Source organism: Fukomys damarensis, unplaced genomic scaffold (assembly GCF_012274545.1).
Source record: "Fukomys damarensis isolate Sample0158 unplaced genomic scaffold, DMR_v1.0_HiC HiC_scaffold_16, whole genome shotgun sequence".
Lineage (NCBI taxonomy): Eukaryota > Metazoa > Chordata > Mammalia > Rodentia > Bathyergidae > Fukomys > Fukomys damarensis.
In genome coordinates, this window is record NW_022900928.1 from 67,193,232 (window position 1) to 67,264,590 (window position 71,359).

At 46.5% G+C, this 71,359-nt stretch overlaps 2 long non-coding RNA genes across 5 annotated transcripts; both read left to right on the plus strand.

Moving 5' to 3' along the window:
* The first annotated feature begins 1,247 nt into the window (after positions 1 to 1,247).
* Positions 1,248 to 3,001, plus strand: LOC117286345. 2 transcript variants are annotated; one of them, XR_004517484.1, is made up of 4 exons: positions 1,248 to 1,419; positions 2,128 to 2,281; positions 2,652 to 2,723; positions 2,810 to 3,001. It is a non-coding gene; the product is annotated as an uncharacterized LOC117286345 (long non-coding RNA). The 2 variants fall into 2 exon arrangements; XR_004517485.1 differs by having other exon boundaries at positions 2,873 to 3,001.
* A 10,306-nt stretch (positions 3,002 to 13,307) lies between these two features.
* Positions 13,308 to 42,134, plus strand: LOC104865647. Of its 3 annotated transcripts, XR_004517480.1 has the most exons (5): positions 13,308 to 13,990; positions 21,008 to 21,074; positions 41,300 to 41,373; positions 41,475 to 41,634; positions 41,809 to 42,134. It is a non-coding gene; the product is annotated as an uncharacterized LOC104865647 (long non-coding RNA). The 3 variants fall into 3 exon arrangements; XR_004517481.1 differs by lacking the exon at positions 21,008 to 21,074; XR_781230.2 differs by lacking the exons at positions 21,008 to 21,074; positions 41,300 to 41,373; positions 41,475 to 41,634; positions 41,809 to 42,134 and adding exons at positions 14,168 to 14,207; positions 15,584 to 16,784 and having other exon boundaries at positions 13,324 to 13,990.
* Positions 42,135 to 71,359: the final 29,225 nt, after the last annotated feature.

Genomic DNA, 71,359 nt, shown 5'->3' on the forward strand with positions numbered 1-71,359 from the left:
GAATTGGAGGGACCTGCCAGCTTTCCGGAATGAGCCTTTAAGAGATATTGATGGCCGGCTAATCACAGCCCCGTTTGTCTCCATGCCACCCGCCCACTCAAGCCATCACTTTCTGAAAGCTGAGCTCTGTGGGGAGGCTGGGATAAGGCTCAGGACTGGGGTGTAGAGGAAAGGCCCAGCCCTTGCTGCAGACATCCTTGAACCCTAAACTAGTGGGTTTACCGTGGATCTTGGTGTGGAGTTGGATTTTGGACATAGAAGCCCTGGGATAGCAGCAGACAGGGAATCCCTGGGAGCAGAGGTTGTTTGGAAGGACCCACAATGGCAAGGCAGTGACACCATGATCTCCACAGGTCCTACTGGGTTCAGCCCACAGAAGGTGGAGTGTGAGAAAGGGGTTGAGGGAGGAGGTGCTTGACTTGGTTTTTCCTGAAGGTTATTCTGCACATCGAGGGGGAGAGCAGAAACGTCCTTCTCCAGGGCCTGTGCTCGCCCTGAGGCCAAGACTCCTGGGAGGACAAACAGCTGGGTAGTAGCCTTGGACAGTCCGTCTAGGGGGACTGCATCCCAAACATGCTCAGCTTTTCTCTCTACCTCTTGCTTTTTTTCCTTCTTAGGAGAGGTGGGGAGAGTGAGGTGCTGGCCCAGGATTCAATCTACCCATCTGCCTCTAGGAATGGTCACTGTCTGGATCAGGTAGGCGGAGGATGCAGAGCTCACTGGATCCAGGGCCTTGGGCCATTTTCCTTTCCCACTCTAAAGGTGGGAGAGATGACACTCAAAGCCGAAATCACAGCAGACTGGTGAGATGAAGGACTCAGGAAAACATCCCTCCCCCAGGAGTTATGTGGCAGTGGTTCCTCTGAGAAGGAAAGAGGGCGTGGGGGAGACAGATGGGAGGTAGCAGCTCTCTTGCCCTGCACCTGGCTCTACCTGTCTGCACCTCCATCCATAGTCACACACCTGGGTTGCTGTTGGTACCCCCTGGGGAAGAGAGAGATAGGTGCTGGGGGCGAGGCCAATAAGTTGGCAGAGCGGAAGAGTCAGGCAAGGGACAGGAAGCTTAGGCTGGAGGCATCGGCCATACAGAGGGAGCCCCCACGTGGGCAGTTGGGCCTGCTGGAGGCTGATGAAAGGGAAGAGGGAAGCCACCTTGGCACTTACTTGGGCTAGAGCATTTTTCCCTCCAGGTTTCTGTAGGAGGCTCCCAACTGTATACTGCCAGGATCTGGGGTCTCTCCTGTAAGGCCTGGCCCTACTTGGCTTCCTGGCCCCACCTGGCCCTGCTTAACTAGTGACCTGCTTCTACACATCAGGGCAACTCAATTCCCAGCAGCGGCAGCGGCAGCGGCAGCAGCGACAACACAGTGGTGGCATCAGCTCTGTGATGAGGGTGGAGCCTGTGCACCTCCCCGATGGGTAATTATGCTACAGCATGTTCTAGGGAGATGCGGGCTTGTCTGACAAGATGCGTGCTTCTTCCTGATGCCTATGCAGCTAGGGAGCTGAGCAGAGAGGCCACGGGCTGAAGGTGATGGCATTACTTGGGGCACCTGTCGTGGATAATGAGCTGCTGATCCCAGGGGGCAGCCATCCACTCATCCTTAGCTCAGGGGAGGGGCAGCCAGAAGGGGCAGCCAGGTCTAAGGACTCCTGAGCAGGAGTGCGGAGGAGCAGAGGATGTCACATACAGTGATCCCTGGTGTAGCCATGATGACAGTGGCACAGTCCTAGTGTTTACAGGTTGTCCTGTACTTTTCAAGACACTTTCACATTTCATCTTCCTCATCATAATGCTGTCATGAAGGGACACATCTTTATCCCTATTTAAATCATGAAAAGCCACATCTGAGAACACTCAGGAGTGTGGCGAAGGCTGCAGGGCAGTGGGGTCCAGAGCTGGATTCTTGCTTTGCTGGTGGAGGTACTTTCTCTAGGTCCAAACTAGGAATCCCTGCCGCAGCTGCGTCTGGGTGGCACAGCAGGAGCTCTGGGGTGGGGGTCCAGAGAGGGCCAGAGGGACAAGGGTCCCTGCCCGGGAGAGCTCCCTCTCACTCACAGGGCTGCTACCCCATGAGGCTGGGTAAGGCTTTCCAGAAGGCGTGGGCAAGTGCGGTTTCCACACAGCCACAGCAATGTTGGAGAGGAGGCTGCTGACACTGAGTGCCACCTGAGTGCTGGGTGTGGTGAAAAGACCTTGTGACAAGCAGCCCTGTGTACACCGTGAACACCAGTGAGCACCTCACGCATTCGGCGCCAAGGCCCAGAGAACCCAGAAAAGGTGAGAGGAGCCTGCAGCTGGCCTGGGGTTAATCAGGGAAGGCTTCCGGAGGAAGGCGGTTCTGAGCTGAGTGGGCTGGAAGGGTAGGCCAGGCAGCACAGGGGCAAAACAGACAAAGGGGACAAAAGGGTGAGTGGCTTGGGAGGTAAGCCTGGTAGCTGGGATGGGCTCAGGGGTGGGTGAGTAGCCCATGGTGGCTGAGATGGATGATCAGGTGTGAATTTGATACGCTAGAAGTAAGGCGCCCCGGGGATCATTAAGACGGGAAAATATGACCAAAACAGTATGAAATGGAGCCAGGCTGTGGAGTCTGGGGCAGGGCAGGGTGACACTCCAGGGTCAGCAGCACTGGGTCTGGCTTCCATTCCAGGCCTGGCTGTGGAACTCGTGACCCTCTGGTTGGCTGCAGGGCTTTAGGACCTTCAGCTCACTCTGCTGCCAGGTTGGGCTGCGTTTTGGAACTTGGCGGGGTGGGGATGGATGGTCCCACAGCCCATTGCCCCACCCCATGGTGCCTTCCTCCTGCAGCCAGGCCCAAGTCTTCCCTCTACAGGATACCAGTTCAACACTGAATTCTGCCTCGGGCTCCAGGAAAGTCGTGCTGCTCTGGGAGGATGCCCCGCTGCTCCTTCTGCTGGCTCCTTGGTGATTGATAGTGCGGAGAGGTGGGGAGCAGCCGTCCCGCCCTAGCGCCCTAGCGCTCACTCCAGAAGATTGAGAGGGTGGAAGCCAGCTCCAGAGTAGCCAAGGTGGGGTGCATGGCCAGGGAGAGGGCCCAGGGTGACAAAGTGTGGTTCTAGGTGTGATGGCAGGCTCCAGGGCCCAGGGGATGGACACAGGGGATCATGCCACTGTCTTAATACTGGATTCTTCTAAGTGGGAAGGAGGTAATATTTTGTTGCATAATTTCTCGGCCTTTCAAAACCATCCTGGCTGGACAAGGGTCCTGAAAGACTCTTGAGAGCTGAGCAGGAGGGCCTGCTATTGTCTTCAAGGGGAAACCAAGGCTCAGGGGAGCAGGAGGTGGTTTATTCTTAAAAGGTTCTACCACTCCATATGCCTTTGCTCAAACACCTCCCGCTTTCCTGCATCCCCTCAGTGTAAGGGAAGAAGAAGTTGCTTTTACCTCTCTCTGTCTCCCTCTGCTCTGCCAGGAATTTCAAAGGGACAACTTTTCTTCTCAGGTTTGGGGGTGGAGGGGACCCAGGAGCTATAGATACCTGTGAAACCAATTTAAAAATCAGTCTAGCCAACCAGCCCCCAAAGGAACCAAAGGGAGCTATAGAGTAACTCAAAAGCAGACACTAATGGAGGAGAAAAGAAATGTAGTTACATATTCATCAGCTTTTAAATATTCATGAGGAGTGTAAAGCAGATTAATTTTCATGCCTCATTTCTCTCATGGTTCCCGCTGTCCATATTTTACTGAAGCAGCAAAAGAAAAAGAAGCCATGGATTACTTGGCCACTGCCCTGACCACCACTTAAGGAACAGTGTTGTGCATGAGTGTGTGTGTGTGTGTGTGTGTGTGTGTATGTGTGTGGGGTGGGCAGGGAAGCAGGAGGGTAGTCACTTTGGGGGTGAAGATGCTGGTCTCCTAAGGTACCAGCCACCCTTCTGCTGTGTCAAGATAGCGTGAGGACAGCAGGGCACAGCAGGGCTCAAAGGTCGGGGCGGGTGTGGAGGACTCTGGGGACACCCAGGTGATTTCTGGCCTCCTTTGAGTGAAGCGAGAAAGGACCTTCCCAGAGTCAGCTAGGGTTTCATCTCCACTCCCCTAAACTAACTGCCTGCAACGAATGATTGTGCGAGGGGAGTAGCAGAGGAAAGGGCAGGCAGTGAAGGAGAAAGGGGTACAGGAGACACCAAATAACAAAGACAGGAAGAAGTGGAGCTGCCGGAAACACCGTGGAAAGTGTAGGTGAAAGGATGAACTTTCCAGCTAGAGGGCAATTAGAGTGTTAGGATGAAGGGACACAGGGCAAAAGCAATAGGATGGAGGTTAGATTTCTGCACTTGATCTTAGTCAAAAGGCCGAGAAGCGACTAAGGTTATACTGGAAGGACTTTCACATCTCAGGACCTCCTCTCTATAGGTAATGGGAAAAATGTGCCTCTGGGTCATATACCAGCTGTGAGACACAGTGAAGAAGAATAGCTGGAGCCAGAAGTGTGCCAGAGACTGTTTTGGAAACACAGCCAACGAGTGTTCTGGCAGCAGGACATCTGCAGGGTGTCCAATGAGCCATCCCAAGAGCCATGGGCAGCAAATATCCTTGTCCAGAGTCATGAGTGAGAAGGAGAGGGTTATGTGACGTGCAGGATGGAGATTTTGGGAGCACCTGGACTGTGGTCCTCGGGCAGTGATGCAATCTGCTTAAAATACGATCTGGTTAGCAGCTGACTGCCTTTAGTGGTTTGGACCAAGGATGGAGGAGCTGGCCTGCAGAAGGGCCAGCTTGGGGGTCATCTCCGGCCACCTTCTGAGATGCAGAGTGCTCAGGTTTCTCCCTGGGACACATGGGCATCACTAGGCAGGACTCTCTAGGGTTCCTCCCACTTCCTTCCCCCCCATGCTCTCTTGGATCTCCCCAGGGAATCCTACCTTGTATGTGTGCCCGTTTGTGTACAGCTCCACTTGGATGTTCAGGAAAAATCTCAAACTTCACCTGTCCGCAGTTAAGATGTCCACAGCTGCAACCTCCCGTGTCAAGCCAATGGCAACTCCATTAGTAGTAGTCCCAGCTCCTGAGGCCAGGCAACTTAGGAGCAGCCCTCTAACCCTCCCTGCACCCATCCTTCACCATGATACTCAGAATCCCAGTACTTCTCACTACCTCTTGCCAGGCTCCCACCCAGGTCCAGGATCCCACCTTCTGCTGTCTTGATTATTGCAGTAGCTGTCCCCCACTCTGCCCTCCAAGTCCATTCTTGACACAACAGCCAAAGAGAGACATTTGCAATGGCAGATTGTGCCCTGTTCTATGTGTGTGTGTTACTAGGGATTGAACCTAGGACTTTCACACTGAACTACACACTTAACCCTTATTTTTCATTTTGAGACAGGGTTTCACTAAGTTGCTAAGTTGCCCACTCAAGGCTTGAACTTGTGATTCTCCTGCCTCAACCTCTCAGAGTGCTGGATTTATAGGTGTGCACCACCGCACTAGGATTTATCTGTACTTGACATCTTCCAATGGCTCCAAATCCTTTGTGGCCTAAAAGTCTCTCTATGATGTCTCTTTCTCTCATACCCCTGTAGCTATACTGGAATCCTTGTTGTTGTTTTACTTTTTCCTGAGAAAGGATCTCACTATGTATTTCAGGCTGGTCTTTGACTTACTATGTGTTCCAGGCTGGCCTCAAACTCTTGATCCTCCTGCCCTAGACTCCCAAAGTGCTAGGATTACAGGTGGATACACGAAGCCTGGCTCCTTGCTACTCCTTGAGCAGCCCAGACCCCCTCTCATCTCAGCGCTCATATCTGTAGTGGGCTCACTCCTTCATCTCCTTCAGAACTTTGCTAAATTTACCTTCTCAGTGAGGTTCTCCTTGCGTGCACTATTTACAACCACAGTTTCCTTCCCGGGCTCTTTCTTTTTTACCCTGCGCTGTCTTTTTCCTACAGGCTTTTCCACCTTCTTACATGACACACACTTATTGGTTTGTTGTGTGCCCCACCTACTGGAAAGTCTGTTCCTGGTGGTCCCCAGGAGAAGGAAAATAGATAAAGCAGGCTGTGAGAGAGCGAAGAAGGTGGGATGCTAGACAGGGCCTAGGGGCTGAGCTGAGTCAGAGACTGGATTTTGGGAAGGCCAGGATTCATGAGGAAGAATATGGTTGGAGAGAGCTGCATACAGAGCATTCCAAAAACGTGTAGAAGGGTCTTCAAAGCTTTGGCCAAACATTGATCTGTACATGTTAGAAGTGATAGAGCACAAAGCTGAGCAAATAACTGGTAGAAAACAGTAGGCTGGCTAGGCATGGTGGTACACACTTGGCATCTCAGTATTTTGGAGGCTGAGGCAGGAGGATCATGAACTCAAGGCCAGCCTAGACTATGCAGTGAGTTCAAGGTCAGTTTAGACCACACAGTGAAATCCTGTCTCAAAACCACAACCAAGCCAAACCATGAAATAAGTCAGACTCAGAAGGTGAAATATCAAATGATTTCTTTTGTATAAGAGACCCAGAATATAAATAATTTAAAGAGCAAAATAAAAGATAGTTTATAGGAAACAAGGAGATGTTTGCAGATAGGAAGGGATAGAAAGAAAGAGGAGGGGAAGAGGATGTAAAAAGGATTATGAAGTGATAAGTTCATGTACCGATTCCCCTGTGACTAATGTATTCATTATGTATCACAGATATGTACTAATAAAAAATAAAACAAAACAAAAAGAAAGCAGCCAGTTGGCCAGTTCCTGGAGTCCACACACAGCTGGTGATAATTCAGATTCCCACCAGCTGGTAGAGGAAATTTACAGAACTTCAAATATTGGAGAGGGTCCTCAGAAAGCTATGGCCTCAGCCCTAGACAAAGGCTGCTCTGGACCCACTCTTAACAGAGCTTCCAGACAAGCCTTAAAAGAATTAAAGCTATTCCAAATAACTGCGAGCCAGAACAAACTTCAGCACTCTTTAAAGGAATAACACAAAATCCAGAATTTAGTAATACAAAATTTACAAATCCATCATCTAATTAAAAATTTATAGCCGTGTAATGAAGCAGGAAAATATGACTCATAACCAGAAGAAAAGTCAATCAACAGGAACAGGTCCAAAAAGAGAAAAATGACAGGATTAGTAGACAAGGATATGAAAGCAATGATTATAAATATGTTCCATATGCTCAAAAATGTAGAGGAAAATGTGCATAGGATGAAGAGATAAATAGGTTTTTCAAAGCCAAATGGAATTTATAAAGATGAAAATAGAATATCTGAATAAAAAAACCATTAAATATTCCAAATCATTCTGTTTCTGGGACTCCCAAAACCACACTGGGTGTACCCTCACCCCAGTGGAAGCACTTGCTCCCCTGTACCCTGAGATTGCTTTTGAGATGGCTACATTCACATTCTTAGTTCTCCAGGACTCTGAAGAAATGGGCTCCTTTTCTCTTTGTGCCCAAATGCAATGTGGATTTCAAGCGGCACACAGCACCCCCTCCCACATCCTCTGAGCACCTCACCTTCAGCCGTGAACCTCTCTCCAGTTTTTAACCCCACCATTAGCTGTGGTGCTCTTGTAAGGGGCGGGGGATCATCTGGCTTCTGCCCTGTGAGTCCCAAGTCTGGTGAGGTTTGCATACTGCAGTGAAGAACGGGGTCTGTGTAGATAAAGCACCTGGGGGGAACTTCACGAGGAGGGGAGGGAAGGCTTTGTGGGAGAGGTGGCATTTGTACTGGGTGGCAAGGATGGATATGGTCTGGGCCACTGGGAACTCAGGAACAGACACTCTGGGCAAGACTAGTCTTCAGTTGAATTTCCTCACTTCTGGCTTTCCCTTCCCATGTCTGTCTTCCTCACGGTCTCCCCCTTCCTCATGGCCTTCATCTGCCAGCTGCCAACCCTGCCACAGGCAGCCTTGCCTGGTCTGGGGCTTTTGGCAGCTCACTTCCCACCTCATCCCCCCCCTTCCCCTTCTCCTTTACACTGAGCACACCATGTTGAGGGTCTCCTGTTTCCTGCACTGACCCTCCAGGGTATTCTGGGGCCTGATGGGTGTGTGCAAATGAGCAGGGCTGGGCAGGGGCCAGGAGTGGGTGGCAGAGGTCCCCTCCTCCAGGAATGCTTGGCTAGCTAAGGATGAGCTTGTTAATGACAGTGACAGAGCCCCAGGAGGGAGGATTTCGAGAACTGAGGGCTACCCAAGGTGGAAGTGTTGAGCAAGGTGTGGCACGGAGATGCAGGCTTTGGAGTGATACAAGCAGCCCTCTTCACCTTCCACCTTTCTGGTCTGCCCCTCCCTAGGGAAGGCCTCCATGTGTCTTCCAGCCAGGTGTCCCCTCCCCACAGACTGGGAGACTGGCAGACTGGGAGCTCTCCATCCTCCTGGGGATCTTACCTACAACTCCAGCCTGAACTAGTGCCCGGTACCCCGATAAGCCCAGTGTAGAGGCAGTAGGGGCAGTCTGGGAAGCGGGTACGAGGGTGGGTGGCCTTGGGTCCTGACACCGGTGCAGATGGAGCTGGGCCTGTTTCATCTCCACTGCATCAGGGCTTGAGACAAGTTACTTAACCTCCAACCCTGTGTCCTTATCTTATCTATGGAATGCAGATCCCCCCACCCCCATGTGGGCACAGCAGGTGCTGTTGTGATCATGATGGCGCTGTAGCTGTTGACAGACTGGCTGAGGGAGGAAGGCAGTTGCACCCCACGCCAGGCCCACTCCTCTGTGACTTGCTCCATCCTCCAGCTACTCTGATTCAGCCCCTCACCCTTTGTTCAGGGTCCTTGTCTGACAGCTCCCAGAGGGGCTCATCATGTCCATAAATGCAATTCTCTGGCTCGGCACGACCATCAGCACCTAATGTCCCATGTCATTGCTGGGTCTCTGCCTGCAGACACCTCGCTCCTCCTTGGAGCTGCTCAGCCACCCAGGGCAACTCCATCTGGTTGGGAATATCATGGTGGGGGTGGAGGACAAGAACCAAGACCTTCCAGGGACACGTGGGTGGCAATTTTGTATCAGAAGACAAGGAACTCACGGGTATTCCTGTGCCTTTCTGTGCACTTTGGACATTTATCTTGCCCTTTCTAAACTTCCCCTTATCTTCTGCTCCAGAGCTTTAGACAGCTCCTCCCTGAAGAGCAGAGCCCAGAGCCCAGGGAGAGACTGAGGTCTTCTACCCCACTTGGCTGTGATGCCGAGTTGCATTTTTCAGGACCAGCCTAGCAAAAAGTCAGGACTGGGAATGGTGAACTTGGACAAAGACTTTGAACCGAGTGGAGGCCAGGGTCAAGGAGCACTCACCCCAGCATCTAAGTTCCCACACCCAGGGCCTCACTCCTGGCCTCAGGGCCCAAGGAGCAACTAGGGACACTGAGAGCTTCCTGGGAGTTCATATCCCAGCCTCTACCTCAGGTGGCTTAGGCTGTTTTCCAGGACGAGGCCACCAGAGTTGGGCAGTCTTGCCAGCTGGACAATAGATGGTTCCAGGGAGCCCAGAGCCACCCCCTGGAGAGGGAGTGAGAGAGGAAGGAAGAGACATCCAGCAGGGGAGGAGCCCCCAGCTGCACTCCTGCCCCCACCCTATTCCTGCAGCCCCATTCCTGCCTCCTCCACTCCTGGGCTCCGGAATGTTTCTTTTACCTTGAGCCCAGGGAGAGACACAAACCCTTTGTTGGTTCCTCTCAGCACTGCTGGGATCTGCTGGCATTTCCACAAAGAACTTTCATAAATACTGAGGGAGAACAAAAGGGACGTAATTACAGAAAATACAAACAGCATGAAAATAGTCAAGCTTCTAAAGTACAGGTTTCCCCTGGCTGCAGACAGCCACACTGAAGCCTAGCAGGCTGGCCTGCCCTTCCAGCAGGCCCTGGCTGGGACTCCAGCCTCTCTATGGGCTTGCTACCGACCATCTTGGCCCCTGCAGGGTTGGCAGCCAGGAGCAGTAACCGTCTCTCAGTTCTAGCTGCCCATATGAGGGTTTGCCTCAGCCACAGCTAAGTGTGGGACACAATGAGCAACTCACCACTGAGCCCACGAGCATCTGCTGGGACAGGTGACACCCCCGCGGCCACTCCAGGCCTTGTGTATGCACGGCCCCCCCCAGCCATGCCTCCACCGGTGCAATAGAGGTCGTTGGAGCTACTGTCTGACTTCCCATGGCCTCCGAGCTGTGCTGCCCCCATACAGTGGCGAATGTGTGGCATTTGGGACATACCCTGTGTCCGGGTCGGCTGGACTAGACTCGGCACTGGAGCCAAGCTGGCAGACCAGAATATGACGTTTGGAATGTCAGAGTCAGGCCTACGGACAGCCTGTGTATGTTTTTGTTGGTTACATGCACACACGGGAGCTGCACCTGGTTGTGTAGAGTTGGGATATGGCCCAGAGAAGGAAGCCTGCACACTGGAAGCAGCAGAAGGGGGAGATGGTGAGTTAAAGTTCCCAGTCTGCAGGCTTTCCTTCCTCAATACCAGCCCTCACGCAGGCTGGGCCAGAGTCCTGCACCAGGAGACGTTTCTTATGTCCTTTTAATAAATTGTGCTGTCTTCTTTGGGTTTCTGTAACTGGCAGTCTCAGAGTCTCAACACTGTAAGTGGGACAAGAACAATAGTGCAGCAGGGACTCCGAAAGGGCCAATGCTAGCCAAATGCCAGAGACTTGCACAGGCAACTGAGAAGTCCCTTGGGAGGTGGGAAGAGGCTCCCGGGACACCACACACACTTCCCCTCTGTAGGGCAGCTGTTGGAGTGCAGCCCTGAGGAGCTCATGCAGGGCCTCTGTTTTCCTTCCTGCACGCCACCCTCAGAGCACCCACGTCCGCACCTTTCTGCCTCCATACATGGTAATGCACAGCATATTCTGAAACCTGAATTCAAACCCTGACTCAACCACTGATGAGCCATGTGATCTTAGAAATTAGCATCAGCTCCTTGGTCTGGCTCCCCCTTGTCCGCAGCATGGCCACACTGATCTCTTTGTACTCTGTGGGGCTCCTTTCACTGTTCCCTCCCTTGGTCCACCTCTCCTTCCTCCAGCCCAGCCTTTTCCTGCTCAGCTCTTGCCTCCCAACCAGCCCCCTTCGGAGTCCACCCACTTCCCCTTTCCCACCCACTTCCCACAGTACAGGACCATTGTGGGTAGGATCATATGGAATGCACATGAGGTATGTAGGTGGTCTTTGAATGGGATCTTTGACTATGATGCTCAGCCAGCCTCCCCTTTCAAACAGAGACCTCCCAAGGGCAGGCCATACCCTCCTTCTTCTCCTACACTTCTCAAGTGCCCTAGGGGCCAGCCCCGAGAGGATACCTGGAGGAGCCCTGTCCTGATTGCTCCCTGGCTTCCTGCCTCAACACCTCTGACTTCCTGGAAGACAGGGCAGCCCAGAGCCTTTGCTCCCACTTAACCAGAGGTATGGGTCCGCCTGCCGCTCAGTCCCAACCGAGGGACGGTACATTTCTGGCTGTCTCTTCCCCACGTGCCCACCCTCCTTGCCCCTGCGCTTCTCTCTGCGGGGGAAGCTGGCGCCTCACCTGAGCCAACCACCACACCCCCCTGTGCAGCTGGCTCCTTCGCTTCTCTCCCACTCCTGGCACAGGCCTGGAACATCGTCCTCCCTCCACCGCCGCCATCCACAGCCGCCCGCCTTGCCTCTCCCAGCCTTTCAGTTCCCAGCCTGGCTCATCTCCCCCAGGCAGCTGGGAGCAGGGCGCCTTCGATTTCTCTATTCAGTCTGAGGCGCAGCAATTTTCTGCTCTCCCGTAATTAGGGGAATTTTAAGCAAACTCCCCGACGGATGATTACAGCAGGTTCAATCCCGGCTCCTTTGATCAGGGAAGAATGAGGACGTTGTTGGAATATTCCTCGACCTGCTGGCCAGACTGGCGCTGAAACCCACTTTTTGGCTCCCGGGCGCCCCCTGGAGGGCACTGAACTTTCTGCATGGAACCTACGTGTGCGTGGGTGCAGGACTCTCCCCACGCGACCCAAACCTGCTTTATAATCCCAGGCATGGCTTCTCTGGCCTTGGGCCAAAAGTGGGCACAGAACTAGGGTTGAGAATGGTGATGTGGGTTACTTGGGTGTCAACAGGGTCATCTGCTAGGCAGCTGTGAACAGGTGTGCAGGTGAATGCCACACCCTTTAGGGGACGCATTCCCACTGTAGCTTAAGTGAATGGGGACTCTCATCCCACACTTGGAGGCTGAACTTATATCCTGAGGGCTTGAGTGACTGCCATCTTCTAAAATGTCAGAGGGATAAGTTACCCTCTCTGAATTGAAAGGGCCTCTTGTCTACTCAGTCCACTACCCAGCCTGCTGTGCCTGCCCACTGTGGTGCGGAACAACAGTAAGACCATGGCTTTTGGTCATCCTGTGTTTATTTATTTATTTTGGTCCTGGGGATTGAACTTGGGTCCTTGAGCTTGCGAGGTAGGCGGTGGAACTAAATCCCCAGCCCCAAGACCATGGCTTTTTGAGCAGCCCCCCACAAGGTGAATTCTGGTTCTCCTATTTCCCAGCGATGTGACCTTGGGTTAGTCAACGAACCTCTCTGAACATTAATATCCATCTTAAAGAATTGTTTTGGAGATTAAAGAAGAAATGGGAGTGAAGTAACTTGGCCCTTAGTATTTGCTCAGTAAATGTCACTACAGTTTTCTTTTTCCTGCCCAATTCACACAGTTCCTCTCAAACACCATCAGACTCCAGGGAAAAACTCTATTCTTCTCTCCCTGTACCTAAGGGTTGTGTCCCCCACAGAGCTGGGCTGGAGAGCAGACCAGTTATATCAGCAGACTACTAGTGTCTCCATCATTTCTGAGCAGTGGGCCAGGCTTTTCCATAGTTTGGTTAGGTGATAGTTCAGAATAATTATGGCTCTATATTCCTACACTAATTAAGAGGCTTTAAATCATCTTCACGGTGCAGCTCCATGAAACATAATGAAGCCTCACTGTTGAGTGCCTCTCCCAGCCATGGGCCCCTCTTTTGGACCCACTCCGGTCACTCCCAGGCTCCGGAGAGGCTGAAGTGGAGCTTTGGGCTGAAAAGGGGCTCATTTTCCTGGGATTGTGTCAGGATTGTTCCCAATGAGTAGAGGATGAGGCTCCACACCGCCCCTCCTTCGTTTTCAAGAAGAGAACATGACACAGATGCAGGTTTATCTCCCTCTCTTCGCTGCTCTGTTGAGCAGTTGTGCATGGATTCCCGGGGGTGCAGCAGTGCGGGAGAGGGGCACATGTGTACTCAGGCGCAGGGGTGCATGTGTCGGTCTGTCGTGAGCTTGTGGGAGATGGAGATGGTGTGCCGTCGCTCTTCTCCACCAGGGACTTGGGTCTGACATCAGCAGGTTCAAAGCTACTGGCCAGTGAAAACAAATCCACCCCAAGACACCTGTTGGAGGAGGCTAGATCTGTCTTGCTGTACCTGATGGTCTTGTTCTCCACACACCTTGTGAGTGAAGCTGCCCACACCATGTCTTTCACAGCCCTTCTAGCTGATGTCACCTCTACCTGAGTCATGCAGGCATTGTTGGGGTTGTTGTGGTGGGAAGACTAGTTTGGGGTCTTGGTTTTACCACTTATGGAGAAAGTCATTTGACCTCTTAAGCTTCATCCTCCTTATATGGAAAAGGAAAATAATAACCAGTGCTTCATGGCACTGCTGAGAAGATTGAATAAGGTGATAGGATGGTGACAATGACCCCCCACCCAGTGAGAAAGCGGAAAATTGCACCTGCTCTCTCATCTGTGGGGATGGATTTCTGTGGAAAGAGTCACTCCCCTTTCTGGGAGTCCATTCTGTGCGATGATTGTGGGCCAGTGTGCTGTATAGTTTGTGAGGTCACAGAAGTCCTTGGAGGTCAGAATCCCAGCCCTCACTCCAGTAGCACCAGCATTCACCACTCTGTTCTTCTTAACCAGGGAACCCCAAAGCCCCTCTCAACTCTTCCAATGTGAAGCTTGGAGAGCTTGGAGAGGCTCCACAGCCTGTGGCAGCAGGAAGACACACAGATGTTGGGAAAAGGTATTGGGGATATCATTCCAGAAGCCTGGATTCCAAGCTTGTGGTCCTTGGACCCTGTGCCCTTCTGGCTTCCCTTACCCTGCTCCCTACAATCCTGCCTCCCCGACTTTCTGGGGACCAGCAGCCAGCAGCAAAGTAGAAAGAGGGGTGCAACATTTCTTGTGCTCTCTTTTTTAGGAGAGATGGTCCCAGGCATTTTGAAGAAAGTGCTAATCAAGTAAGCACAGGTGACAATAGAGAGGCATCTGCGGAAGCTAGGGAGACACTCTGCTGTCCTCTGTAACAGGACAGGGAATTGGGGAGTGGGAAGGAAGCAGCACTTATTTAACTTGGTTGTCACACACAGGGCCCCCCCTCCTCTGATAAGCGAACACCAAGTGAAGGTGCAGATAAATTGCATTGGGAAATTGACAGCCATGGAGGAGGCCTGGGCTCCTGCTGTGCTGTGGCCTGTGGGTTACAGTTCTGTTAGCTCCTTTGGAATGTGGGGGAATGCATGGCCCATAAACAGGGGAATGTGACACATCACCCTATCTGGGCCAGCAGGGGAGGGGTGCTCAGAGGTGGGCCCAGATTAATTTATATGGTGAAGAGACCCCTTATTCCTGTGAAAGGTGCAGCTCAGATCCCTCTATGCATTGAGGAAAGTGAGGGGACAGAGCAGGGGGCATAGGAGCTGTGAGCAAGCCAGCTGTAGTGCACAGGTAGCCACACTGTGCCCACGCAGCTCTGATAGCAGGAACAAAGCCTGTGGGAGATCTCAGCAGGGGAGGAGACTCTTTCCCACAGGAGGGGCTGGGCAAAGTTTGGGAAGCACCTGAACAAGGACAGGGACAGCAGGCTATGAGAGGGACAGTACTGCCAGGAAATGCCCAGGACCACAGTGACCCAGGTGACAGGAACAGCTTCCCTTATGTATAGCCCATACACTTGCCTCTTGGGCACAGGAAGGGGTGCAGGATGAGCAATCAAACACTTACACATGCCAGTGTGTGTACACATATTTGTATTGAAGTACAATACAATGTGTTGAAGGCTCAGTGTGTAGTGTGATGGTGTTTGGAGTGGAGCCTTTGGGAGGTGATTAGGCTTACAGGAGGTCCTGAGGGTAGGGGCCTCATGACAGAATTAGTGCCCTTCTAGGAACAGACACCCACCTTGTGCTCTTTCTCCTCTTTGTCCATGCACACACACGGGAGAAAAGGCTATATGAGCTCACAGCAAGAAGGCAGCTGTCTGCAAGTCAGGAAGAGGCCCTCACTGACAGAGCCCCACCATGCTGGAACCTCATCTAGACTTCTACCCCCTCACGCCCAGACTATTGTTTAAAATGCCCTGTGGGAACAAGCTGGGCATGTTGAGCTAGATTCTGGTTGTGACTTCTCACTCTGGCAGCGCCCAGGAACTGGGTGACTGGTGGATCTGGGGCTGGAGGGCCATGGGACTGGGGGACTCAGCATAGGGCCGGGAGCCCTGTCTGTCTTTGTGTATATGAGCTTGTGGAAGTGGGGTGGGGGGAACCAGATCAAACTGGTACAAAATCATGACCAAAAAGTCCCTGCGGGTTGAGATGAGCTAATGATTTTTCCCTAGTGTCCTAATGGAAGGTGGCCCCTGGGACTGCCCACCTCATTGCTCTGGACAGAAAGAGATTGGCCCAGCACCCCTGCCCTGCAGTGGACACTCTGGCAGCTGAAGTCTGCCAGGAACTCAGGGCTCTGGAGCCACAACCTGGAGGCTCAGGCTCACACTCCACCGCCTCTGGTGGTGCCCTGTCAGCTCCCTGGCCCTCACGTTCCTTTTGTGTGAATTGAGCATGACAACAATGTCTATATGATGTGGCTGTTGAATAAATTAAATAAAATGCACATGTACGTTAGTCAGCCAAGAGCCCAGCACACAGTAGTCCCTGAACACGTTAGTGGGGACTCCTCCCGTTGCCTTTGGTCCCTCTCTTTCGTGGCTGCAATATAGCCCTGCTGGTCTTAGCTGGTTTAAGTGTGGTAAATGCTGTGCATAAAGACGTGAGATGATAGATGCGCGTGACTGAACCACTGATGGTTTTAGATAGAGTGGACAGGGGTGGTCCCTTTGAGGAGGTAACATCTGAACTGAGGTGGTTTTTTTTGGTTTGTTTTTTATTTTTGTGCTGGAGATTGAACCCAGGGCTTTCATGTTGAGCCAGGTCCACCCCACCTCACTTTTTGTGCATGACAGTGTACTACTAATACGTTGTTAGATTGCCCAGGCTGGGCTCGGACTTGTGATTCTCCTGCCTCAGCTTGCCACAGTGCTGGGATTACAAGCGTGCACCATCACACTCAGCTCGAACTGAAATTTGAATGCTGAGAAAGATTGGACAGTGAAAAAACTGGCAGAGGTGGGAAGGTGGAGCAGAAGAAGGGAGTTTCAGTGTGGGGAACAGCAAGCAGAACAATCCTAAGAGGGGAGCCAGTCCAGCATCTTCAAAGTGCGGGGAGACGGGGGCATAATAAATGAGGAAGAGTGCAGAGTGTGCTGGAGGTGTATTCAGGGGCTCGGTTCAGGGCCTGGCAGAGCAGAAAAGGAAAGACTGCTCCTGAGTAAGGGGACGAGGGAATGGCCCCTGGAACTGAGATTCTGGGAATGCCTTTCCCAGGCTTCTTGCCTTCTTCAGCTCTGGGGGACATCCAGACAACTAAATCTGATATTCTGTGGCACATTGGAGGGTATGAAAGGATCTAAGAACTCTCCCAGGGACAGAAAAAAAATATAAGAAGTCGAGTGTGGTGGCACATACCTGTAATCCCAGCACTCTGGGAGGCTGAGGCAGGAGAATCACAAGTTCAAGCCCAGTCTGGGCAACTTGGCAAATTAGCAAGATCCTGTCTGTAAAAAGATTACACTATGTTAAATTGGGATGCATATTTAGCTCAGTGCAAAGGTCCCAGGTTCAGTAGTGAAACCTAGTAAGGAAAAGAAAATAAGAGACTTTGAGGACAGGAAATAGTACACTAATAAGTAGTTACATGTATATCTACTATGTATTTCTGAAGATGAAATACATAGAAGGGAAATACATTTGAAAAAAGAAAAAGACTTTAGATTTTCCATAAGTAAACATATAAATCAGATAGAAAGGGTGCTGAATGAGACAAAGATGGGGGCATATTAGAATGGAATTTTAGCCTTTTTATACATAGTTTTTAGATCAATTTTAGGCTCATAGCATTAGTGAAGAGGAAGTTCAGAGATTTTTCCACACACTCCCGCCTACCCTTCAGCTTCCCACAGCTCACAGTCCATGCCAGACTATTCCTGTTTTACAATGGGCCATCCAGTGCCCTTAATGTTCACTCTTGGTATATTTATGGATTTTCACAAATGTATGACATATAGCTAGCATTATAATATCACACAGAATAGCTTCACTGCCCTGAATATCCTCTGCCTATCTATCCCTTCCCACCCCTCCCTTTTGAAATCATGGATCTTCTGTCTACATTGTTTTACCTTTTCCTAGCATTGGAACCATCAGCCCTTCAGAATGGCTTCTTCCACTTGATGGTGTGCTTTCAAGATTCCTCCACATCTTTTCATGGCTTGATAGCTCATTTCTTTGTAACATTTAATAATTTTCTATTGTCTGAAAGTATCACAGTTTATTTGTCCATCATCTATGGAAGGGCATCTTGGATCCTTCCAACTTTTGACAATGGTGACTAAAACTGCGGTAAACACCTGTAAGCAAATGTTTAGTGTTAACACCGATTAACACTTCTAGTGTTAACACACTTTCAACTCTGGGTAAACACCACAGGAGTGGGACTGTGGCGCGTATGATAAGAGCATGTTTAGTTCTGTAAGAAACTGTCAAACTGTCTTCCAAAGTAGCTGTAGCATTTGCATTTCCAACAGTGACTAATAAGAGGTCTTGGTATGACACATCCTTGCCAGCATTTGATAGTATCAGTGTTTTGGATTTTGGCTGTCGCCCTTGATATGTAGTGATAGTGCTGACCTAGGAGGTGGGGCCTCTTATAACACACTTATTTCTCATCTGTATATCTTCTTTGGTGAGGTGTTTGTTCATGTCTGTGTTCATTTAAAAAATGGTTTATTTGTTTTCTTATTATTGAGGTTTTAGAGTTCACTGCACATAGTAATAGTTCCTTATCAGTGTTAGGGTTTATAACTAGATGTCTCCTCAAAGCCTCATGCACCTGTAAGTGGGGCATTTGGGAGGTGAATGGATCCTGGGTGTGTGATGCTCATTACTGGATTAGTCCACTGATGGGTTTATAGCTGGGTGTGATGTAAGATGGTGCAGAAGCCTGGTGGGAAGAGGTGGGGTGCTGTGGGCATGGCCTGGAACTCTGTGTGTGTGTGTGTGTGTGTGTGTGTGTGTGTGTACACACACTCCTTCTCTGTTGATCCTGACCCTGCTTCCCACTGTCACACCATGAGCTGCTTCTCCTCGGCCAGGCCCTCTGCCATGCTGCCCTGCCTTGAAGCCAGCTGACTACAAACGGAAACCTCTACAAACTGTGAACTAAAATAAACCTGTCCTCCTTTAAGTTGCGGGTGTTGAGTGCTTTGTCCTGGCAATGACATATGTATTTTACAAATATTTCCTTCCAGTCTGTGGCCTATTTTTTTCCCCGCATTGAGTTTATTGGTACATTTTAGGTATACAGTACAGTTACACTCATCATTGGGATCTTGTACCTTTACATGACAGGTCTGTTCTCATTTTGTCTGTGGCCTATTTTTTTCCCCGCATTGAGTTTATTGGTACATTTTAGGTATACAGTACAGTTACACTCATCATTGGGATCTTGTACCTTTACATGACAGGTCTTGGTTCTCATTTTTTTCCCTTGTCCCTGCCCGCCCTTCACCCCCTCCTCCTCTTGTGGCCTATTTCTCATTTGACAACTATTGTTTGCTGTACCATAACAAGGTGGAAGACAGAGAGAGAGGAGAGAGAGAGAGAGAGAGAGAGAGAGAGAGAGAGGGAGAGAGAAAAGAGGGAGAGGGAGGTTGGGTATTAAATTCTCAGCACATGAAATTTGGAGGGGACATAATCAAACTGTACCATTTAGTTTATCAATTACCTTTTTTAATGGATTTTGCCTTTGGTGTTGTATTTAAAATGTCATCATCAAGCTGGATGTAGTTGTTCACACCTGTAATCCCAGCATGCTGGGAAACTAAGGCAGGAAAATAGAAAGCTCTAGCCAGCCTGGGCCACTTCTCAACTTAGTGGCTTAGCAAAACCCTGTTTAAAAAAGAAAAAGAAAAGGAAAAAGAAGCAGGGAAAACATAGAACACATCTCTCCATTTATTTATTTCTCTAATTTCTTTCATCAGAATTTTATATAATTTTTACATATATTTTGATAGATTTATGTAGAAGTATTTAACTTTGGGGGTGCTAATGTAAACAATATTGTATTTTTGTTTCAATTTCCACTTGTTTATTGCTGGAATCAGAGCAAAGTTTAAGAGGATCAAAAGCCTAAAAGAGAAAGCTTCCATAGAGGGGGGAAAGCGAAAGAGATCATGTACAAATAAGAAGTACCAAAGTAACATTGGTCTCCCCTCCCCACACTTTTCTTTCTTCTAGGGATCAAATCAAGGACCACTTGCACAGAAAATTTACTCTACTACTGGGCTACAAAAAAATACAAAAAAATGTGAATGTATTCACTATTAGAAAATATACCAATATAAGGCATCAGTTTAAAGTAGCAGTAGGCATAAATATTTCAGGCTTTGTGAGTTGGTGGTGTTTGTCTCAACTTGCTCAACCCAGCCAGTGCTGTGTGAAAGCAGCCATAGACAATATGTAAACGAGTGGGTGCAGCTTTTTCCATTAACGTCTGTGTTAAGATTTGGTGCGCAGTCAATAGTTTGCCAACTGTGATAAAGGTAATAAAGAAGAAAAGTTATAGCGTCTTTTAAATGGATGCAAAAAACTTTGGATAAAGTTCAATACCAATAAAAACACTGAAATAATAGGAATCTTCTTAATTTGATGAAGACTGGCTAACAAACTACAGCAAATGCCACACTTCAAGAAGAAACTTTTGATGTAGTATTACTAAGGTAGGGGGAAAAAGAACATGATACTCACTATTACTGTGTATCATTTAACAGACTACTGAAGGTCCTGACCAAAGCAAGAAATTAAAAATATAATACTGGAAAGTCAGAAATAAAATAGTCATTAGTTGCAGATTTTATAATAATGAGAAAACCCAAAAGAGTCAACAAACATTTAAACTTATTAAGAGAGTTTAAACTCAATTTGGTGGTCCATATCTCTAATCCTAAAATTTTGAGAGGCTGAGGCAAGAGGATTGCAAGTTCAAGCCCAGCCTGGGCAATTTAGTAAGACCTTGTCTCAAAAGAAAAAATTTAAAAAGATTTGGGGACGTAGCTCAGTATGAAGATCCTGGGTTCAATCCTTAGTACTACAAAATAAATAAATAAAAATATAAAAGAGCTTAAGGAAGTTGTTGGATTCTAGATCAATAAAGAAATTTGAATACAAAAATTTAATATTGATAATATTCGAGAGACAAATCTAGTTTTTTTTTTTCTTTTTTCAAGCAATGGGGAGATTGAATCCAGGGTTTCATGCCGGAAAATTATTCTACTGCTGAGCTACATCTCCAGCACCTTTTTCTCTGTTCATCAAACTTTGAAACAGGGTCTTGCTAACTTGCCCAAGCTGGCCTTGCCCTTTCAATCCTGCTTCAAACTTTGGAGTAGCAAGTTATAGGCAGGCACCACAGGGGCCAAAGCCAGGTTTTGAGCAGTTAGATGTTTCATGCAATTTGGGAGCTCACTTAAAAATAGAGAATAAAATCAGCTATAAAACATGTTTTCTTAAAAGAAGCTCACAACTAATTACAATTTTAAAAATTGAAAAATGCAATAAATATGACAAACATAAAAGACTTATAAAAAAGATAATTCACTGCTTGACTTACACCTTCCATCTTTGCATCTTTGTATCCCAATGTCTAGTGCATGGGAACCCAGGTGGGAAGAATTCCAGGAAGTCCCAGAAGTCATTCAGACTTCAAGGCAACAGGTAATGATTTCACTACACATGGAAGAGATTGCAAGCCATATAAATACATTTTAGCAACTCCAAGATAGACGTTTTTCCAGCTTAAGCTCTTCTTAGGTACCTGTGATCACTCCAGTGCTGTCCAACAGGTGCAGTAGAGAAGAATTTAGGATGGAAAGAGAGCCACCTTACCAATTGTGGTTAAAATTCTCCACCTTTACAATTTTACAATAACACGGACCTATTTCCAAGCCCCTCCCAAGATCCCAGAAGTGAGAATAAATCTGTCTCTGATAATAGCTATGAAAACACAAAAGTCCTAGGGATTAACATAACAAAGAAGGCCTAGAGCACAAAGGAAAACAATTAAATTTTACTAAAGACCATTAATTGAAAGACCTAAATAAGTGGAAATACTATATCTATGTTTGGGATGATTTAGTCTTGGAAAGATGCCAATTAGCTCCAAATTAATTTTTACATTCAGTTAAATTCCAGTAGGAATATTGGGGAATTAAACTGATTATAAAATCTATATAGAACTGAGATTCACAAATAGCTAATCTAATTTAAAAAGAGCAATGCTTGTTCTGTTGATAATCAAATTGATTAAGGCTTGGCATAGTGTTTCATGCCTGTAAACCTAGCACTCAGAAGGCTGAGGCAGGAAGATCACAAGTTTGGGCCTGGCCAACTTCTCAACTTAGTAAGGTCTTGTCTAAAAAAAAAAAGCTGGGGATGTAGCTCAGTGGGAGAGCCATGGGTTCAATCTCTAGTACCACAAACACACACACACACACACACACACACACACACACACAGTGGTATCTCAGTTCATGAACTTAATTCTCTCCATGGTTCTGGTTGCAAACAGAATTGAGAAATGAATCAAGTTTCCCCAAAAGATCAACATTGAAACTATCCATTGAATTTGATTTGGTTCTTGTTCAATTTGGTTTGTGACCAGAATCATGGAAAGAGTTGTTTGTGAACCAAGGTACAACTTAAATAAATAAATGTGGTATGTTGTTGTCCTATATATAAACAAATAAACTGTTTAAATAAAAACAAGCCTAAATAAACAAAACCACAAGCGAACTCCTCAGATGCAGAGGTTGTATCACAAATTAGTGAGGGAGTGATGAATTGTTTAGTGAAGGGTATTAGGAAAAATGGTCTACTCTTTTTGGAAATAAGTTGAATTCATGTTGAACATTCTATTTTAAAAAATCCAAATGATATAAACAAATAAACTGTTTAAATAAAAACAAGCCTAAATAAACAAAACCACAAGCGAACTCCTCAGATGCAGAGGTTGTATCACAAATTAGTGAGGGAGTGATGAATTGTTTAGTGAAGGGTATTAGGAAAAATGGTCTACTCTTTTTGGAAATAAGTTGAATTCATGTTGAACATTCTATTTTAAAAAATCCAAATGAGTGAAGACCTAATTGTGAAAACCAAAAATTATAAAAACAAATTTAAAACAACATTAAAAATAGGGCTGGGGATTTAGCTCAGTGGTTCTGCAGCCTGCCTCACAAGCTCAAGGTCCCGAGTTCCATCCCTGGTACCAAAAAGAAAAAGACATTAAAAATAATCCTGTCAGTTGGTAGAGCACTTGTGTAGCATGTGAGAAACCTAAGGTTTGATCCTCAGCACCAAAAACAAACAAGAAAACTCTGAAACTCAAAATGAGTGCTTCTTTGGAAAAAAAAAACAAAGCAAAAATCATATATGAATCACAAGGCACACAGTTAATGAATTTAGTCACATCAACATTATAGATTTGTGTTCAAAGAAAAAGCACTGTATAGGCAAAGCTAACAAAGTGATGATACAGTGGGAGTGGATACTTTTAAAGCCTAAAATGACCAAGATTTAATATCAGGCATATACAAAAAACTGCAAATCTGTAAGAAAAATACAAGAATCCAATAGGAAAAAAAGGAACAGATTTAAACAGGCAATTCATAGAAGTAGACATTTAAATAGCTATCACTATATGAAGATTTGTTTAATTTATTTAACAAAATAAAATAAGAAAATACCTAATTGCACCCCCTTGGGCTGTGAAAAACTAGAAAACAGAAACTTTATCAAGTAATAGTGAGGGGGACCTGCACCAGCCTGGTGTCCTTCACTAGGAGATGAAAGAATTGAACAGGGTAGTGTGTATGATGGATATTGTCACCAGCTTGCATGGGTCTTTGCTTCGGGCATTATGGAACTTAAAAGCAAAGCACAAATTTGCAGAAGAAAACTTTAATTAAAGGGGAGAAAAAATAAAGGGGAGTTCAACTCTGACAAGATCAAGCCTGTGCCCTAACAAGGAAAGTAAGAGCAAATAGGGAAAGGACTCCGGCCTGAAAAGCCAGAGTGGGCACATGCTGAGGCAGTCAGACAGGTCTGCCCACAAAAGCAGGGGGGCAGCTTTTAAGGGTTAGCTGAGGTGGGCCAGAGTCCAGCCGGTCGTCATCTTAGTCCTAGTTTCCTGGTCCCAGAGAATCCTCATGGCTGGAGGCGCGATTCTATTACTGGAGTTCTGGAGTGCTGTATGCTCTTTCCAGAGGTTCTTTCTAGGTTCTTGTCCTGAACAAGAAAGGAAGGAAGAGAAGTGTGCTCCTCAGAGTAAGAGTGGCTAAAGAAGGAAAGAGTACAGTGGTGAGGAGAGTTAATGGTGGAGGTCTTTTGTATCACCTACTCCTTAGGCTGACATTAGATCTAGGCAGTCCTATCAAAAACCTACTTGATCTCACCAGAAAGATTGAAGATAGCATTTTTTTGATTGGTTCCAGGTACAGGTTTTCTGTGCATGTGTTCTGGATCTCTGTGATTGACAAGTCATGCCCACTTGCCCAGACAGCTGGCCACACCCTAATTGCCTGCCATGAAATGATTGTTTCTGCTTGAGGCAGTCTCAGGCAGAGGCTCTGGTTTTTCTGGAACCCCGGTGTTCACACGTTTAGGGCAGTGGTTGGAGACTTCCAAGCATTGGTTCCAGAGAGAAGGTCTAGAACTGTGAGTTGTAAAATCTGATAATCAGCAGTCTCTGTGACTCCAGAAAATTACTCTTATCCCAGTGTTCTGTTTTAAAGGGCAATGAGATAGTTTAGGTAAATTTAGGGGTAATAAGCTTTATTTGGCTACCTTTTAGATAGCTATGTCTTAAGTGACTAACATGCCTATATACAGAGCTGAGGAGAATTTGACCCAGAGTTTTAGAAAATGAAGGTAAAGGTTTGTTCTACTTTCAGTTATGAAGAGTCACGAGTTTTAGAAAAAATTGCTTTCAAGTTTCTGATGGTCTCAGGAGAAAATGCAAATTGTGCTTTTAATGAGTAACAGGTTAAGGGCCTAGGAATGTTTGTCTTTTGTCCCCATGGTGGACTCTGCTTTGTCATGACTATGTTAGTACCACACAACAGTCAGAAGTAATGAGCAATTACCATGCCTGCACTAAGCAGTTGGGAAGATCTTGAAAGCAACCCAGAGGAGAGACAACTAAAAGACAGAATAGAATTCATAGCATGGGACCATATTATGTAAATTTCAAAAACAGACAACACTATGCTTTTAAGGGGTACCCATATGTCTAAATAACTAAAACTGTAAACGTTAGCAGAGAAGAACACACAGGAGACATTTTGACACAGCTATGTCAAAATGTAAGAGGCCAGTTACTTGTTATCCAGAAATGTTTGCTACAGAGGCTCTTGCCTCTTGGGATGGGGTCTTGGGGGCAGGGTGAAGAATCTGCCTGGCAAGTAACTTATGACATTGAGCTCCGGATTTAATGACTGCTTTTAGAATGCAGAGTGCCATATCAGGAATCTTCACGTCAAAATAGTTTCATGAAGATGTCACTTACCCTCCCACAAATAAGTTGAAAGGCTGTGTTCTGGTAAGTCCTCTGGGCTGTGGAGGACTAATCTTATCTTCTCTGTGAGAGCCATTTGACCTGTACATCTGTGTTGCTGAGATGAGTCATTTTGAATGAGAACAGCAGTCTTTCTTGGAGGTTTCCATTTGGGGACAAGGTGCACATCTGGGGTCTGAGGCCTCCAGGCCCAGCCTCATCAGCCTAGGAGCCCCTGCTGGCTTCTCCTTGGTGACATTGTGGTCTCTCTGCATTTAAAAACAGAAGATTAAAAAAGAAGCAAAATAAGTAAGATCCCAACTTTTTTTTTTAAAGCTAAAGGATTACTTAGTAAAACAGTCGAGATCACAACAGTAAAAACAGTTCTAGTTAAAAGACAAAAAGCTCAGTTGAATAGGACCATAAAGGACCAAGTGAGATCCTTTGTCTAAATTAAAAAATAACTAAAGCCATAATGTAGGAGAGCCTGAGAGAGTGTGTGTAAAGCTTATAGAGGCTCACACCAGAGGGAGGGCACCCACAGCTATAGGACAGAAAAGGGACAGTGACCTCTCCTGCCATCTTCCTTAGGCTCTGGGCCTGGGCCAAGTACCCAGGGACCCACCTAATAGGGTGGATCTGAGGGATACTCTTCCTCCTGGGGCCCAGCTCTGGGCTGGAAGTCTAAGCTCTTCCTCTCCCTGGTCTCTATGCAGGTGGTATCCACTGTCTCTCTCCCAGCTTCTTCCTCACTGTGCAGGATGAGAGGTGTCACAGTCTGTGGATTTTAGACCTACTTGTCACCTCCCCATTTCAGGACCTGGGAAAGTCACCCACTCTCAACTTCCTTATCTCTCAACAGGGGAGAATTACCAAGATGTGAGATGTGAGGGGTTTTGGTAATGGAGGCCCACCTCAGGATGCCTTCCCTGACCCAGAGCACCCCAGGCCTCCCTACTCAGCCCTCCTGCCAGACTCGAGCATGTGGAGAGTGCACCTGCTTTTCCTTCCAGGCAGTGCTTTAACACCCAAATATCCCCTCCACGGCAAGGAAGTATAGAGGTCCTTAGTCAGGGCTTAGTAGACATTAACTGATTGACTGAAAAGTCTTGTGTTTGTTTTATTTTCCTGCCTCCTAGATCAGATCATGAGCTCTTTGGGAGGTAAATCTTTTCTCTCTCCTTCTATTTGTTCTATTAATCAACAAGTACTTGAGCTCCCAAGATATCTGAGTCCTGTTTTAGCCCTCAGAGACACCAGATAGTCACAGCTGGGTCCTCCCAGAGCCTACCTTCTGTGAGGGAAAGAGGAAGGAGGCCATTAAAAACCAAGAAAACAATCAAGTAGGCAGAAATAGCCGCACATTTTGAGAGGGGCAATGAATACAAAAGAGACTGGGGCAGGGGCTCCTGTCTGGGGAGGTGACCTGCAGAGGAGATCAGAGGATGGAGAAGCACTGTGGGGATCCAGGTGGAGCTGGAGCATATTGTCAGAAGGAGCCACCTCTCTCTCCAGTGGCCTGGAGACAGGAAGTTCCTGGATGTTTCACAAGAGGAAAAGGAGGCTGTCATCTGGAGCTGAGGGTCAGGAAAGGGAGTGGGGAGGTGAGGTTTGAGAGGCAGCCAGGAAAGAAGTCATAACACAGGACAGGTCTGTGGGCTAGGGATATGTGTGGATCTTCTGTTTTATGTTATTGGTGATTGAACTCAGGGAGAGCTGAGCTGCATTCCAGTCCCCACCCCCATCTTTTGCTCTGAGACAGGCTCTTGCTAAGTTGCCTATACTGGCTTCAAATTCATGATCTGCCTGCCTCTGCCTCCCAGGTAACCTGGGATTACAGGAGTGTTCGAGAGCATGAGTCTTCTTTTCATGGAGGTAGGAAGCCCTGGGAGTATCTTAAGCAGAGAAGTGACATGATCTACTTTATACTTTTAGAAATATCTTTTAAGGGGATGAAAGAGAACATTAAATAATACCACAAAGATAGATTCAATGAGTTAGAATGCAGCACATTCCATGGGACAAACAGCCTGTTTGTAGAGGTAATGGGGACCAGAGAGAGAGAGTGTGTGTGTGTGGAGGGTAAGGGATAGATAAAGATTTAGGAGACCTCGTTCAAATGCAGTGGACAAACCCTGCTTGGATCCTGATATGAAGAAACCAAAAAAGTAATTTTTGAGGCAACAGGAAAATTTGGACATTGACTACATCATATTAGGGAGCCATCACTCATTTTGTTAAGTGATGGTATTTTAATAAGGTTAAAGGAAAAGAAGTCTTTATCTGTCAGAAAGCCATTGTGAAGTATTTACAGGTGAAATGAAATGTCTGAGATTCGCTTTAAAATCTTCAGATAAAAAGTGCGTGGGAGAGAATGGATGAAACAAGACTGGCAAAATGTTGATAGTTTTTGAAGCTGGGTGATGGGTACATGGGAGTTCATTATATCAGTTCCTGAAATTTTCCATTAAAGAGTATAAAAAATATTTTCAACGTTCCCAGTTTTCTGTGGTGGGTGGTGCCACCATGCGCAGCACTGGCACATTGGGTGGTGATGGGAGGAACTGGCTGAGAACCATCTGTGGACGTTTTCACTATCCTGGGTGTGCTGCCCCTCGCTGGAGATGAGAGAGGATGCTGACCGAGCTCTGGGGTCAGACCGATTTGGTGCCCTCTGCTACCTTCTCACCTGTGAATGGGAACAGCTGGAGTTGCATTCCTGTTGGGATGTTACGTCCAGCTCATTTCCAGGCAGGGGTTTTTGTTCAGTTCCCGGTAGCATCAGGAGCGTCACACAGACTTTGCTTAGATACTGCACGACTTGGTTCCAGAACCCTCTCGGGACTGTTTCCAGTATCTAGAAAATCAAGGACCATTACATAAGTTGAAGTACATGGGTCATCATGTGTGCACACATCTCTGGTTGAATTCACAAACATACACATGTGCTCGTGGCATTCCTGAGCAGGCCTGGAGTTTGGTGTCCAGGACAGGCTGGTATGGGCCTCCCTTGAGGACCCGGAATGGAATTGCAGGAGGGAGATTCTTAGTTCAGAGTCACACCATGTGACCCATGGAGATACCTGTGCACCTGCTGGGCCTAAGACGGAAGACAAAGTTGGAAGTAAGAGGCACACAAAGGCTAAGGTTGCATTGTTGTAACAAGAGAGGAGCAGGTTGGGCAAGAGGACAGCCTGGCAGGAAAGTCACCTACAAGGAAACCACATATAGTGTGAGTGCCACTGAGTTTGCCTGGGACCTGCCTATGATCCTGTAGATGCTCAGCTTGGGCCACCAAGGCCTGGACAACCTCACAGGGTTCCAGATGCTCCCTGCAGTCCTTCTCTGACTTCATCTGGCATCCAGGTCTCTTTTTGAGGTTAGGTGAGAGAAATGCAAACCATTCAGCTCTCCCAAGACCCTTTCTCTCTGAAGAAGCTTCTCAAACTCATGTCAGGGGAAATAGGAAGGGGGTGAAGAGAAACGTGCACCCGTAGTTCACAAGAAGGGATGACAAAGAGGCAGGGCAGAGGGGAAAAGAGCCCCCGCTTGGCCCTCCCTCCCTTCCACCACAGGTGCGGGGATAATAGACTACTAGTTCAATCCTGTCTTCATCACTGGGAAGGCACTTTGAATGAAATGTGTTCGGTGGTGGGAAAGAAGAGACTTTTGCCTTCATGTGCTCTGTTCTGGAACCATTTGGGGAACTGCAAATCCTCTTCACATTGCATGAACACCAATAAATCACCCAACAGCTCCCACTCCCTCAAAGTCAATAATGATTAACTCAGAGCCTAACACCTACTTCTGAGTGGCCTCCCATCAAGGACCTATGGCCTCATGGCTGCCACCTGCTCTGGGGCCTCTGTGCCCTGTGGAAGGCTGGGAGTAGGAGCTTGGAGCTAGCAAGACCAAGGTATTCCCTCCTGGCAGAGACTTGGGGACCTTCATGTTGTGAAGGGGCTACTCTTTTGTTTGTTTGTTTTTTGTTTTGTGAGACAGGGTCTCACTATGTAGTTGAGACTGACCTGGAACTCACTATGTAGCCCAGGCTGGTCTCGAACTCACAGTGATCCTCCTGCCTCAGCCTCCCGAGTGCTGGGATTAGAGGAGTGCGCCACCAACGCCTTGCTGGGGCTACTCTTGCTTCTCCTAATCCAGAGGAATTGCTCCTTCTCCTCTTCCTCATCCTAGGAAAGCACAATTTCCCTACTGGCCCAACCCTATTGCTTCTCCAGTTTTCTCCCACCAGCCTGGGAAGGAGTCCTGGTGAAGTTTGAAGCACATATACTGTGAGCATCTCAGGTGTCCCCAGTCCACACAGCACTAGGGCTGAGGCCCCTTTACATGGGCCGGGTAGCAAAACTCTAGAAGCCAAAGGGATCTGCGGAGACTTAGTCCTGGAAGTCAGAACCACAGTTGGCCTCTCCTCCCTCCAGGCAGCCTGAGAACCTGGGAGGGGCACTTCTGGGGGCTCAGCAGTTTGAGTGGAGCTTCATCTGTGATGCCGAAAAACCATCTCCAGCATGTTAGGTTTTCTTCCTCTTCCTCCTCCCCGCGCCCCCGTAGGGCAAATGTGAATACCCCACAGGGTGTAGCTACATTAAAGGAGCCTGCTTCTCCCCTTCTTCCTGTGATGGCTGGAGGGGTGTGTGGTTTGACTCACAGCTGTCTTGTCTCACTCCTCACTTCTCCTCACTCCCCATCCCATGTCCCCTGGAGGGTGGGGTTGGGATAGCTTGGCTTAGTGTCTTCTCCACACACCAAAAGTCACTCTTCAGCTACTCTCTGGGCTGCTTTCACACAGGTACAACTTGGCAGTCAGCTGTGGTGCCCCTCCCTCAGGACTACTTCTCTAGATTTTGCTGCTACCTTTTTGAAGAAGCAATAGAGAAACTACTCCTACTGTGGCAGAGACTGGCGAGGGATCTGGGCCTATTATTAACATGCCCAAGTCCCTATATGTTTTATTTTATTTTATTTTTTCTCACTGAGTTTATTGGTACATTTTAGGTATACAGTACAGTTACATTCATTATTGGGATCTTGCACCTTTACATGACAGGTCTTGGTTCTCATTTTTTTCCCCTTGTCTCTGCCCTCCCTTCACCCCTCCTACCCTCCCCATTTACAAACACTTTAGTTCCATTTTTTCATTTTCTCATATTTTTTCTCTTCCCTTATTACCTTTCCCCTACCCTTTCCACTTTCCCTACACCTTTACCCAATATGTTATAAATAACGTAGCTAACCCTTCTAAAGATTTCTCAATTTTAACCTGGACATTCCTTTTTCTTTTTTGGTACTGGGACTCGAACTCACGGCCTTGCAATTGCCAGGCAGATGCTGTGCCACTGAGCTACAACCTCATTCCTAACTTCGCCATTCTTGCAGAGACACAACAGCTGTCAATCAAATATCAGGACTCCTGACCTTTTGCTGAACTGACACTATGACAGTTGTAACTATCCTGGACTTCCTGCACCCACTCCAAGGAGGTGTTGACCCTGACTGCTGTAGGCTTGAATTTAAACTAAGCAGTAGAAATAATTTGAACCAATCAGTAGGCTTGAATCAGAAGGCTTGAATTTAGACTAATTTGGGCCAACCAAGTAGGCTTAAATTTGGATCAATCACAGGCTTGTAGCTATTATTTAAGTAGCACTTCCCTCACATTTCTTGGGTTTGTCCAGGAGAGCTCCTTCTGTTGTGCTACCCACACCCCACATCCTATACTCCACACCCCACAGTCCTACAGTCCTACAGTCCCACAGCAAGGTTCTGTTCAGACAAAGCCTCTCTCCCTGGTCCTTTAAAACTTGTGATTTATTTCTCAGGTACTGTGGGCTGGAAAAGTCCTTTATATCTACTCAAGAGAGTGTGGACACTTTAAACAAGAGCTATAAACATTTGGGGCTCTTAGCCCTGAAAAAGTCCACAGACCAGCAACTGGAAAAGATCAGTAACAGAGACCAGTAACTGGCAGTGTCAACCAGTGGTGTCCACTACCGGAAGCCAGCAGTGGCAAAGGTGTTACCAGTGGCAGCTGAGAGAATGCAGCCGTAGCAAAGACCAGCAACTGACAGTATTGACCGGTTGTCCGACATTGACTGGTGTCAGCTGGCAGCATCAACATCCAGAGCTGTAACTGTTCAACCTGTGGCCATTGTCACTCAAAGCCCAGGACTGCTAGCAGAGCTGCATTTTACTGACTGAAGATTTCTATCTAAATTGAACAAAAGAACTCTCAACTGATTGGTGACACTCATGCATGCTAGCTATGCAATCTACTACAGAGATACAAACCCAGCCCTTTTCATTTTTTATTTTGAGGTAAGGTCTCACTGAGTTGCCCAGACTGGTCTTGAACTTACAATCCTCCTGCCTTAGCCTCCCTGACAGGCTGAAGTTCCTCAGGCAAATTTGGTATTGTGACCACAGCCCCTCTCTCTTTGTAAATTACCTGTTAATTAAATTGCTTAGCTTTCTGCTCAGAATCTTTGAGTCAACTTACATTCCTGGACACTGATGACCCTGTGTCTCCTACCCTTTGCTCACCAGGATACCAAGGGATTAGGGAGCCCAGGCCTGAGAAGCAAGGCTCTGAGCACTGGCCTGTCTGCCTCACCCTTTTGCCATGCTGACAGGCAGCACTTTCTATATCTGGGAGTTCTTAAGAAGGGGCTATGATAGTTTCCTAGGGCTCCTGTAACAAGTGGCCATACACTGGGGTCGTGAGACAAGTTTTCTCCCAATTCCAGAGGCCATAGGTCTGAGATCTGAGGGTGGCAGGACCGTGGTACCTTCAAAGCCATAGGAGACGAGCCTTGGTCACCCCTCCCTGGCCTTTCTTAGCTTGTGTTGGCACTGCTCCAGTTACCTGTCCTCAAAACACTTTCCTCTGTGTTCATGTGTCTCAGGTCTCCCTCTTCCTCCTATAAGACCCCGATCATTAGATTTAAGGCCATACTAAACCCAGGATGCTGTCATTTAGAACCCATTTATAAATGAGGTTATATTCACAAGTGCCAGGGGTCAGGACTTGGACCTTTTTTGGTGGTGGTGGGGGCACAGTTCAACCCACCACAGGGCCAGCTCTAGCAACAGTGCCAGCAGAGGTAGTGAAACAAGAATTACACTTCTTAAAAAATTAAAAACTGATCTATTATTTGATCCAGATTTCTCATTTCTGGGTACATTTCCAAGGGAAATGAACTAGGTGTACTGAAGAGATGCCTACCCACACACACTCCTGTTTATTGCAGCGTTATTCCTAATAGCTAAGATGGAATCAGCCTAGGTGCCCATCAGCAGATGTTTGGATAAAGAAAATGTGGTGTGTATACACAATGGAATATTATTCAGCCATGATGAAGAATAAAATCCTTTCATTTGCAGCAAAATGGATGGAACTGGGGACATTATGTTAAGTGAAATAAGCCAGGCACAGAAAGGCAAATATTGTATATTCTCTTACATATATGGAAGGTGACCTGAAAGTAGAATAGTAAGTGGTTCCTAGAGATTGAGAAGGGTTGGAGGTGTAGGAAACTAGGAAAGGGAGATTGGATTTGTCAGTGCATGCTGTGTGTATGAAAATATCATGCAGAGCCCCATTTATATGTGTAATTAACGTGTGTTTTTTTTTAAAGAGTTACACTGCAAAGTCAGGCTAAGGTTAGAGTTATTTTTTTTTTCTGTCACCAAATGTTATTGTCTGGCAAACTAGTCATAGGTACTAAAGAGTCTGGATCTACCCCTTGTAGCATTAGTTAGGTGGTCCAAAGCTTGTTGTAGATTTTGGAGTACTGCTGGTGATCAGAATGAGGTGATGCAACAGCTTTGGTTCTTTGGGCTCATGTCTAATGGGTTCCCAGAGTCCTACTGATCTGCTTTCCCTTTGGGGAATGACCCTGTTCTGAGAGGGCTCTGTTGCCAAGGTAGTGGTGTCAGTCAGGTCCATTCAGGACTCTGAACTTCAAGGACAGTTTGGATCATGAGGCACTCTTTCCTTCTACCAACTGTGGCATTGGGATGGGCACAGCCACCCTGGATATCTGCCATATGGTGGCACACTGCTGCTGGCCCCTAGGGCTGTTGCATGAGAGGACTCAGTCCCCTCTCCAGCCATCCTGGCCAGAAGGGTGGGGTCAGCTCTCAGTTTCCTCTAAGTTGCTGAAGATTGCTGAGGATCCCTGGATGCTCCTGTGAGGGGCTGGAGGGAGAAGTTTTTGAGTTTTTCTCAGAGGGGTACTTGTCCCTATGCACACCAAGTAAGGACCACTCTACCTGTACCACCGTCCTCCTCATTTGTGTGACTGTTGTCCCATGAAAAAAGCCTCTGCTTTGGAGTCAGCACACTGATGCAGCAGCACTGCTGTGGCTGTGTTTTAGGGTATCTCTTAAGCTCCCTTTGGTCACTGTCATTAGACTCAGTTTGAGACAACTAAGCTCCTTGCTTTATAGTTGCTCCTTACTGTTGACCCAAAACAAAACTCTGTAGCCTGATCATTCCCTGTGTGATAGACTTGGCTTAGAGTGACTATTAACACAAAATCCACAACAAAACCACATCTGGTGCATTCAGTGGCCTTGTGTTAGCCTTCTGTTACTGTAACACATACCAGAGATAAATCAACTTACAAGAGGCAAAGTTTATTTTGGCTCACAGTTTTGGAGATCTCAGTCCCTGGTTGCGTGGGAGTATATTATGGCTGGAACATATGGCATGGTGGAGGAGGTCTTGTCCTCATGGCTTGTAGAAAAAGCAAGAGTGTTGTTTCACCATATGCTTTAACATATGCACCAGAGCATGGCTGGTGCCCAAATATCTAAGGCCTCTCATTAAGCTGTACCTCTTCATGGTTCCCACCACCTTCTAATAACACTGAGCTGAGGACTATATATTTCACATGTGGGCCTTGGGGAACATCAGATCCAATCTATAGCAGACCTGTACACATGCCTTTTCGGATCCACTAAGGCAGAAAATATTTGTTGTTTGAGGGTAAGCTTGCTATCTAGAAATGATGTCAAGATCTCTGTCAAGTCTGCAGAATTATACAGCAGAGGAGAACTCTGGAGAGCAACATTAAAGGGTCTCTAGAGGCATTGGATCAGACTGTCATTCTCAGCATCAGCTCTCAGCCCACCACTTTGCCCCTCTTGCATGCCTGATGGCCATAGCAAATGTGGCCTTGCAATGCCTGGCTCTCCTGCTATCTGCCCAGGGCTTTTCTGCTACCAGAGCCATGACCACTTCTTACTTTTCTAAGGTACATTTTGCATGGCTCTTCAGTGGTTCCCTGGCAGGAGTGAACCTCAGTTGCCCACAGTAGTCACCAGCACAATTAAGAAAACTTAGATTGCCTTTCTCCTTCCTTATCTTTCCCATCCTCCTCCCTACCACTGACGTTTCCTGGAATCTCTTTCCAAAAGTCTTCACAGGAAAGTCTTTGCATTAGGGCCAGCCCTGACTAGGACAGCTGCCCTACTGGGTTCTTGGGAAGCTTATGAGTGAACTGGAGAAGACTGAGTTGGAAGGTCTGCTGAAATACTAGTTCACAGGAGCCCATGGTGTCCCCAGTGGTATTTTTTGCCCCCTTTTCTTTCTTTTATTTTAAAAAATAACTTTATTGAGATATATACTGTACAGTTTCCATTTTAAGTATGCAATTCAACTTGCAAGCATTACCACAATCAGTTTTAGAAGATTTTCATCACTCCAAAAAGCAACCTGGTACCCATTAGCAGTTTCTCCCTTTTGCCCTCAACCCAATCCTTCTGGGCAGCCCCTCATCTACTTTCCGTTGCTATGGATTTGACTATTCTAGACACTTCATTTAAACGAGCTACATACAATAAGTGCCTTTTGCATCTGGCTTCTTCTTCTTAGTGTAATGTTTTCAAAGTTCATCTATGTTGTGGCAAGTATAAATACTTCATTCTTATTTATGGCTGAATAATTTTTTGTTTGTTTGTTGTTACCAGGGATTGAACTTGGGTCCTTGCGCTTGTGAGGCAGGAGGCAGAACCGTGGGTATAGCTGAATAATTTTCCATTTTATGGACACACCATATTTTACTTACCTATCAGTCAATTAATGGACATTCCCAGCTGTTTCTACCTTTGAGCTATTATTGTGTGTAATGCAGCTTCGAATATTTCTGTACAAGATTTTGTTTGAGTTTTGTGCAAGTTTTTCTAGTTCTGTTTGTTATATAACCAGGAGAGGAAACGCTGGGTCATCTCTCTCCTGTTTCAATATTTAACTTTAGTGTTGGATTAGATCATATAGTCCTCACAATTATTTTTCTTTTATTTGTAACTGAAACATAATAATTATATAAAGTTATAAGGCACAATGTGATGTTTTGATTTTTGTATACATTGTATAATCATCAAATCAGGATAATTAGCATATCCGTCACCCCAAACATTCATCGTTTCTTTGTGGTGAAACATTCAAAATCCTCCCTTCCAGCTATTTTTGAAATACACATACATTATTTTGAATACAGTCACCCTACTGTGCCATAGAACACTGGTACTTATTTCTTCCATCCATCTGTAACGCTGCACCTGTTGACTGCCAGCTTCTTCCTGTTCTCCTAACAAATTTTATAATTTAAAAGGTAAAAAAGGAAAGTTCTTACACGCTCATCAACGGCCAATATTTTTCACTTTAAACATAATTTTTGGAGACATTTCTGGCATATATAAACACTTAAGAATGTGTTCCCTTTTTATACAAATGGTGATATGCAATGCATGCCATTCAGAGACTTACTTTTTTCATTTAATACTAAATCCTATGGCTGGAGCGGGAAAAAAAAAATACTAAATCCTAGAGATTGCTCTATATCATGTCAAAATGAATGTTCATTCTTTTTTATATCTGTGCTGTATTACCTTGCATAGGAAGAAATAATTTATTTAATTTAAATAATTTAAACAGTCCCCAATTAAAAGGCTTAGGCGGCCTCCAATCTTTTCTTATAAGAAATAATGCAAGAGAAAACCTTGAATGGATATCACTTCCCACATGTGTAAGGTGCATTCTGGAAGTACAAGATCATTAGAAGATGCTCATTATCAGACACATTTTCAGAGCTAAAGAACCTTATTAAGAGGTTTTTGAATTTTAAATCTTGACACATCATGCCAACTGACTCTGTTAGGGTTTGTATCTAGATGTCCCCCCAAAGCTGTGTGTACTCAGAGGTGAGGCTTTTGAAGGTGACTGGATCATTCATGTGTGACTCATCAGTGGATTGGTCCACTAATGAGTTTATCGGTAAATGTGATGTTTAGAGCTGAAGCCCGGCTGGAGGAGGTGAGTCACTGTGGACAGGGCCTGGAAGGGTCTTCTTTCTCCTTCCTCCCTTGAATCACTTTCTGCTGCCTGCCTGCCATTCCATGAGCCGTTTCTCCCCTGCGATGCCCCTCTGCCATACTGCCCTGCCTTGGAGCCAACTGACTCTGAACTGAAACTCTAGAAATTGAACCAAAATAAACCTTTTCCCCTTTACACTGTGAGCGTAGGACAGACTTCCACAGAGTTATATGAATTTTCAGCCCATTTGCCATGTTTGAATATGCCCACTCGCACTTGCATAGACCTCTGCCAACTGGATGAGTAAAACCCAGTATCTAATTTTAATGTTCAATTTTTTTTTGTGGTTCTGAGGATTGAACACAGGATCTTTGCATTGAACTCCATCCCCAGTCCATTTATTATTAATTAATTAATTAATTAATTAATTAATTTAGAGACACAGACTTGCTAAGACTCTAAATTGCCCAGGCTGCCTTGAACTTGTGATGTTCCTAATTTAGCCTCCCAGATTTCTGGGATTACAGGTATGTGCCACCATACCTGGCTTTACTGTTCAATATTATTATGAGCAAGTTAAATCGTCTTTAATTCCCTTTTCTGTAAAATCCCTGTTCATATCTTTTTCCTGTTTTCCTATCAGATGTTCTCATTTTGTAGATTATCGGTGGATGCTTTTTATTTATCAGAGAAAGCCCTTTGTCTATAATAGGAGTGCCTGAAACTTTCCCAGTGGGTTAGAGCTTTTGTGTATTATCGTTCATGAGTGTCCCATTTCCATCCCTGAGAAAGCATTCTGTTACCTGCTCTGTTGAACCAGGTACGGCTGTGTGACCTCATGTGGCAGTGAAAGGACAGCAGAGGAATGTGTGACACTTTGGGTTGAAGCCTGCCTTCTTGGTGTTGGGCACATTCATTCTTCCTCTGGCATAGCAGTTGGCAACCACAGACAATGGCCACGCTTTCATCTTGTGAACCCAAGGTGAAGGTGACAATGATGACAACATAGGAACACAGGCCCCTGACAACCAGCAGGAACACAGGCAGCCTGGGCAACAAATAATCTTCTGTTGCTTTTTACCACCAAGAATTCAGCCTTCTTCCACGGCAGCCTAACTAGCTTATTCTGACTGATATGGGTGATTTTTGCCACAGAGAATTTTTTTTTTTTTTTAATTTTGGCGAGGTTTAAGACATTGATCTTTTATTTCAGAACTTCTGGGTTTGTATCAGATCTTCCTTCCTTGTACATTACTATTTTTAACATCTTCCCAGGGTTTGTTGAAAATCCATTATTTCTCTTCCAATTTGAAATGCCATTCCGTGACTTTACCTGGCTGAGGCTGTCTCATAGTTAAAGCAGGAGAGTCTGGGGTGGCAGCTGCTCCCTCTGGGCCCAGCACTGTAGCCCGGTGTTAGAGATTGTGTCTGGTGGCTACTAACAAAGACTTCACTGCAGGTATTTACTCCAGTTAGGAGCTTAATTCTCTCACAGAGCCCATAGTTGTGTGTTCCAGGGTAGTGCTTCAGCTCCAGGGCATCAGAGACTTAGACCTCTGTGTGCTTCTGCTTTACTCCCTTTGGTATGCAGCTTTCTTGGAATTCATGGCTCAAGATATCTGCTGGAGCCCCTGCCATCAAATCTAAGCTACAATGGGCCAGGGATTTAGCTCAGTGGTGCCACTGCCTGCCTTGCAAGCAAGAAGACCTGAGTTCGATCCCTGGTACCAAAAGAGAAAAAAGAAAGAAATCTAAGTTCCAAGCAAGAAATAGGGGGAAAGGAATGGGACAAAAGAGACTATGTCAATTGTTCATGTTTTTAAGGAACTTTCTTGGAAGTCTCACCTAATCTTCTGTTTATATCTCATTGCCCAGAACTTGGCAATACACCAAATCTTGCCCCCAAAGGGCAAGCGATATAGTGTTTGGGGGCTCTGTTGTGATAATGCTGCAGGCTGCTGAGGAGTTATGGTGATAGAGAAGCTCTTGGACAGATGCAGGGTTTGAGGGCAGGACCTCCACTAAAGGTGCTCCTTGGTAACAAATCCCAACAAAAGGCACATAGCCCTCCCCTCCCGTCCTCACTCCCTCTTAGGACTCCCAGGCAATCTCCTGCTTTGGGGGCCCTCAAAGGGTGAAACTGTGTGTGGGAGAGGATGGCTGGGAGAAAGCCGGGCCTCTGCTCTGCTGTCACAAGCCCTAGGGGTTTGGACCCTCTAGTCCTTGCCTGGCCCTGACTGACATGGCTTACAGTATGTGGAGCCTGTTTCTCTCCATAAACCTAGGTCACCCAGAAAGGCCTCTGTAATGAGGATGAAATGGTGTTTAGAAGGCCTGTGGGGCTGCAGCAGTGGATCTTGGGACTGGAAGAGAAGACAGCCTGAGAGGCCCTGCTGCTTTGTGCTGGTCACAGAGCAGGGCAGTCTGTGTGGTGTTAGAGGCCTGGACGGTGGGTGCTCAGCTGCTCCACACTTTCTATTTGTTCCTGATCTTCCTTTGGTATTTTTCACAGCTGCCTGAATCTGAAGTCACCAGCACCTCCCCTGTGTCCTCACCCCAATCCAGCCTCTTAGGCAATGGTCCTGACACAAAATCCACCAGGCCCTTTGATATCTTCATTGACTGCAGCCCTTAACATCCCTAATCATAGTTCCTCCCATTTGTGTCTCTTTCTATTCCCTCCCAGAGTTACCTCAGAGTCCTGTTAGTCACTTGTACTTGTATTAATCAGGAACGACCGCTCTTGTGCCTTGGTAACAAAAGGGCCCTCTGAGTGGCTTACTGTGTACATGTTTGTTTTTTATTCTCATAAAAGCCACGTGACTCTCTAAGACAGCTGTCCTCAGCAATCCAGGCAGCTTGGATCTGGGGAAGGTGCCATCTCAACTTGCCAAAAAGAACAAAGAGAGCCTGGGAGCACTCACACCTGTTCTGCGCTTCAGACGTGGAGGGACACTTAGACCCATAACCTATTGGCCAGAGCAAGGGATGCGTCCCTGCCAAACTGCAGGTGGCTGGAAATGTGAAGAGTGCAGCAATCGTCTCTATTAATGCAGCAACACATACAAAGCTGTGTCTGCCAAAAGCTTATCACAGGAACCTGCTACTGTTTGTCCTGCATGGTCATGCAAGTTCCTGCATGGTCCCCAACAACCCCCATAACCTGGCACAGCCCAGCCCTCCCAGTGTGTCACACACCCCTCTCTGGTCTGTACTGCCCCAAGTGTATCTTGGAAGTCTTTGCTCTATGGTTGTTGGCATGCCATTCTTCTACACTCTTCACCACTTCTGTCCCAAGTCCTTCAGGCCCCACAGCTTTTTCTCAAAGTCCAACCTTTTCTCAAAGCCCCCTCTGGTTTAGGGCTTTCCCTCCTCTGAGTATCTCCAGGGCTTATTTTTAAGTTTCTTATTCAGGCCTGAGTAGCTACTCCTTCTATGGCCTTTCTAGTGTAGGGGAAGAAAGATAATTGTTTGTTTAACCCTCAAAAGTTCTCAGCTGGATCGGAACAAAGACAAGCTAACAAGATACAAGAAACCAACAGATGAATTTGTTTCACTGGGCATGGTGGTATACCATAGGGAGGAGTTAGTTGGGAGGTTGAAGCAGGAGAACGATAAATTTGAGCCCAGGCTGTGTAACTTAGTGAGACTCTGTCTCAAAATAAAAATTAAAAAAAGGGCTGTGGACATAGTTCAGGATTCCTTGGGCTCAATTCCTAGTACTGTAAAAGGCAAAAATGAAAAAAAAAAGAAAAGGAAAGATAAGAAAAATAGAGATCCATCACACCAATCTTTCACAAATCTGAAACCCAGAAGTCCAGAATCAGAGGGTTGGAAAGGCCATGTGTCCCTTGAAAAGCTCTAGAGAAGAATTTCTTATTCACCTCTAACTGGTTCTGGTGGCCTCAAGAACGCTTGGTATTCCTGTTTCTGGCCTCATCATTTCAATCTCTGCCTCTGCTTTACACAATAATCTCTCCCTCCCTCCCTCTCTCTCCCTTTCCCTCTCTCCCTTTTCCCCTGCTGCCCCTCCTCTTCTCTCTCTCTCTCTCTCTCTCTCTCTCTCTCTCTCTCCTTATGGAGGCATCAGTCATTGGATTTACAGCTCACCCTCATCCAGTGACCTCATTCTTTTTTTTTCTCTCTCTCTCTCTCTCTCTCTCTCTCTCTCTCTCTCTCTCTCCTTATGGAGGCATCAGTCATTGGATTTACAGCTCACCCTCATCCAGTATGACCTCATTCATCCTAATTACATCTGAGAAACCTAGGTTCAAATAAGGTTTCATTGTGAGGTTCTGAGTGGACATGCGTTTTAGGAGGATATTTCTTTGACTCACTACATTTACCTCATATGTCATGTAGTAAGTCTCACTGAATGTCAGTCATTGCGTGGACAGTGTCATATCAGGATTATTTTACTTGTGAGTGTCTGAAACCCAATCTTATCCTAGTGTAGCTAGATCTGGGTGTTTATATGAAGCTATTGGGAATCTTTCTATCTTCGTCTCTCATCTTTCTTGTGGTCTTTATCCCAGTGAGGTAGCAAAGATGTCCCTTAGCAGGTCCAGGGTTCTATTTGACTAGTTGGTCATTCTTGGAGAAAAAAAGATAGCTCTTGCTCTTGCTCAGTAGTTCCAAAAATGATTCTCATGGAACATATTTGGAGCAGGAACCTATCCCAGAACAATCTTGGTGATTAGAGGGGAGGAAATATCCTGAACAGAGGACAGGGCAGAGGATTAGGAAGTGCTGAACCATCTGGATGGCAGGTGAGGGAGGCCTGGTTACCAAAAGAGAGGTCAGAATGCTGGGCCACTTGATATCTAGCAGGCAAGACCACAAAGAATCTACTGCAGACCATGACCATGTGGTTTGTCTGCTCCTTGCACGGTGCCTGGTGCAGTGAGTGCAGAGTTCAGTAAGGGTTCACTGAATAAGATTGCATGAATGATGTAAGGAAGAGCATGTTAGGCATTGAGGAATTTGCTCTGGTTTTTTCATTACTTCTTACAATGGCATCCCTCAAAGTGTATTATTATTCCTATTTTGCAGATATATTCAGTGAGTTTAAATGATCTGTCCAAGATGGAAGATGAGGAAGTGACACAGCTAGGACTCAAAGGCAGGTGGGTTTCATTGCAGAGTCTGTGCTATTTCTATCACATCACACTGTCTTGGTCCACAGGACCCATAGCCAGAGAAGAGTCTGATCATATGTCACTGTCAGGTGCAGCAGCAAAATGAGTCTGTTGATAAAGAAAGTGGAAGAGGAAGAAGAAGGAGAGGGTGAACGGGAGGAGATCGTTACAGGGAACGCATCCTGAGAAATTCATATCTGCATATGGGATCAGAGGAGGAGGACAGTCCTGAAGCTCTGGGAGAGCCAAGTAAGTGGGTGAATTCAGTGACATAATCTGCCTGAATAGCTGCTGTGGCCTTCAGAGGGAGGGGATGTCAGGCCTGTGTGGTCCATCTATGCATATCAGTAGTTCATACTTTTTCATTGCATTCTATGGAATGAACATATTTTAATTCTCCATTCTGTTGTTGATGATATTTAGGTTGTTTCTGGCTTTTGGAACTGAAGCCACTATGAGTACTTTTGTGCATTTCCTTGATGGCCACAGCACTCACTTCTGTTGGGTGTAGACCCTGGAGTGAAATCATCGGCTCACCCAGACATCTCCATCCAGCACTGGCTGCTCCCTGCCTATAACCCTGAATGCCCTGGAGGTGGGGAGTTGGAAGGATTCCTCTGAAGGTTTGGTTATGGGGTTTTGGCTTCAGCTCCCACCAGCAACACTGTTTGCTCATGGAGACGTTTCATGCGATTAGCTAAGTAATGACACCTTAAAACTGTAGAGCTAATATATTATGTAATAAAACACAGGAGCAAATCTCTTTGACACATACTGGTGATTTACTCTGCCAGCCATAGAGATAATTACATTTCAGATTGATATATAAAATGCATTGGCAGAGCTTAGGAAGAATTAACATGGCTTCATGTTGGACCTCTCCATCCACGTGAACCTCTTCATCACTCCTGTTGCAAACATTGACTCAGCTGGGGCTGCCTAACTGACCAGTGCTTCCACTGGAAAAGGTTGGTGGCAAGGATGAGCAGGCAAAGAGGCTTGGGCTGCAAGGCATTCGTTCCTCCAGGCAGTTCTGCGACGTTGCAGGACAGAGTTCTGGCCTAGGATACATAGCGTCTTGTCTTTGACTTGCCATCATCTCTGTTGGAGTCCAAGTATATGCTGAGGGCAAGATGGTCCCCACTTCTTTTCTTGGTCACCAGGGCAGGGTTACAGTGAATGCTCTGAACATCTAGGACCAACTTTCTAAAGCAAAAGTAGAACCTCTCAGTCTGACAAGTATCAGCACAGTGCTAAGGACTTGGGGTGCAGAGGGGGTTTGCTTGTGGCTCAGGGAACATACCCCAAAGTATGGCACTTTGGTACCTTGATTTAACCCCAAACTATTCAGAAACTTGTGTCCTCCATTTCTACTGGAGCAGGGGAGAATAGGGAATGCAGACAATGTTGAGGAGTATAGTGAATGATTTTCAGAGGAACTTAATGGGTTTGAAGAACATAAAATGGTCTGGGACAGTCTGTTTGGCTCACAGAACTGACAATGGTTTGTAAGTGATCTCTACAGGACCTAAACAGAGGAGCAATAATGGCATATGATAAAAAGTTGTCCAGCTGTGATGAAAGACTTGCATCTCTTTTCCTGTGATACGGGTTTTAAAAGCTCAGGGAGGGGACTAGAGGTAGCTGTTTCTTCTTGGGCATTCTGGACTTTAGATAGATGAGAGGACCTTGCAGAAAGCTGCTTCCTGCACTTGGGGGTGGAGTGGGGACAGGCACTCCAGAGGGAGCTGCATGCTGAGGCAGGTCCCAAGGCCTCTTGGCATGGCAAAGCTCAAGACTGTGGTGTGTTGTTTGCTGAGCCCAAGCAGATGCATATCACAGGAAGGAAGACTAGCCACTGACACTGTGCCCAGAGCCCCGAGAGTCTTTGTCACAAGCAACAACTTTTCTTCAGGCTGTTCATCTTTCCTTAAAAGTATGTACCCTCCCTCTAAACTGCCTTCATGTGCTACTTTCCTCTCCCCTATGAAGAGAGTATATATGCTCCAAGATCTCCTTCGTATGCCCTCTAATCTGTCTGGTTCATTTTCGTAGAGGCAGAAGTAGAACCTATTGAGGGCAAAAAGAGAATCCCTTTTGACCCATCTTTGCAGTGGGGCTACTCTTATATCACTGACTTCCAGGACTCCCTACATTCCTGGCTGCCCCGGATCAAGAGGGACATCAGAAATTTGGAAGGACCCTCAGAGTCACTATAAACTCCCACCTGTTTTAAAGCTGAGGAACAGAGAGGTCGTGTGGTCCTCTAGATTTTGCAGAGGGTGAAAAATATTTTTCCTTCTATCCAGTTTAGGTTCATCGACCGGGACCTCAGTAACAAAAGACAGATTAACAAAAGAAAAAGAAAAACAGCTATATAAATGGTTGATAACGCTAGCTCCCTGTTACTATAGCAAATTACCTAAGACATTTAGTTTACAAAGAGAAACATTTACTTTGGCTCAGAGTTCTGGAGGTTCCAGTCCATGAGTGGTTGACCTTGCTGCTTTTGGTCTGTGTCAAGGTAGCACATGATGGTAGGAGTTCATGGCACAGCAAAACTTCTTACCCCATGACCAGGAAACAAAAGAAGGAGAAAGAGACCAGGGTCCCACAATCCATTTCATGCTCCAGTGACCTAAAGACCCTCACTAGGGCCCATTTCTTAAAGGTTCTCCCACCTCCCAAGAGCGCCACCTGGGGACCAAGTCTTTAACACCTCAGTCTTTGGAGGACAATTTAGATCCAAATTATAGCAGATAATTAGAGGAAAATAAGTAGAACTCAAAGAAATGGCTTAAAATTCAGATTGAAATACCATTTTCAGCTAAAACAAAGCAAGTGGGTCATGGAGCACCCCAGTAATGAGGAGGTAGCCAAAAAACCACAACATGGACCCGAGGATAAGTTCATTACACAGATTAAAGCAAACTCTCTACCGATTTAGTCTTCCTTCTCTTCCTGGTACAGAGAGGATTCACCCGCATAAGTCGGGTTTTCCTGTATAGATGTAAACTTCCCTCACAAAAGGGCAATGCATCTTCTGTTTCAGAGCTTCCCCTGTGTCTGCTGTCTCTCAAAATAATCAGCTCAAAATAAGCCTTATGGCAAAGAAGCATATTTTGGGGTAGGATATTCTGGTCTCCTACAGTCATATTTGGGGGTGGCATATTTTGCTCTCTTATAATTCAGAGAAAATTAGTGTCAGAGCTGAGACTAGAAACCAGGATGAGAAACACAGAACCAAAGATGTGAACATTTTGCTCCCATTTTGGGTGAAGGAGCCTGGAATCCAAAGGAGTATCCATTCCTGTTTTCTTTTACCTTGGCACAAACCTGAATGTCAGAGGAAACTCAGCCCCGTGCAGCTACTGCCCTCTTCTTCTCCGGTTTCCCCATCTCTTCTCTGTTGGTCTAGTGGTGGAGGCATTTTTAGGGGAGGGTGGGCCTGGATGCAGCAGCAGGGACAGGGTGAGATCTGGAGACCCTGGCTTGCTAACCCTTGGCAAAGATGGGACGTGGGATCTGAGCTGAGGGGTGAGGTCGGTCTGAATGGACCCTCTTAGGACCTGGGGCCCAGAAGCACTGGGATCTCCTCTCTTTCCTGTTCTGATCTTCTGAGTCCAAGTCACCTTTGTTACCCAAATCTGGACACAGTGCTTCCTTCTGGCTTGATGGAGACATTCTCCAGGGGGCCCCAGGACCTCAGAGTTTGGGAAGCAGCACTGCAAATATTTGACTCCTTTAAAAAGCCATTTCCAAGGGTTGGGTGTGGAGGTCTTCAACGCTGGAGAACAGCTATGGGCCTGAAGGCACTGTGGGAGCCCATTATAGGTTCCAGAATGTGCAAACTCGTATGGCCACACACAGAGCCCTCCTGCGTTAGGAATTCGGGATTTGGGCTCTAGAAATCCTCACACCCATACTCCTGCCCATTGTCCACCCTCCTGTCCTTCCCTCCCCCTGTGTCTCCCAGTCTGCTCTGCAGCCCAGGCCTGGGAGGCAATTTCCTGGGCTGTGGAGCGCAGGAGCGCTGGCTGTGAATGACAGTGGGGCGGGTGGGGGGTGAATGGGCGGGGGGACCGCGGGGCGTCCATTTGTTCTCCTTGGCGGAGGAAGCTGATAAACAGCGCGCCACTAAAGACCGCATCACCACGTCTACAGGCTTCTGGGAGCTGTCCCAGCGGGGAGCCCAGGAGAAGATGAATCGCTCTGAATGACACAGGACATGACAGATTGGATGTTTAATTTGGATATCTCTTTAGAACATCCCCCCACACGCTCCCACCCACCTCCTTTGCTCCCACTTAGCATCCAGCGGGAGAGAAAGCCCTGCTCCTCACACCCTGCCTTGTCAGGCACAGAGAAAGATCCTGACGTGCCTGATTTCTAGGTGGTCCCTCCGAGTATGCCGGAAGGGTCCAGCACAATGCGTTCAAGGAGGAGGCTTTGTGCCAGAGCCAGAGACCTGAGTCAAACGTCAGGAAGGACTGCCGTGGAGGAGGGGAACAATCGGAGGTGTGTGGGGGTTTGTTTAGGGTTCCGACTGGGACACAGGTAACCCTTGCTGGGTCTGGGGGGGGCGTCGTGCCCAGAGGAGGAGGTCGGTCCCTGCTGCCAACTCAGAGGGTGACCGCAGCCCTCCGCAGGCAGACAGCTTTCCCGGACGTCAGCACTGCGCAGAAACTGGCTATCACAACCTGTCATTCCTGCTTTCCCTGCAGCCTCACCTGTCTCCAGATCTTTCCAAACCCGGAAAGGAACTGCAAACATGGCAATCACCTTCCCTAGAGCTGGCAGACAGCTACCAGGGCACACCGGGGCCAGACCAGCACAGCAGGGAGGGAAAGGGTGACCCCACTTGTGGCAGGCCCCAGGGCCGCCTAGAGCGACTGCAGAGGCCCCACTGCAAGGAATGCCAGCGGGTGACCGTGGGGGACCTCAGCCTGGCCAGGGCTCAGCCATCAAGGACCAGCTCCCAGGAGGCTGCTGCTTAGCTGTCCTGGAAGGAATTCTGGGGGCCAGGGAAGGGAGGGGGTCAGGGATTTATATTGGCTTGTCCTCTAACTACATGCAACCAAATGGAGTGGTGCAGTGGCTCTTGGATGGAAGGGGTTAGAGAAGTGGCTGGGATAAGTCTGAGTGGATCTGGGGCTGAGCTCTTCCAGAGGGCTGGAGTGGGAGGCTCCTTCTGTGGGCTGAGACAGGCGCAAGCACCCACACCTACCAGTCTGGCTTCCAGAGCTGCCTCTCCTGCTGCAGCTGTCCTGAGCTTGTGTCGTTCCCTCTGAGATCTTGGAGGTGTGAGGACAAGCAGAACTGGGAGTTCTCTCAACACAAATATGGGGAATTTACCTTCAGTGAAGCCATAGTAGAGTAATTTACCTGTACAAATCAAGAGAGGGATGCCCGGTGGTGAGGCCCTGGATTTGATCCCCAGCACTGAAAAAGAGAAAGGAAGGAAGGAAGGAAGGAAGGAAGGAAGGGGAAGGAAGATAAGGAAGGAAGGAAGGAAGAAAGAAAGAAAGAAAGAAAGAAAGAAAGAAAGAAAGAAAGAAAGAAAGAAAGAAAGAAAGAAAGAAAGTGATGTCTTTTCTATCTGGCCTCACTCAGATGTTTTCCTAAATCAAAAAACATCTATTCTTTGGCTCCCAGCTCTGGTGACACTTAACACTTCTCCACCAACCCATCTTCCTAGCTGCCTCCCATGCAGCAGTGGGTGGATCTCCCCTGATGCCACACAGGGAACTGAACCATCAAAATGGCCCTGAGATGAAAGCTGAAAGGAATTGGGAGGAAAACACTTACCCCTTAAAACTTTTCTTTAGAAGAATTGAGAGTGTAGCTCAGTAGTAGAATGCTTGCCTAGTATGCACAATGCCCTGTGTTCAATCCCTAGTACTGGAAAAAAAATTCCTTTGACTTAAAAAAAAAAAAAAAGACGTGAGTAGGAAAGTATGATCTTATGTAAGTCAGGGTGGTAGAGGAATTATTAGTCATCTTGACACATGTCAGGAGAAGTTACGATGGGACCACAGCATCTCACAAAAACCAAAAATAAACAAACAAAAACCCCAAGATAAATTCTTGGGGGACATCTTATGTAAATTCCAAGGCCATTTTATTTGAAGGAATTTGTGTTTAAGCTGTTAGAAGGCCTTTCATGTCTAACTCAGGGCTTTGTTTTCTGGTAACATAAGATCAATTCTGACACTTGTGGTCTCAGAGCCCCTGAAGGTAGCACTAAGTAGGAAGCGCTTTCTCTGCCGTCAGGTGAGGGATGATGGCCTTGCAGACTTTGGCAATGGGGCAAACCCCACACAGGCAGGTGGCCCAGAGGGCCTTCCCACTCCCGACCCTGCTCTAGGTTGGAAGGCTGGACACAAGTGCTAAGCTTTGGGCATCAGGCCCAGAGTATCTCAGGGGCCACCTCCCTCCTTAGAAGAGAGTAAATCACCTCTTGGTTTTCTCTGCCTTATGAGAATCAAAGTCATCCTCAGTGTGGCCTTCTCGACCGGGCCAGTTTTGGAGAGCAATTGCAGAGGCAGAGCTTTGAGAAGGGCTGAGGGAGGGAGGGTGTTGCTGCTGGCAGGGTCATTCCTCCTCACCAGTCCCTAGGGTTGTCCTTCCATGCACCAGGTGATGGGTGGGTGCACATACTTGTTATTATTATTATTATTATTTTTGGCCTCTGGCTGTCTTCTGCCATTCCACCCCTAAGCTAGACTGAGTTGGCAGAGGCACATGGATGAGTCTGTGGGTTGCAGTGGGAATGGGAGGAGCTGTAGCTTGGGGGGCAGGAAAGGAAATTTAGGAGAACAGAGAGATGCTATGCTCTTCCTGCTGCCCACTGATGGCAACCCCCTCTGCCCTCAGCTGGGGCATAGAAAGGGGAACAGAAAGTTCAAGGGATTTGTAGTCAGAAGACTGTGGTCCTCTTTGCTTGGGAGCTGTTTAGCCTCAATTTTTCTCCCTGCAAAATGGTAAGACAAATACCAGGTTGTGAGGATTAAATGAGCTTTGGTACTGCAAAAGGACTTGGTAGCCTCCAGAGTAATGTCGTGTGAATTATTATTGCTATTGCTCCTCCTATCCAGCAGGGAGCAGGACACCTGGCCAGGCCACTTTCTCTCTGGGTGCATGTGGCTCACTAAGCCTTCACATACCTATACAGGTGCATGTTCCTGGGTAGAGGCCAAACAACAAAAACAACCACAAAAATTGGGCATATGATGTCTGCCTCTCTTTGTCTAATAGGAGTTGGAGATTTGGGGAAGGGATTTTAGGACCTGTGCTGGGTCAGGACCTTATGAGAGGTCATGAAAGCTTTCCTGGGAGACCCCAAAAAGGATGGAGGCTGGAGGAAGGGCACACCTCTTCAAAGGGCACATTAATTCACACCAGGTCAGTCTATGCCAACGGGTACCTGTACCTGAGCTGGATATTTTATAGGACCAAAGAAAACTATTAAGAGTTTTCCAATCCCATGGAACTACTCAAGTGGATCTCCCTCCAGACAAGGAGATAACAGATACAGGGAAATTTTAAACCTTCTACTCTCCAAAGGTTTGATCACTTGAGTCTCTGGGATAAACTGACAGTAGACAGAATAACAGGAGATTAATTTATGTGCCTATGTCTGGAAGTCACCTAAACTATGAAACAACAACAACAACAAAAAAGCCAGATGACTGAGGTTTATATAGTATCGTGAGCTGGAGAAGAAATGGGCTTGGTGTGGGATTTTTGAGGTGAGACAACAGGTTATGGAAGGATGAAGGGAGAACATTAATGGTGACCTAAAGTTGTGTTGTCTAGAACATATTGCTAAGGTAACAGTCCTCAGAGGACAGTTGATAAGCTGTGCCAAAGTCTCTTTGGGAAGCCATTGACATCTGGTCTCTTTTCCTGTGATATGAGTTGATCTTTCTTGAGTTGATGAGGTATCTAGGGAAGGGATTCAAAGCAGCTGAATTCTTTCTAGGGGGTTTGGTCTTAAGAAGATAAAAGAAGCTCCAAATACCTTCACTTGTTACAGTAACCAACATATCAAAGTGCCATAATTGGGGGTATCATTTTGAGCCCATAATAGGCAACTGAGACTATTTGTTCTACAAGTATAGAAGGAAAGAGGCTGCTTCCCTCAGAGCACCAGACCTGTCAGCTCCAATTTGGATCTGAATGTCCCCTCAAGGCCCATAAATCAAAGGCTTGATCCCTAGCTTAGTACTATTGGAAGGTAGTGAAATCTTTAAGGGGCAGGGCCTAGCCAGAGGTCTTTACGTCACTGGGGGTGTGTTCCTGAACTGGACTGTGGGACCTTGGTCCCTTCCTCATCTATATTCTGTATCCTGGCCATGTTGTGAGCAGCTTCCTTCACCATATCCTCTGCCATATTGTGCTGCCCCAAAGTAACAAGGCTTACATATTATGGGCTGAAATCTCCAAAACTATGAGCTAAAATGGACTCTTTCTCTTTACAAGTTGATTGACTCAGATATTTGTTACAGTAATGGAAAGCTAACTAGCACACTATCCCATCAAAGAATGATGCTGTGAGGGGAAACAGTCTGCCTCAGTCGGACAGAAAGCACATGAGCCTGGGAGGTAGGGACATGACAGGGCTGGGCACCATGGCAGGATAACCTTTGACCTATCAGTGCTAGTGCCAACACCAGCTGATTCCATTCTGACACCAACTACCTGGAGTTAGCATAGACCAAACGATTAAGGGGATTGATCCCAGAAAACCACACCCATTTCAGATGCCAACTACAAGCCCAGGGTTTTCCCAATAGCCCTCTTTGGCCAGCTATAAATTAAAGAGTTTCTATATGTTCCCCTATCCTGCAAGGTTTTGTTTTTGTTGTTTGTTTGTTGGCAGTTCAGGGAGTCAAACCCAGGGGTGCTCTGCCACTAAGCTATTCCTGAGCTCTTGCACAGGCTGGCCTTGAAATTGTGATCCTCCTGTCTCAGATTCCCTGGCTGCAGTTATTACAGGTGTGTGCCATTGAGCCTGGCTCCATCCTTCAGGCTTGATAACTCACTATGTAGAACACATTGGAAGCACTCTATTTATGATTATCATTTTATTATAGGGGGTTACAAAGGAACAATTAGAGGAAGATGTACATATGGCAAGGTCTGGAAGAGTCTCAAGTTCAAGGGCTCCTGTCTCCATGGAGTCAGGGTGCGCCACCCTCCCAGTATATCAGTATCAGTGTTCACCAACCAGGAACCTGCCCAAGTCTTATTCAGTTTTTATTGAGGTTTCATTGTGTAGGCATGGTTGATTAAATGTGTGGTAGAGCACTTGAAAATTCACATGACTGAAGTCAATTTGCAGGCCCTGTGCTCTCCCTGAAAATTGAGGGTGAGAGTTCCCACCCTCTGATGGCTTGGTAGGATTTCCCCAGGACCAACCCAGCTCCTATAAAGGAATTGTCTAGGATCCCTATTGATTCACCTCATTAGCATAAACTCCAGTGCTGTTGGAAGAAGTTTGTTAGAAATAAAAAAAGACACTCCAATCATTCAGGAAATTCCAAAAGTTTTTGAAGGTAAGTACCAGGATTCAGGGACAAAGGCTAAGTCTATTTTTTTATTTGACCACGTCTTCATAAACACAAAAAGGGTCTAGGCTCTGGCCTTGATGGGTAGAGGAGGGAGAGAGAGAGTAGAGGAAGGTGTTGAGGGATTGGTGATTACATCATGGGAAGAACAGCTGGAAGAAACAAGTGTAGGTGGCCAAAGAAGGAAAGTCTGAGGAAGACAAGATCACAGATAACTTTAGTTAGCAGGAGGCCTATCCCACAGAAGAGAAAGGCTCTGCAGGAGGAATCTGGACCAATGGGTGAAAGTGATAGGGAACCAGGCTTTATCCGGTTTCAGCTGGTGTCAGTAATGGGGGAGGTGATGTGCTCCTAGATCTCACAGAGCCGAATGCAGGGTTCTTGTGAGCCATGACTCAGTGGGTTGGATCCCTTCTGCAAGCCTGGGACCTGACAAAGGATAGAGGCCTAATAAATATTTGGTAGATACTTATTTGTTGAATGCCCATTTGTCAAGGCTAGAGAAGTTAGATTAAATATCATGAAGGCCCGGTTCAGTCATAAATCTTTAGAATCTCCTACCTTAGCCATGTTCTGGCTTTTGAGGTGGTAGATAGACAGATAAGGATCTCTTTTTAAGCAGTTCACAGTTGGTGAGAAGACAGACCATCGGGTAAAAAGGCTGAAACCAAGACCAGACCAGAACCACTACAAGCCTTTATTGTAGGGACAATCTGCCGGGCCATCTCTGAACAAAGGCGAGAGAGAGCAATATGGCTGACACAGGGAGTGCTTCGTATAGGACTGGGTTGGGGCTTACAGGAGCTGGGATGGGATTGAGTGATGTAGTGGCTAGGGATTGGGGGAGCTTGTGACATCGCTAGGAGGGGCTTCTCTCTTGGCGGGAAGAGGCATGATGGGAAGAAGAAGGCTGTCCTTTAGTGGGAGAAGTCATAATTTTTAGGTGGGAAGCAGGGCGTCATGGGCAGAAAGCTATTCTTTTTATGTAGCGTCCATCTTAAGGTGAGGGAAATCTAACACAGACATTTGTCTGTAGAAAGATGTTCAATAAAGAACAAACTAATTTCAATTAGAGATGGCCAGTTGAACCTGTCCATTAGTTCACACCCTCCTCAAAGCCAGTGGAAATGACAGTGCTGGGTTGTTGTTAAAGAGCATAAGCCACAAGAACCAAGATACATCATGTAAAGGTACAAAATCCCAATGATAAATGTAATTGTATTGTTTGCTTTAAATGTGCCAATAAACTTGGAAAAAAAATAAAGAGCATAAGCCCATCAGTTCAAGGTGAAATGCAGGTGGTGACTCCTAGGTATAGATGGTGAATTGAACACACACACACACACACACACACAGAGTTAATTTGGTACTTCTTGAAAATTCTAAAATGACAGGACTTAGCAGACAGGGAAAAACTGAAGACTAAACTGAAAGAGGGGAAAGCTAAAAATTCATATTGAACTCCCATATCTTTCTGGATTCTCAGGCATTGATGATATTGCATATTGCTGGGAGGAGGGTCAGGGAGGGAGCTCAGATAAGGAGACCTGGCTGATAATCAAGAAGCATGTTGGGGAAGCTGAGCCTGTAATCCCAGCACTCTGCAGGCTGAGGTGGGAGGATAACTGTTAGTCCAGGCTGGGCTACACAGTGAGGTCAAGGCCAGCCTGAACTACATCGACAGACCCTGTCTAAAAAAAGAAAGGAAAAAAGAAGTAGTTTGGGGTCTACAGGCTAAAGATGGAGATACCATGCCGAAAAAGGGGGTGGATGAAGGGTTGGAAGGAAACACTACTCCAACCTGGGTGTGTGTGGTGGAAGATCCTGCAAATGAATGAACAGGAAGTACAAGCAGGTTCACTTGACAAAGGACAGGCATGCAGGAGCACTTAGTAATGAGTGAATCGCTGGACAGTCAGAGGTAAAGGTTTACACACACATTTAACAAGAGAGGTTTCAAAGGATGGGAGGTTCTGATGAGCTTTTGAGACTATCCCAGTGTCCAAGGTCAGTCAACCTCCCTATGAGAAAAGCAGTACTTGTGCTGCAGATTATATATTTTTTCTGCATCTGCTTTTGGGATTTGTGTCCTTTTGAAATGAAATTTTATATATATAGGATGCTGAGGCTTCCATATCCCTCTTCCCAGAATGCTGACAGCCAGGCCAGAGATTGGGAGATTTTTCTTTCCTGTTTAGCTCAAGAAGAATAACTTAAAAGATGAGGATCTCAGAGGTTCCCCAACCAAATGGCCAATCATCCTACAGGGATCTCACAATCAGCAAGCCCCTCTCACCTAATAAGAGCTTCCAATCAACACCTGGTGCTCATGGTTTAAAAGCTGACCATCAAGGATTACCACTTCTAAAAGGAAGGATAGTAACATGAAGGAAGAGACCAAGCAAACAGAAAGAAGCAACTTAGCAGAAACAAGTGTTTTGAAGTATGAAGAAAACTTCAAAAGGATTATCATTAACATCCTTCGAGGGATAAGCAAAGATAATTGCATGAAATAAGAAATGATTGCTAAAAAAAAGAGCACTTGGAAATTAAAACTGTGATAGCAGAAATGAAAAATTCAGTTGAAGCATCAGAGGATAAAGTTTAGGAAATCTCCCAAAAAGTAGAACAAGGGAGACAAAGAAAAGAAATAGAAAAGATAAGAAATTAGAGATGCAGTCCAGGAATGAAAGGATTTCTAGAAAGTAGAAACTGATTTGAGAAAAGTCCTGGGCGTGGGCTGAGAATGTAGCTCAGGGGTAGATCACTTGTCTAGCATACACGAGGCATTGGGTTCCATCCATAGCTCACCTTAGCTCATCCTTAGTTCCATCCCCCCACCAGAAAAAGTCCTGGGCCTGAAGGACATAAATTTCTAGACTGTAGAGGTCACCAGGCATCCAACATAGTAGCAAAAGAGACCACACCAAGGCAAACTACTGAAATTTCAGCATCCTGGGAACAGTGATGTTTTCAGGGGGGGCAGTCACTTACAAGAAACAGCCTTCAGGGTGGCATTTTTATAATTCTAATCAGTAAATACTGATCTAACAAAAATAGCAATATAAATAGGATAGAAGAAAGAGAAGTGTGTGTGTGTGTGTGTGTGTGTGTGTGTGTGTGTGTGATGGCAGAGGGGAAGAGAGCCAAATTTTCATTCTGTATAGTGGAGAGTCAATAGATAATGCCAAAAAATGGAAAAAAGAAAGAAGCAGCAATCTAAGCACATTTTAAAGAGATGTGGAGGTGAATATCAAAAGAATTGGCTGAAAGCATTGACCGTAAGGGCCTCTTGGGAACAGTTGTCTCTGCCTGGTGGGGGGCTGGAAAGCTGGAAATTGCTGCTATATTTGTTTTATTTTTAATATCAAATGAAGCCAAATTACATAACTCTTAAGCCATGTTTGTGTATAACACTGATAAAGTAAAAAAAGTTAAGTAACAACAAAAAGGTTGAGTCCTTGCTTTTGTTATATCATTATACTTATATGTTATGGGTATATCTGTAATTTTAAAGGACAAACCTGGACCAGTGACTTCATAAGAGAAGGATTTCTTGGGGCTGGAGCTGCAGGAGAAAGCTTTAGGGGTGGGAGTCCCTTCTGCTGAGGGCTGAGCATAGGAATTCAGTGGGGACTTCTTGGGGGGAAGGTTTCTAATACAGTGCCTTTGGTATGTGCTTTGCCCATGGGTGACATGCCCTCCTGTACTTTAGAGGGCTGAGGAGGTGGCTCATGGGGGGACTGAAAGCCCAGCAGATGGATCTAGACTTGACCTGGGGACTGGAGTGTCTGGGTGAAAGATGTGCCCAGGGAGGTGGACTGCTCTAACCATGGAGGCTGGGAACTAGCCCGTGACTTTGCAGAAAAGCAGTGGGGGGCTTAGGTGCTGGCAATGGAGGTGGAAGGAAGGGAATAAAAAAGGGTTTCCAACCTGAAAGGAAAGACCATCTGGAGCTGGAGGGGTAGACTGGAGGGAAGAGTCCAGGGAAGGCAGGTTTTGAGTGTGAGAAGGATGGAGCCTGGGGACACAGGTATGGGGCACTCTGAGGTGTGCTGGAAGTGTGTGGTGGCCGAGAGAGGGACCTGAAAGTCTGAAGGACTTCTCCTCAGGGGTTGGAGAAAGGAAGAACTACAGCTGTAGAAGACAGGTCATCAGTGATAGGACAAAGCCCACTGGGAAAACTGACATGTTTCTTGGGATTTGCAGCCTTAAAATACTTTCTCAGACCCAGCCTCACTCAACCTGTGGGGAGGGCAGGCATTATTATTCGCACTTCACAAAAGGGGAAGCTAAAACTCTCCAGAGGTTAAATGACTAATCTCGTGGGCGCACGATCAAAACACTCATCTTTGCCCGAACCACCAAGGGGAACAATAGGAGTGGATATTGCTTCTGAAGGAGTGTAGAGGGACAAGGGCAGAGGGCCCAGGGGTGGAGCACCCCCCAGGTGCAGGGACAGGAGTGGGGAAGATAAGTAGAACAAGGTGACAAGAGGAGGTAGCATCTGGCACAGATGGGGGAGAAGGCACGGGGTCAGGATGATGTCAGCAATAAAAGCAGCTGCAGATGAGATGCTGCAAGCACATGCCCTGAGCCTGAGCCTCCTGCTCCTCCTGTTCCTGCTCCTGCTCCTCCTCCTCAGGCCTGATGACTACTCTGTGAAATAGGTGAGTGCAAACTCCGAAGCGGAAAGTCAGCACTTTCCAGAGTCATTATCAATGGCTGGTGGAGACAGGATTTGAATCCAAGCTTCTGACTCGGATACCTGGAACCTCGGCTCTACCCTGTTATAATCCACGTGCCTGCCAGCCTAGGGTGTAGGAGACAGGTTGGTAGTATTATTTTTTCATATTAAAAAAATTTTAAACTGTTTACCAAAAGTAACAGTGCTTATCATAGCAAGCAAGCAAGCCAATAACCAAGCATGAAAGCAAACAAACCACACACACAAAATGACCACCAACAGAGAAGCCTGGAATACTCAGAGATAATGGGACTCCTGCCCCGCTCTCTACCCCTAGACATATATGCATGTGCCCCAATAAGCATAGGAATGGGGCTCCCTGGGACCCCCAGATGAATGGACTTAAGCTTGGGACCCAAATGGATTTCAGATAGGACACAGCCCTTGGAATGAGGTGGAAAAGTCCCCATGGCTACACAGCATGGCTGCAGGGAGAAGTCATCCAGCTTGGGGGCCTTCCAAAGTTGAAAAGCTACTGTGGCTCTGTGTGGTGTGGCCTGGCCTGCTCTGAGGAGTTGCCCTGTCTGTGCAAGAGAGAGTGTGTGAGAGTCTGTGTCAATGTGAGCGCACAAGTTTGTGAGTTTCATTGTGTGACCATGTGTGGGTTTGTTTGTGATTATGAAAACTGTATGCTGAAAGTTGACAGTTGCATATGTGCCCTTAAATGAATGTGTGTTGCAGGTGAATGAATTTGTCTGGGGAGGGAGGTATGTGGATGTCTGGTGGTGTTGTGTATCTGGGAACAGGTACATTTGCATGGAGAACCTGTGTCTGGATGTGTGCGTGTGTACACGTGTATGTGCATATATATGAGTTTGTATGTTAATGGCAGTGTGGTATGTGTTTTGTGATTATGGCTCAGAGGTAAGAAGGCAGATGTACATAAACATGCATATTAACTACGTGACGTCTGTGGTTGGAAGTGTGAGGTATACAGGTTATGTATGAATCCCATATCTGGGTCAGGTCAGTCTGGTGTGTGTGTGTGCAGTGGTGCTTGTGTGCATGAGTGCATGTGTGCATCTACACACGTACTGTGTGTGCCCCTGTGTGAGAGTGTGCGCATGCTCTGGGCAGCGGGGCGGATAGGCTGTTCCTCTCTTCCAGCCTCCGGGCCCTCGGGTCTTGCTCCCCTTTAGGTCTGGTGCAGCGAGTTCCGGAGAGAGGAGAACATCCTTTCATCTGGCTGTCACCGCCCCAGGAGAAGTGACAAGAAAATGTGCTTGTTTATACTCAAATACCTTAATAACCATCAATTTCACATATGCGTCCGGGAGAGGGGCGGGACAGGCAGCGTTCAACCTGAAGGACACGCAGATAGTAAACTCAATGTGAAAGTTAATTTGCGAGCCCAGGGACTGAGGTGCAGGAGACGGACTTCTAGGCCCTGGAGAGACAGGGCACTGTTTCCTTCATTCTCTCTTCCTCTGCCTTTTAGCAGAGCCTTGGAATAACATTAATTTATCTAATGCGTGTGCGCCATAAGTTACTTTTTTAATTATTATGATCAAAATATTGCTTAAAATTGACGCCAGCTGCATGTGTTTCTGTCGGAGATCATAATTGCAATTGTAAATTGGGGAGAAGCTCAGCGCCGGGAGCCTCCCTGAGTAACGGCCCCGATACCATTATAGAGAGATGGATAAAAATAAACCGGCAGATCGCGCGGCAAAAATACGCCAGCGCGAGCTAAAAAGATAATTAGCCGAGTAAAAAGGGAAGCGAAGACTCTCGCCTGCTTGGGACGTTCGCGGGGTGGGGGCTACGTGTGGGGGCGGCCGCTGCGCTGTGTTGGGGCGCCCACCTCAGGCCGGCTCTGCTCTCTGCACCCCAGATTCTCCTGTAAAATGGAGATAATCATCCGCGGTGGCCCAAGCCTAGTGATGCTTGTGAAAGTTTCCAAAGATCCCAAGTTCCACGTAAGGTTTATGTAAAGAGATTGGTGTTAATGGGGTCAGGGAGGCTCGTGTGGGTGTGTGTGTGTTACGCCAGCTGCATGTGTTTCTGTCGGAGATCATAATTGCAATTGTAAATTGGGGAGAAGCTCAGCGCCGGGAGCCTCCCTGAGTAACGGCCCCGATACCATTATAGAGAGATGGATAAAAATAAACCGGCAGATCGCGCGGCAAAAATACGCCAGCGCGAGCTAAAAAGATAATTAGCCGAGTAAAAAGGGAAGCGAAGACTCTCGCCTGCTTGGGACGTTCGCGGGGTGGGGGCTACGTGTGGGGGCGGCCGCTGCGCTGTGTTGGGGCGCCCACCTCAGGCCGGCTCTGCTCTCTGCACCCCAGATTCTCCTGTAAAATGGAGATAATCATCCGCGGTGGCCCAAGCCTAGTGATGCTTGTGAAAGTTTCCAAAGATCCCAAGTTCCACGTAAGGTTTATGTAAAGAGATTGGTGTTAATGGGGTCAGGGAGGCTCGTGTGTGTGTGTGTGTGTGTGTGTGTGTGTGTGTGTGTGTGTTGCCTTCTCCATTAGAAATTAAGCTGGCCTATTGTTTCTCTTCTCTTTCCCCTCCTTTCCTTTCTTTTTCTGTCTCTCCTTTTCTCCCTCCCTTCTTCCCTCCCTCCCTCAATTCTTTCCTTCTTTCTTTCTTGCATTGCTGGAGAATTGAGTCCAGGGGCTCACACAGCCAAGTACACACAGCTCACACAGCTCTGCCCCTGAGCTACAACTTAACTCCCCTTTAAGCTGACTTTTAAAGGCACATGGAGGTCAAGGACAGAAGACTGTCTTTCAGCCTCAAGGTTAGGAGCACAAGCCTTGACATTCTTCTGTTATTCATGTTCCAGGACCTAGCCAGGCATTAGGGATATAGTAGTGAACAAAATAGAGGTTCCTGCCCTTGGGAAGCCCACAGCCTAGGGGTAGAGCTAATAAACAGTAGAAATGACATGAAAAGAATGAGATGACAGGGAAGTGAACTAGTAGCACATTAGAAGAGCGTACCTTTTAGTTGTATGACTTGGGACAAGTTACTTAACCCAGCACTGCTGAGTCTTTTGGACACAATGGCTCACACTGTTATCGTAGTGGCACTGGTACCAAAAATAGCTGGTACTTACGTTGTACCTACTGTGCGCCAGGTGCTGTCCTAAGCGCTTGTGATGATTCAACTTCTCAGGGAATCGATGGGACAAGGAGGGCAGGGTAATATTTTAAGTATTGTTGGAAGCTGCCATCCTATGGCTGATCAGAATCCTGTCCCTTGTTGGTTACTCATTTCTCTGAGTATGAATTTCCATATTTAAAAAACAGGGACAGTAATGTGCCTGGCTCACGGAGGGGTTGAGAAGATGCCAGTGACAGCTTAAGCAGAATGCCTGGTATACAACTCGCTTTTGCTACCAGTCAGTGAGCCCTGGGTAGGCAGACTCTGGAAGCTGTTGAGGCAGAGAGGAAGCCTCACCCGGCTTACATGTGACCTGGGTACTAGCAGAGCAGATGAAGTACCTGGGGAACAGTGTGCAGGTCATGGAGGGGAGGGTGGACTGCCCACAACGGCTGTTTCCAGCGCAGCTTCGTTCCTGGGTTGGTGTCAAAGAGCAAAAATTGGGGCTGAGATGAGGACTTTGTTCCAAAAGTCAATTGGAATAGGAGGAGGGGAACTGTGACAATAGGGAGAACACCAGAGTCTCAACGGCAAAGGGACAGTTTTCCCTGAATCCTGGGGATTGGGGATATTAAGAAAAGGTTGCTCACAATTCCAAGGCTGTTTCAGGCTTAGGGTGGGCCAGCATTCCAGGGAGGAGAAGCTTGGCTAAAGGGTGGGCAGGTCCAGGCATTGAGCATTTTGTCCAGACTGGCCAGTGATTTGCTAATCATCTATGAAACAAAGAAAGGAACTTTGGTGGAGTTGTTTCTCTGTCATGTGAAGATGGAGTGCTTTGCTGAAAGCCTTTTCCTAGAGCAGGAAGGGGTGGGTGGCTTCCTACCTGGTGGTGGCTGTTCGCAAGAACACAGGTCTCAGGTTAGATATAACATTGTCTGGGGCCACTACACACTGGGATGGAATGGAGTAGCCGATTTGGTTCCTGCCTTGTAAGGTTGGTGACTCTTTTGGAGCCTTGGACTTGGCCAGAAGGAGGGGTATGTGTAGGATAGAGGCCACTGGTAGGCGGGTCACAGTCTGCTAGACCTCCCTTCCCCTATTTTATAAGCCCAGGATACAGTAGGGGCTGGCCATTCCCCTACACTATCCTCTGTGCCTCGTGGAGCTTCCTTGAGCAAGGAGAGGTGGAGCCCATGCCTCTGATCGAAGCAGAGGGTGGAGATGGAAGGCTAGGAGCCTGAGCTTGGTTCCCACCTTATCAAGTTGAGGGACAGCTTTGTGCCTAACTGGCAGGACTGTGGTTTACTTTTACCTTTTCCATCCCAAACCTGCAGCTCAGGTGTCTTCTGGGAAGATGCGCGTTGAATGGACTCAGCCAGCGTCTGCAGTTGCAGGGGCAGTGAAGCTGGGCTGGAGCCTGGGGGGCTACTGCGGGGCCCCCAGTTGGTCTAGAACCTTGTGTACCAGGCTGCTTCTCCCTGGCATTCTCACCCAGGCTCTGCAGAGGGTGCAGTGCCAGCCGTGGGCTGCTGGTAGATGGAAGCTTCTTGCTCCCTTTGGGGAGAGGGTAGGAGAGCAGCTCAGCCGCTACTCTTCCCAGGCTCTGTTCTCCAGCCTGAGCTCCTCCTGCCTCACCAGGCAGCCGCCTCCCATTCCGCCCTCCTATCTTCCTGTCACTCAGGGTGACTCCCTAATGACTATAATCAGGGTGTACACTGAGACACGAGGGAGGGACAGAGAGTGGAGAATGTTTCCCTAGTCCTCCAGTCCATTAGTGGAGCAGCAGCCTGTCGTGGCTGTCCGGAGGTGGATGGGCCTGCACCGGCTGGAGAGGACCAGGTCGTGGGAGGAGAGCCCCTGCCTTCTCCACCCCTTTTCCCTCTTCTTGCTTCCCAGGAGTCCTGCTTACATGCACTGCTCTAATTATAAATGGTTTGACAACTTTGGGCCAGGCCCTGTAATTAAAAATAAAGTGGAAGACAGGCAGCATTGTCTCCTAACATGCTTTTAATTGGTGGAGTTAATTTTAACAGGGCCTTGCTGGTGCCTTGGAGGAGGGAATTCCAAAATTGGGGCTCTGGCTGGCATCCCCCAGAGTACTCACCCAACTGTCTCCCCCCGTCTGGGAGCTCCTTGGGGTAGGGGTGTCTTTATTTATTAATTTTATCCCTAGTGCCTGGCAATCCAGCAATGCTTAATAGATATTTGCAGAATGAACAAAGGCGTAAGTGGCCTGCTGTGAGAAAGACCAGAAGCATCCTGAGTTTCCAGGATGTTTTGCTTTCTTCTTTGCCCAGGATTCTCACTCTCAGAATCATGCCTTTGAGCTAAGATGTTCTTCTGCTCAGCAATGGTGACTTGCAAGGAACAGAAACTCTCTCTGGTTGTCTCAAGTGGCAGGGGGACTAAAAAGGCAAGGGGGAGGCTCCCGAGATACCCCAGGGCAGGAGAGAGAAGAGCTGAACCACTCCAAAGGGGATCAGGAAACCAGGGCACCTAGGAGCCCACTTCCTCCCTCCAGGTCCCAAGACCACCCCCAGCCAAGTCTGATCTCCTTGGGGTCTCCCATCCCCTGGGGACCATATCCTCCCTCTCAGTGTAGGGGACAGCTTTTCTCTTTTAACTTCAGTTTAGGCTGAAATTAAGAATCCTGTTTTGGTTTTTCTTAACATTCCCAAAGATAGGCTGGTATTTTCAAATGTAACTTTTTTTTTTTAAAGATAGAAAATAGGGGCTGGGAGTGTAGCTCAGTGGAAGAACTCACATTTAGCATGTGGGAAGCCCTAAATCCCTAGGAATCCCCACACCGCCCCTATAAAAAAAGGGAGAAAATACAAATAGCAGAATCACTTTTTCCAAAGGCAGTTTTCAGATGTTGGGAATCCTGGAAAAATAATAAAATAACATAACACAACATAAAATAAAGTCTGAATCATTCAGTAAGCTTCCTCTGACCTCCCAAGAGCTGAGATATTCCACCTCTGTCCCCACTGGGTACCTAGGTGAAAACCAGAGAGGCAGAATGTGCCCAGGGTTTGAAGAAAAACTCTTCAAACCTGGCACATAATAGGTGCCTACTCAGTGTGCACCATCCTATTTTCCACAGAATGGCTCAGCATGGCTGGATATATTATTCTTTTCTAGGTGGAGCAAAACGCCCCCAAAAGACAACCCTTCCTGTAAGTTCAATCTCTTGGATCTGAGCTTCCCCTGGTCCCCTATCTGCCATCACCTGGGCTTCATTCTTAAATCTTGCCAGTTTCATAAGAGGCTGAATATTTTAAAAGTATTAAACCAGTATGCTCCTATTGCCTGGTGGCCCTGGACCCACTGAGTCAATGGCATTGATGCCTCTGGGGAGGGCAGCTGCAGCCCAGAAGAAAGCAGTCGATTGAGTGGCGGTATGGATTTTTAAACTGGAGGCAGACGCTGGTACAATAGTCTGTGAGCAAGGTGATTTTGATTTGCAAGAGCTAGAGCTTAAGAGAGAAGCAGTTTAGCTTTAAATTCCAAAAAGGCTTAAACTCAGGCCTGATCACTGAATTTTTAAAAGTTAATTGTAGAGTGCCTAGGGATGTAGTAGATGTTTAAATGTTGATTGAATTAACCTTTCTCCAGTGTGCAAAAATCTATGTAACTAGGCTTTTTTCTTGTTCACGCAAAGCTTCTAATATTAGATTGAAGATTCAGTGAATAGTAGTAGTTAACCTTGTGCACACATAGCAGCTTGCTATGAGCTAGGCACTATACTTAGGGTTTGAAATATCTCATTTAAATGCTCTCCTCAAGCTTATACAGATAGTATCATGATTATCCCCATGTTACAGATGAGCTCACGCACATTGCTTAACACCTCACTGCTGGAACAATGCCGCTTTGTCTTCAAATCAAGGCCATCCCCGCTGTTTCCACAGCTCCTCCTCCATCCGGGTTCTTGGGTTCTTGGTTGTGCTCTTCCCTCTCCTGAGAATATCTGTCAACACATTACCTGTTTGGGGAAATCAAGCCCCCATGTGCCGAAGCCTCCAGGGAAAGGCAGTCATTTCCTCTTCTGTGCCACAAGTACATCTGTGCACACAGGTTTGATTTTTGCACCTTATATCCCAACTTCACTGTAATTATTTGTGAACACCGGCCCCTACTACGGTTTGCCCCGAGAGTAGTAGGGAGGGTTTTCTTTGACTGTCTAGAATCTAGCAAATGCTAGATGTAGTAGGGATCAAAGACTGGGAAAGGAATGACTGAATGGATGAATGGAGAAAAAGTGTGGCTGTTCCGCTGCACCGGAAGTCCCTCCGTCCTGGGAAGTTGAGGAACCGAAGCGAAGAAGTGGAACGAGTTAAGAAAGAAGCGTTGGGCCTGTTTCCTGACCTTCACTTTTCATTTAGGGATCAGAACCGCAGGGCGTGCTAGAGATCATGCGTGAGTCTGCCAAGCCCGAGGCGACTGTCTCTGCTTCCCTCTAGAACTCACAGGGGTCCTGCAGGAGCAGGGGATGACATGGAAGACAGAGGGTACCTGTAAGTCTTCAGCGGGGCCTGGGCCAGAGCTACTAGCAGCAGCCACAGTTCTTCAGCCCTCTTCTTGTTCCTGCCCTGGGACTGGTATTGAGAAAGCCCAGGGTGGCCCTCAGTCTGACAGATGAGATCTGATGGGACAAGGGCCAGCAGCAGTGGGCAACCCCGTAATCAAGATAAACAATATTCTATTGCATTTATTTTTTTTCTTTTTGCAGTGCCCAGGATTGAACCCAGGGCCTTATACATGCTAGGCAAGTGCTCTGTCACTAAGTTACATACCCAGCCCTCTCCCTCTTCTTTTGTGGTGGAGGTCTTGCTGTATTGCTTGGGTTGGCTTCAAATTCCTGGCCTAAGGTGATCCTCCTGCCTCAGCCTCCTAAGTAGCTGGGATTGCAGGCATGCACCACTGTATTCTGCTCAAGATAAATAATATTGAATGACATACTTTAAAAACAGCTAATATGACCTGTGGGTTGTTGCTTGGTTTTGTAGATGAAGTTTTATTGAAGCTACGGCTGGGATTAATGAGTCAAATCAGTTCATTTGCAGAGTTGGATCCTGTCTATATGTAGCATTTTGATGCTTTGTTCTGATTTGTTTGCGTTAATTTTGATTTTCCAAAAATATTGATTGGAACATCATTTATCTTAAGTGCTAAATTTTGGGGACTGTCTTACATTTCATTCCTCAAGTGCGTATTTCAGTCTCCTTTCTCTGGCCACGCCAGAGGGGTTGGGGGTTGGCAAGAGCTGCTGCCTTAGTGGGTGAGGTACCAAAGGTGCCCTCTTCCTTGGGCTGAGGCAGTAGCTGGACAGGGCTCAGGACGAAGGGCACAGGCTGGGTTTCAGGTCCTATTCACCTTCTCAGTGTGAACTGCATGATTCTGTGTGGTGACCTTATCTGGGCAACAGCTTACATACAGCTGCTTCAGAGCAGCAAGGACAGAAGACAATGCCCAGGACCACAGAAGACAATCTACTCTTCTGTGGAGGGCAGGGGGAACCCCTCCCTGGATGGGTGCTATATGTTACACACAGCCCTCCATCAATGAGGCATCCTCGGGTGGAGGGAAGTTAGAAAAATCCAGGAACCTGAAGGGGGAGTTTGAATCTGGAGTGTTGATCCCCCAACAGACTTCAGTTTTGGAAGGGAAGTGACTCAGTTACCTTGATTTGGTAATATGAAATGTTCCCAGTTGTCTGCAGAAATAGTAGCTTTGGAATTGATAAAAGAAAAATTCAGAGATGTCCTAAATTCAGTTGTAAGAGGAGGGAGGGGTAGATAAAAGAAGTGAAGCAATTGATAGCTACTGTCCCAAACCAACAAAGATTTCCCCACATATATCTATATATACTGAAAGCTTGACTTAAAATCTCTGGTGGGCAATCTCCACCAGAGATTAGGTATAAACTTCTGGACTACTAACCCAACCCATGTAGAAACAGCAAGTATTTCTTCTTATATATGATCTTCCTTTTACAAGAAAATTTCAAAAGTTTATTAGTGCATGTTTGTGGTGCATAAGGATTACATTCATCATGGAGAGTTGGTACATGTACATAATCTGTCTTAATTCCTTTTCCCTCCTTTCCCTGCTCCTTGGACTGTCCTCTTATCCCAAAACTTTCTCTCCTGCCTCTCTTATCTATAATCAATGTAAACAGTTTATTTTATTCCCTCAAATTTTCATTGTTTGGCTCTTACGTCTGGTGAACATTTTTCAGCTGCTATCTAGCCTTGCTGCTGGGAACTGTGGAACTTTTCCCAGGACTTGGTCTTTTTCTAACTGGTATCTGCAATGGCTCAATGGACCCTTTTCTTTTAGGGAAACGTCAATCTCAAGAGATTGTTAACAGAGCTGTTACTAGTTATCTGTTGCAGTGTAAAAAGTCACTCCAGAATTTAACAGTTTAAAACAACAGCTTTTATTATCTCACATAGTTTCTGTGGGTCAGGAATTCGGGCAAGGCACAGAAGGGACAGTTTATCTCTGCTCTGGGAGGACTGCAGCCATGGCTGGAGGCTCAGAGGCTAAGGAACTGTCTGAGGACTGCACTGGGCCTGAGGATAGTTGTCTAAAGTGGAGTGGTAAGGTGGCGCTGGCTATTGATAGGAGGTGTCAGTTTCTCTCTGTGTGGGCTATTCACAAGGAGGCTGGAGTGTCCTGGTGACATGATTGCCGGCTTTGTTCAAAGCCACAATAAGAGACAGAAGGAGAGAGGAGAGAGAGAGAGAGAGAGAGAGAGAGAGAGAGAGAGAGAGAGAGAGAGAGAGAGAGAGACCAGTGGATACTGTATCCTTTCATGATCTAACCTTGGAAGTCATGTGGAATCACTTCTGCCACATTCTGTTAGTTAGAAGTGAGTTACTGCCAAGCGTGGATCTCACCTAGGTTACATAGTAAGTTCAAGGCAGGCTTGAACTACATAGCAAGACTCTGTTACAAACAAGTAAAGGAAATGAGTCACTAAGTTCATTCCACATTCAAAGGGAAGCAAATTAGACTATCTTCTGAAGAAAAGATTTTCAAACATTCTGAGGACTTTTGTTGTTTTTTTGTTTATTTAATTATTTATTTTCTTTTATTGAGTTTATTGGTACATTTTAGGTATACAGTACAAGTGCATTCATTATTGGGATCTTGTACCTTTACATGACAGGTCTTGGTTCTCATTTTTCCCCCTTGTCCGTGCCCTCCCTTCACCCCCTCCTCCCCTCCCCATTTACAAACACTTTATTTCCATTTTGTCATATTTTTTTCTTTTCTCTTATTATCTTTCCCCTACCCTTCCCATTTTCCCTATACCTTTAGTCCTTTTCTTCCTATTTCACATGGTCAATTATCTCATTAGGATCTTATGTACTATTATAGTTTTTCACACCACAGAAACTATTTGGTATTTACATGTGTGACTTATTTATTTCACTTAGGAGTATATCCTCAATATGTATCCATTTTCCTGTGAATGAACCTAATTTCTCATTCTTTATGGTGAGTAGTATTCCATTTTATAGAAAAGCCACATCTTTATCCAGTTTCCAACTGATGGGCAAATGGGCTGTTTCCAAGTTTTAGCTATTACAAACTGTGCTGCTATAAACATAGGTGTACATATATCACTGTGATATGATTCTTTTAATTCTATTGGAAAGATACCCAGCAGAGGGATGGCTGGTTCAAATGGAACCTCTAGTCCCAGCTCTTTGAGGTATCTCCATATTGCTTTCCATAGTGGTTGCACCAGTCTGCACTCCCACCAACATTGGAGAAGGGCTCCTTTCTCCCCACAACCCCGCCAACATTTGTTATTGATTGATTTCTTGATAGCAGCCATTCTTTGTGGGGTGAGGTGGAGTCTAGTGTTGTTTTCATCTGCATGTCTTGAATGACCACTAATGTGGAACATTTTTTCATATATTTACTTGCTGCTTTTACTTCTTTGAGAAATGTCTGTTCATTTCAGATGCCCATGCTAATTGTTTTGAGTTCTTTATATATATTCTAGATAGTAGTCCTTTGTCTGAGGAGCAGCTGGTAAAATTTTTTTCCCACATTGTAGGTTGTCTCTTAGTTCTGTTGATGGTTTCTTTTGCAGTGCAGAAGCTTTTTAATAAGATGAGATTCCAATTGTTGATTCTTTTTTCTAGTTTCCGTGCTACTGAGGATTTGTTCATAAAGTCTTTTCCTATGCCAGTGTCTTCAAGAGTTCTGCCTAACTTATCTTCCAGCAAGTTTAGCGTTTCTGTTTCAATATTTAGATCTTTAATCCACTTGGATTTTATTTTAGTGAATGGTGAAAGATAAGGGTCTAATTTTAATCTCTGGCAGGTTGAGATCCAGTTTTTCCAACACCATTTATTAAAGAGTCTTTCTTTCTTCCAGTGGGGATGGTCAGCTCCTTTGTCAAAGATGAGGTAACTGAGTACATCTGGAATTGTTTTTGTGTCTCCCAGTCTGTTCCACTGATCATCAGGTCTGTTTTTTTGCCAGTACCATGCTGTTTTTATCACAGTCACTTTGTAGTATAGTTTCAAATTGGAAATTGTTATACCCACTGCCATGTGTCTGTTGCCTAGGATGGCTTTTGATATTCTAGGTCTCTTATGGTTGGTTCCAAATGAATTTTTGGATTCTTTTTTCTAGTTCTGTGAAATATAGTATTATTTGCTGATGATATGATATTCTACATGGAAGACCCAAAAAACTCTACCAAAAGACTTCTAGACTTAATTGACACTTTTAGCAGAGTAGCTGGATACAATGTCAACACCCCAAAATCAATAGCCTTCTTGTGCACAAATAACAGAGTCACTTAAAGAGAAATTAGGGAAACAATTCCTTTCACAATAGCATCCAAAAAAATGAAGTATCTAGGAATCAATCTAACAAAAGAAGCAAAAGACCTCTACATTGAAAACTACAGCACTCTGAAAAAAGAGATCGAAGAGGATATAAGAAAATGCAAAGATATCTCCTGCTCCTGGGTAGGAAGAATCAACATAGTGAAAATGGCCATACTACCAAAACTGCTATACAGATTCAATGCAATGCCAATTGAAATCTGTTTATTTATTTTTTATAGTACAGTGACTTGAGCCTTATGCATGCTGGACAAACACTCTACCACTGAGCGAACTTCCCTGCCTTTTGAGATTGTCTTAAAAACTCAGCACAAGAACACGTTTAGCTCTAAAAAGATGAAGATGCCATATCTAATTTATGCAATCTAATTTATGATGTGCATAAGTGATAGATATTTAAGTCATCCATCTAAATATTTCTTGGAGGGCCAGGAATTTAGCTCAGTGGTTCTACTGCTTGCCTTGCAAGCACCAGGTTCTGAGTTTGATTCCCAGTACAAAACAAACAAACAAACAAACAAAACCCAAAACAACAACAACAACAAAACCTCTCTCCTTAAATATGTCTTGGAGACTAGGGGCATTCTCAGCTGTAGAGAATGTGGCTAGCATACACAAGGCCCTGGGCTTGATACCTAGCTCCAAAACAAAAACACACTTTTTGGATCTGACTTTCTCTCCTTCACTGCCACTCCCTTGGATGTGTCACCATTATCACCAAGTCTCTTGTAGCAGCCTCATAACTGACAAGACTGCTCTGCCTCAGGTCTGTTTTCCACCTTGTGACCAGAGCATAGTTTTTCTAAAGTGCAGGCACAACATATCACTCTCTGCTTCGAACCATCCATAGTTTTCTTTTTAAAAATTGGATATAATTCATGTACCATAAAATTCACAATTTTGAAGTATACAAATCAATTTTTAGCATTGTCACAGAATTGTGTAAACACTGGTCTAGGAGCTCCAATACGAAGTCTATTCATTTCCTGGGGCTTCAGTAACAAATTATCACAGCCTGGGGAACTCTATTCTCTCATGGCTCTGGGTAGAAGGGTCATGCTCCTTCTGAGGCTCCAGAGCAGAATCTATTCCCTGTCTCTTTCCTAGGTTCTGGTGGTTTCCAGCAATACCTGGCATTCCTTGGCTGGTTGAGCATCATTCCATTCCATCTCTGTTTTCACATGATGTTCTCCCCTGGGCACCCCATCCCCTTATCTCATAGTGCTGGGGACTGAACCCAGAGACTTGTCCATGTGAGGTAAGCGCTCTACTTCTGAGCTACACCTGAATCTTGCTTCCTGTCTTTTTAGAGGGCACTAATCATGTTGGATTTAAGGTCCACTCTAACCCAGTGCGACTGATTACATCTGCAAAGATCTGTTTCCAATTAAGGGCACACTATTGAATGGACATGGGTTTTGACCCCCAAGGCCAGCGTAAGAGGAGCAGATATGTCAATGGCAGTAACGTGGGGATGGATATGGGGCATGTTGGAGCAGAGAGCTTGTATGGGTGGGCCCCAATCAAGCCTCCTAAGGGATGAGAGTTAGTCAAGGATAGGGTCTTCTAGGCAGAGGAACAGCCTGGGGTGCAGAGAACTATCAGCAGCTGGCAATGTTGGAGCATAGAGGGGGGATCAGAGAGAATGATAGGGATGAGGCTGGGAGAGCAGGCAGCTGATATAGAGTCCCTGGACACCACAGACTTTATCTTAATGGGTGAGTAGAGGCCATGAGAGTCGTAGTCAGGAAAACCATAAGGCCAAATGTGTCTAGGGATATGACTGGCATCCCAGTGGGAGGAGTCTTGGGAAAGAGACTTGAAGCCAGCAGATTGGGTAGAGGCTGTGGCTGGTCCAGGCTGGAGGTATGAGGCTGTCACTGCTGATGTGGATCCTGGCCAGTTTGCACAGACTCTTCTTCTGCGGCCTGGCAACACAAACATCATTTTGCAGGTAGAGCTTATAAAAGGAAGGCAGAGAAAGACCTCCCAAACTGTTTTCTTAAATCAAAGGCTGGATTTCTGGAGGCTCTGAAGTCCAGGCTGAGATTCCCGGTGAGCCAGCCCTAGGTTTGCTTACCAGTGATGGGCTGGTGAAAACTTCCTCCACATACTTGGTCTTCCTTTGCCTTGGACAAGTTCCTGAATAGGTGTAGCTCTGCAAGGACATGAAACTTTCCCACAGTGTCCAGCTGGCAAAGGAGCCTTTTGGCCCCAATGGCTTGTGGATCCCCTTTTCTGGACCAACGCCCCCTCCTGAGCCAAAGAGATCTTCTGGGGGCCAACACCAGCAAGTGACTGGGAAGTCCTCACATGGCTGGGCTCTCCTCCTGCCCCACCCAACCCCTGGCTACTGGCCTTTCACTGTCAGAGATCCCCTCTGGTACACGTTCTTTCTTCATTCTAGAGAAAAGAGATTCCACTGGTGGCTGTACATGGTAGCATTGTTGTGGGTGGCTGGTAAATGGCAATTGAAAGGCCACAGGTTAAGCTTGGGACCACCCACCAGTGGTCTGGTGGAGGTGGGTGATGAAAGAAGTGAGTAAAAGTGTGATCCAAGAGAGATGGGATGGGGGTGTGGTTGGGTGTGGACACTTCAGGTACCGTTCCAGACAGCTGCCCTCACTGACTCATTGCATAGGGTCCACAGACGTGCAAATGGACCAAGAGGATGGTAAGATGGCTAGGTGCCCTGTTTAGCACATGTCTCTTCTCTTCTCCTTTTTTCTTCCTCTCTCTCTTTCTCTCTCTCTCTCTTTTCCTCCTTCCCTCCCTCCAAACTTTCACTGTTTTTGAACTATTGTACAGCTCTGAAAGCTGTAGAAAACTGGCAGGAATGCACAGAGGAAAGGCAACATGAGGTGTGCCATCCATAAACCGGGAAGTGAGCCCTCCAGACACTGAGGTAGTGGGAGCCTTGATTGTGGAATCCTGCCTCTAGGGCCGTAAGCCATAATTTGTTGTCTAAGTTACCCAGTCTGAGTTATTGTGTCATGACAGCTTAAACAGACTAAAAGCTATACTTGTCATTCTTTGAGTTTCCCTTTTTCTTTTTTTCTTTTGTGCAGTGCTGGGAATCTAACCTAGGACGTTGGGCACACTAGACAAGTGCTTTACTCAGAGCTATACCCAAACCCTTTTTGAGTTCTTTGAACAAATCAACCATCACATTTTAGTGTTTCCTCTGTTAATGAGGAGTTAAATAATTTTTTTACATAGGTTGATCTATTTGTATGAAAGTCACGATTTTATTCTTAAGACAAACATTATTCTTTAACTATTCAGTCATTCAGCAAATGTTTGTTGATGCCTTTTCTGGCCCAGGCACTTTGTCGATGTTGGGAATTCAAAGATGAATCGAACACAGTCCATGTCCTCAAAGAGCTCATTGTCCAGGCAGAGGCGGCTGGGAGGCTCCTCAGAGAGCATTGCAGTGATGGCACTGAGGCTGCAGTTGGAGGAGGTTGCTTTCAACTGAGATAAGGGGCAGGATTGGTTTTTCCTTACCGGAAAGGCATGAGTTTGGGAATTATACAGGTCTTGCACCAAGATCTAAATTCATCATTTCAAAGCTTTGCAACCTCAAATAATTTTTCTTATACATAAAGTAGATAAAAATGTAGTACTTGTGCCTTAAGGGTTTGTGAGAAATAAATGAGGTGCTGTGTGCAAATAGCTTAGCTCAGTGCCTTGCATATACTAAATGATCAGTAGATGTT